This window comes from Rattus norvegicus, chromosome 6, assembly GCF_036323735.1.
Source record: "Rattus norvegicus strain BN/NHsdMcwi chromosome 6, GRCr8, whole genome shotgun sequence".
Lineage (NCBI taxonomy): Eukaryota > Metazoa > Chordata > Mammalia > Rodentia > Muridae > Rattus > Rattus norvegicus.
The window spans coordinates 137,454,837-137,523,727 of record NC_086024.1 but is presented as its reverse complement, the minus strand read 5'-3'; the positions used below and the strand labels follow the sequence as shown (position 1 = coordinate 137,523,727).

The 68,891-nt window shown below is 54.6% G+C and overlaps 2 protein-coding genes across 18 annotated transcripts; both read right to left on the bottom strand.

Annotated features, from left to right (window-relative positions):
* Positions 1-640: 640 nt before the first annotated feature.
* On the bottom strand, positions 641-23,179 carry Adss1 (adenylosuccinate synthase 1). 2 transcript variants are annotated; one of them, XM_039113409.2, is made up of 13 exons: positions 22,710-23,179; positions 13,675-13,777; positions 10,016-10,078; positions 9,568-9,618; positions 9,185-9,251; positions 7,958-8,065; positions 7,757-7,838; positions 7,476-7,602; positions 6,497-6,651; positions 5,517-5,641; positions 3,770-3,867; positions 2,250-2,399; positions 641-1,019 (listed from the first exon to the last, which is right to left on the bottom strand). In XM_039113409.2, the coding sequence occupies exons 1-13, from the start codon at positions 22,821-22,823 to the stop codon at positions 967-969; spliced, it is 1,296 nt and encodes a 431-aa protein (XP_038969337.1). In that variant the 5' UTR covers positions 22,824-23,179; the 3' UTR covers positions 641-966. The 2 variants fall into 2 exon arrangements, with proteins under 2 accessions (XP_038969337.1, XP_003750285.1); XM_003750237.5 differs by having other exon boundaries at positions 22,091-22,794.
* A 3,509-nt stretch (positions 23,180-26,688) lies between these two features.
* Inf2 (inverted formin 2) lies at positions 26,689-53,469 on the bottom strand. 16 transcript variants are annotated; one of them, XR_005506355.2, is made up of 25 exons: positions 44,170-44,326; positions 42,085-42,484; positions 40,915-41,030; positions 40,681-40,840; positions 40,188-40,221; positions 39,126-39,267; positions 38,499-38,640; positions 37,518-38,339; positions 36,870-37,015; positions 35,967-36,028; positions 35,454-35,556; positions 35,195-35,280; positions 34,657-34,757; positions 33,708-33,778; positions 33,524-33,631; positions 33,198-33,268; positions 32,372-32,492; positions 31,867-32,031; positions 31,596-31,698; positions 31,303-31,464; positions 30,139-30,762; positions 29,970-30,054; positions 29,559-29,615; positions 28,321-28,595; positions 26,692-27,350 (listed from the first exon to the last, which is right to left on the bottom strand). XR_005506355.2 is itself a non-coding variant. In XM_063262154.1 (24 exons), exons 2-23 carry the CDS (start codon positions 42,473-42,475, stop codon positions 29,603-29,605), a joined length of 3,828 nt encoding a protein of 1,275 aa, XP_063118224.1. In that variant the 5' UTR covers positions 42,476-42,484; positions 53,312-53,469; the 3' UTR covers positions 26,692-28,595; positions 29,559-29,602. The 16 variants fall into 16 exon arrangements, 11 of the variants coding, with proteins under 11 accessions (NP_001414193.1, NP_001414194.1, XP_063118224.1 ...); XR_005506354.2 differs by having other exon boundaries at positions 28,321-28,492; XR_005506356.2 differs by lacking the exon at positions 29,970-30,054 and having other exon boundaries at positions 28,321-28,492; positions 29,559-29,618.
* Between the last annotated feature and the right edge of the window lie 15,422 nt (positions 53,470-68,891).

Sequence of the window (68,891 nt, the reverse complement as noted above, 5' to 3'; positions counted from 1 at the left end):
TCCCAGGGGCAGTGACCGAGTGTGTCTATCTAGAATGCTGGGGTGCCGTATGGGCTGCTCTGTCTCTGGAGTCAGGAAAGAGGAAGTACTGTGATTCCTAGGTGCCCTGGCAGCTCTGGAATGCACGTACTCAGATGGTTACGTCTGGGTACTGGGTAATATACCAAGTCTGCCTTGCATATGCTTGCTGCACTTGTTTTCTGAGTGAGCATAACACTGTATCCCTGTCCAGCTGAGCTCAGGGTTGGCCACCTTGGTCATAATGGCCATATTGCCCATCGTGGAGACACACACATCATTGCTTGATTGGACAATAGATTTGCTTTGAGGCAGGCCATGTTTCAAAGGACCTTGAGTCACTTTTCTCTGACTTGGTGTAAGCCTTTTCCTCCCACCCTGGGAAATGGGCTCCGCTGTATATGAGACCCCGGGAAGTTGCTCTTTGTGCAATCTTGGTTCTGTCTGCTTCTGATTTTCGTCTCATGGACCCTGTGCTGGGGGCAAGACTCCTCTTACAGCGCACTTGGGTTTTGTTCTCTAGGAGGGCATCAAGTAAGCGGAGGTCAGTGGGAAAGGTCGTCATTAGTGACTAAAAGTAACAAGGAAGAAGTCGAGACGGGTGTAATGACCTCTCTGTGGCTCACTGACTCCTGGATGTTTATTGCGTCATGGCTCCAACTGAACACACACCACGGGACAGTCAGTCATTGAAGGCCTCCATTTTGAGCACTTGGGCTCATTTCAAAAGCAGAATTTTTAAAAATGTACCCAGTGTTGATTTCACCCATCTAAAATTGTTGTAGAATTCAGAGGGCCAAGCTGAAAACGTACATAGAAAAATAAAGGTATAGAAAATAATTTCAGGTTGTTTTGTTGGAGACGTTGGTGGCACTGCTGAGGGTCTTGGCTGCGGCTCTCACTCATGGTGGTACACCGCGGTGTGGCCTGCTGGCTTCTGCTTGGCCTCTAAAACAACTGGATCATGGACTCTCTGGACTTTCCAACGCCAACCCATTTGACTGAAAGGCAACACAGAGGACAGAAGAGAGACCATGAACGCAATCGCTCCTCGGAGGGGTGGGGAGATGAGAGCATCCTCATAACCACAAAAACCTGAGTTTGATTCCAAGAGCCCAGGTTACAATGCTGGCCTGGTGGAGTACCCTGATAATCCCAGGACTGGGGAGGCAGAGTCCTGGGGTTCGCTGGCCAGCAAGTCCGGCCCACTGGGCGAGTTCTAGACCAATGACAAAGGCTGTCTCCCCCCCCACCCCACCCCCGAAGCTGGGGACCAAACCCAGGGCCTTGCACTTGCTAGGCAAGCGCTCTACCGCTGAGCTAAATCCCCAACCCCGACAAAGGCTGTCTTAAGAGGAGGTAGACAGTGTTCCTGAGGGTGGAACCCTGAGGCTGTCCTCTGCCTCTGAATACATGGATACACACTTTACAAAACGTCCCTTGTAGCACGTGCTTTTCATCCCTCTGGCAAAGGGGCTGTCTGTTCACCAAGCAGAGTAGGTTTTTTAAATAGTCATTTTTAGATTTTTAGAATTTTAGGTATATAAGCGTTTTTGCCCGCATGCATGCATGCATGCCACATACACGCTGGTGCCCACAGGGGCCAGAAGAGGCCATAGGATCCCCCTGGGGCTGGAGTTACGTGAGCTGCCACGTGGGTACGGGGAGCCAAACAAACCCTGGTCCACGTAACAGCAACACGGCTCTTGACTGCTGAGCCACCTCTCCTGCCCTAGAAAGGGACCATTTAAAACTGTATTGCAGGGTTGGGGATTCGGCTCAGCGGTAGAGCGCTTGCCTAGCAAGCACAAGGCCCTGGGTTCGGTCCCCAGCTCCGAAAAAAAAAAAAAAAAGAAAAAAAAAAACTGTATTGCAGGCCCCGTAATGGGTCACTCCTCCTCAGGCAGCAGAAAGCAGCTCCTGTCCTGTGCTTCTCCTTGCCTGAGCCCTGGGGATACACCCTAGTCTTCTCTGGATGACAGGGCACATACACACTGCCTGCTTTTTATTCCCTAGGCTACACTCAAGGCTGAGTCACTGGGCCCCAACCTGGCTGGAGCCGTGGAAATGACCTACCCCAGATGACACCTGCTCCTAACTCCACCACTTCCTGTCTGTTCCATTCATGTGGTTACCACCTCGGGGTTCTGATTTCTCACTAGGCCTTGTGTTGGGGTACAGGCCCTTTGGGTGTACCCAAGGCTTAGGGCGTGGGGGTAGGAGGAACCCACCTGCAACACCCAAGTGATTCTCCACGAACCGCACATAGCTCTGGGCCTGCGGGGGCAGGTCCTCCCACTTCCTGGCCCCCGTGGTGTCAGCCTTCCATCCAGGGAGTGTTTCATACTCCACCTCCACCTTCTGCAATATCTCCTGGTTAGCTGTGGGTGGGAGAGGGTGGGGTCAGCAGGACCCCATAGACCATCCTACCTCAGGAGGTGGTTGTCTTCTGACCTGGTGACTTGGCAGACAGGAAGCTTCCGAGGACAAGTGGCCCTGCTGGCTTTTCGGCATTGGGCGGCGATCAGGGGATTGCTGTGGGGCTCAAACGTTGGCTGTGCCCCTTCCAGCCAGGAAGCAGGGACAGTTCTGAGATACTGGCTAACTGACATTCGCTGCATAGCCACGGAATTGTCAACGGGGAAACTCTAAGGCACAACTGGACAGTATAAGGGACTCTAGAACCCTGAAGCCAAGGTGTCTCTAAAGGTACCTTGCTGCTTGGGACACCCAACTCTGTGCTGGGACCCCATAGCTCATAGTTGATGTATTATCCCTTGCTAATAGAAGATGCTGGAACAGGCATTCTCAAGCCTCAGAGCCAGACAGTGTCTTTCCTGGGTACTCCACATAACTTTAGAGCCCCAAGACACCAGCAAGACTCTATGAACTTGAAGGGTCATCCTTTCAAAGGTCAGGGGTCACTAGGGTCAACAACCCAGGCTGGTGGGGATGCACGTGGCTCAGAAGCCAAGGGACAGGGCTGAGTCTGTCTGGGTTTCCTTCTTTGGAAGCGGCGAGCAGGAGGCAGTTTGCCTACAGTGCACTGCAGGGGAGGGAGTTTCAGTTGACAAGATGCACCTCTGACCTGAGGCTGACAGGCATACTCCAGATACGTGAGGAACCAAAAGCCAGAAAAACGTCCCTGTGTTGAAGAAGAGACAGGGCCGGAAGGCACCGGAGCCAGGCCAGACCCTTAAGTGTCACTCAGGGTTGAGGATACAGCTTTGGGACTAAGCCTCTGTTAGTCTAGGCCAGGCCCTGAGTTTTACCCCCAGCACCAGAAAACAAAAGAAAAAGGAATCTGCCCAGAGGGCAGGCTTTCTCATCTGAAATGCATTTTCATAGAGATCCATGTTTTCTGGAGCAGCTCGAGTCGCCTCAGTTCCCAGGCTGTCCATCTTCCCAGAGGCGGGCCTTTCTAAGGCTAGCGAGGGTCCCCAGGAAGTCAAGGCCAGTGGCAGGGTGGGCTCCCTTTCAGTCCTGTCCCAATACACTTCCAAGCCACTAGAAGGCCCGAGGCTTCCCAGAAATGGGCCCGGCCTCCCCCAAGAAACGGGGAGGTTAAAACCGGGAGACTGCCAGTCTTTGGAGAGGAGCAGTGGCCCTCAGAATCTCAGCCCCTCCCGTTTGCCTGCTGGGGGCAGAAACGCCTCTTTTAGTCACCTAAAAATTAGTGCATGTCTATTCCAGTGCTCAAGAAAAGTGTCCGAACAGCCAAGAAAACTCAGGTTTGTCTCGCTTCACATACCAGGGAAGTAGGGGATCCTCTTCCCGTTGAGCTTGTAGGAGATACCAACTTTAATCTCGCTCAGGACATCCAGTATGTCCAACTTGGTCAACGCCAGCCTGTCCCCGAAACAAGGTACAGACAAAACGAAGAAGAGTTATCCTGTCATCGCTTCTGTCTGGCTTTCACCCTCCCCTTTCTCCCATTGTTTGCACTGAACACAGGATTAGGGGATTCCTCCAGTGCAATCCTTGAACAGGCTAGCGGACTGCCTGTTCGCCTGCCTCTGGGCCTGAGCCCCGAGTCTGCTGTTTGTGTGCCCCGACGAGAGAGCCTTGTTGAAATCTGGGCTTTCTCTCTTGCCAGCGGGTGCCTTCTCTGCCCAGTGTTCTTGCACGTTTGCCCTGTAGCATGGGACTTGTGAGGTTTACTGCTACAACATGGCACCCACTCTTCCTTCCGCCTTCCCAGGATGCATCTGCTCAAGCACCACTCCAGAGCAACATGGCCCTCCTCGGTATTCTTCAAACCTGCCTTGTACTGGAGTTTCTTCCCCACCCCCACCCCATTTTTTTGCTCCCCTCTTTCCACACAGACGTCACAGATAGATCTCATCTGGCTGTGCCTGTTCTGGCTGGATGTGGGGTGCAGACCCGTGCTACCCTGAATCTTCGTCACAAGGCCTCAGCTACTTCTTCACCAGCTGTATACTAATAGCTACCTATCAGTTCTTTTCCCGCCCAGGAAGGCTCTGGTTATCTTAAAGCCACTGAGACCTTCTAATGCTGAGGGGAAGCCCTTGGCTCCCTTATGGAGCTGGAGAGAAGACAGGGAAGTCAGCATCCTGTGAACTCTCATTCTTCAATCAATCAGACCTTTGAAAAGACCCTGAGGTCTACTCTGTGCTCCCTGATACTCCTGAAGAAAATGGTCCTAGTATTCCAACTGAGAGCATCCTTGGGGGCCCACAGGGGTGGGGGACCTGGAAAGACTCCTGTTGTTGCTGGAGGGATGCCTTGCTTTTAGGCCCTTATCCAACCTTGACCCCTTCTACCTTTGTCTCCTGACTGTTGGAGGCTTTCATGTTCTTCTGAGAGAGCCTTTTTCATTGGGGCTCTGTATCCTCAGGAGCATTAAGTCAGTTCCAGGGGGACATGGAAGCTATGAGGCTGGTCCATCTCCGCACCTTCAAAAAGCACCTGGAGCCCTGCCTGCCTTCTGCTTCCCAACTTCCTCTCAGAGTTCCTCCTGTGGGATGAATGTTCTAGAAATGCCAGGTCCTTCTGGCTTAGAAACTACCACTGTACTTTGTAGGATGTCCCCAAGCCCTGCAGACAAAAACAGTGGTCATGTCTGCATGTATATGGTAGGGAATGAATGCCTCCCAAAGATGCTGGTCTTTGAAGATGCTCTGTCCTGGCCCTGGTACTTCAGCTCAGGATCAGCCTCACTTCGCACTAGATCCCACACTTGGGCAGCTTCACAGTAACTCTCACGTGACCATCGCAGTGATTTCGGGTTGGTCAGGATGGAAGTGTAACCCAGTTCTGGGTTTGCTCCACACCTATGGCTACTCCCCAGTGTTAACTTTGCTTTGGGGAGGGAGCTCGGTTGGATGGAAAGACTCCACACAGACGCTGGGGCCCCAGTCCCTGAGAGGAGTTCCACTCGCACTGTGGACTTTGTGATCGGAGAAGACTCCTATGTGATGTAGCTTTGATGGGGCCCAACCCTAACCCTAAGCCCGAGTATTCAGGAGGGCACTTACGCAGTGAAGCCGTTGACCATGTGAGCGTATCGGAGGATCATCAGGTCCAGCCAGCCACAGCGCCTCTTCCTGCCCGTGGTCACGCCCCACTCATGGCCACGGTTCTGCAGCAGATCTCCAATTTCCTATGTGACAATAAAGGACTGCCTGGGCCTGCCATGTTGGACACTGGCCAGGACAGGTGTGGCGTGTGCCTACTTGTCTCCCGTGCTCCTGGCTCTCCCTCCTCTCCATCCTCTTGTAGCTGAGGCAGTCACACAGGACTTTGCTCCCCGGTATGGTTCTGAGAAGGTCGCACTTGTTTCCGAAGCCTGGCCTGTGTACAGAGGCACAGGCAGCCCACCCCCTCTTCTGTTCTGTTTAAGGGTGGGCAAGTGAGGGTGGGGCCTTGTCCTGCAATTTGGGGTGGGGAGCAGGATTTATCTCCCACCCTAAATATGGCCCAACCTCAGGCCCTCTCAAACACTTCCCTTTCCTCTTATATTTTTGGTTGTGAGCCTAGCCTTTAACGGCTGAGCCATCTCTCCAGCCCAACACTTCCCTTTCCTGAGAAAAGAGTCAATGACTCATCCAAATCAGGTGTCAGGGGAAGGTGAGGTAAGGAAGGCCAGGTAAGCAGCTCTCAGAAGTTCCAAGAAATGCTCCAAGGCTAGGACGGTGGGAACACGGTACTGCTTTCAGCCTCTAAGTTGATGCTGAAGGTACCCACCTGTCTGTGGGTCTCACATGCTTGAGAGGAAAATGGAGTTGTGAACACACACACACACACACACACACACACACACACACACACACACACGCCCTTTTATGAACTATGTTGGTCACGGTGTTGGAACAGACTTTAAAGCCTCTAACACCTCACCCCTGAGCTTGTGCTGTAAAAAGACCCAACTAGGACATGGAGAATTGTTTGGTAGGCTCCCCTCAGCAAACCTACAGCTCCACCTGACACAACCCCAACCCCCAGTGCTGGAACTCACGTTAATCTGTTCCGTGGGGAAGGCACCAATGCCCACGCGGGTGGTGTAGGCTTTTACCACACCGTACACATCACCTATGTTCTGGGGCGGGATGCCCAGGCCTGTGCACACGCCACCCACAGTGCAGTTGGAAGAAGTCACAAAAGGGTAGGTCCCTGCGGAACAGAACGGTCAGCGGACACTCACTACCCTGTGCAGATCCCAAGGCCCATGAGGCTTTCTCAGCGAAGGGCTGTTGGAATCCCCCTGTGGCGGTAGTTCTCAACCTGTTGGTGGTGACCCCTTTTGGGGGGTCAAATGACCGTTTCGTGGGGGTCGCTGAAGACCATCAGAAAACACATTTACATTTCTATTGATAACAGTAGCAAAATTATGAAGCATCAAATCATTTTATGGTTGGAGTTGCCCCAATACAGGGACTGTATGAAAGGGTCACGGCATCTGGAAGGTTAAAAACCACTGCTCTATGGCGGTCACTAGGGCCACCAGTCTGGGGGCCTATGCTGGGGCAGTGGCCTAAGGGGTGCTGTGTAAATCACATAGGAGCCTGTGCTAAGGTGGCTCCCCCAACAATCAGGGCAGTAGACTGGTGTGCTAGGGATATGAGGTGCTGGCCTTGCAAGGCTCTCTTGTCTCACATCCGGCCTCAGTCCCAATTCCCTCATCCTAGTTCAGCCCTTTTGTTGCTCCCTTATGTAGCTGAAATTAGGCAAACAGGACAAGGGGATCCTCGTGATGAGTGTGGGCAGTACTCTGGCCTTGGAAGGTGGCCTGTTTCACTCAGCTGTTCCATGACTTTTTTTTTTTTTTTTTTTTTGGTTCTTTTTTTTGGAGCTGGGTACCGAACCCAGGGCCTTGCGCTTCCTAGGTAAGCGCTCTACCACTGAGCTAAATCCCCAGCCCCTGTTCCATGACTTTTTACAGTCCCCAGCAGATATGAAAGGGCTCTCAGGGTGGAACGGCATGGTGCAGGACTCACCGAAGTCAATGTCAAGCAGGGCGGCGTTGGCGCCTTCCACCAGGATCTTCTTGGGGGGACCATGGAGTGCCTCATACATGAAGTAGACACCGTCCCGAACCATGGGTCTGATCCGCTCAGCAAAACCCTGAGAGGACCATGCAACCACATGAGCTGCAGAGGAGCGGGGTCCACAGAGCCCACAGGAGCTGAAAGCAGGCAGCAGTACCTGCCTGGGACTTTTGTGCTCCGCCCAGGTCTGCCCACCCCCATGTGCTTCCCCGGTGCCTGGCCCAGTTTACCTTGAGCCTTTTGAGTTGACCTTCCACATCTATTTCCAGGGTGGGGAACATAGACTGGTGCTGGTGGGCCAGGTTCTTGAATCTGTACAGGTAACCCTCACTGTGACCCTCTGAGGGACCACACTGGACCCGATTGCTCTATTTCCCAGCGTGTCTCCCACCACCTTTCCACGTGGGCTGTGGGAGGGTGGGCAGACCTACCTGGCAGAAAACTCATCAAAATCCGACAGGAGGTCACAGATGCGGAGGCCCGTCCGGGCAGCCTTGGAGGAGTAAGTTGGTCCGATTCCCTTCTTGGTGGTGCCGATACTAAAGACACAGAGTGGATGCTGCTGAGGAGCCTGGCTGATCCCACCCCAGCTTCTAGCAGACCCACGGCCCATCCCAGGAATCAAGGCCAGAAGGTGAGACGGAGCCTGGTCTGGATGCTCAACCACTGCAAGGACATGCAGACAGTTTAAGCTCATAGCAGGGTGCAGGGTGGGTGGGGAAGAGAGTCCTGGGGTCCAGCATCAGGGCTTCCCCTCTCTGCTTCTAAACATTGGCTTGGTGCCTTGGCAGCAAGAGCACTGTCACAGTGTGAATGCCACACACCTCATGTCTGCCCAAGTGACCCCAAGTCAGCCAACTGCTCACTGTCACCACTCATGTCTTGTGTGTGTTCGCGTGACAGTGTGCTTCCGCTAGTGTGCATATGTGACCGCGTGTGCACTTTCGTGAATAATTCACCCGTATAGGTGCAAGTACACATGCGTGCTCATGAATGTGAACATTTGCGTGCGCGTGCGTGCATGCGAGGGCACGTGCGTATCCGTGTGCCATGTGCACATGCAAGCACACATTCATGCTCATATATGCACAGTTGTGTAAGCAACGTGCCTTGACATGTACATGAGCGCTGTGCACCTCTGCAGAGTATGTGCGTGTGCCACCCTGACAGCTCCCCGCCTGCATCCCCGGCATGTCTGGAATTCTTTTTTTTTTTTTTTTTTTTTTGGTTCTTTTTTTCGGAGCTGGGGACCGAACCCAGGGCCTTGCGCTTCCTAGGTAAGCGCTCTACCACTGAGCTAAATTCCCAGCCCATGTCTGGAATTCTAACAAACATTTCTGAGTGGACCGGAGAGCAAGTATCACTTGTGGAGGAGTGGGCATTGGGTGCTACAGTGGTTGCTGGCCAAGCAGGGGCAGTCAGGCCAGTTCAGTGTTTGTCGTGTTTCCCTGTGGGATGTGTACATGCTCGGGATGGTGCCAGCCAACAAAGTCAGGGTGTGACCCCCAAGGCTGGACTCCCCTGTAGTTCTTGCAGGTTCTAATCTCACAGGACCCTCTAAGTTGGTTGATGCTCAGACAGGACCTGCACCCGGGCCACCAGAATGAGGAACTGGAAGTCCCCAGGGAGAGGAAGAACGGGTGGCATGAGGAACTTACTTCTTCCCCTCTTGTGCTTGCCGTTGCACTTCCTGCAGCCCGTCCACTGCCTGGTGGAAGTCGAACACTGTCGCCCAAAGCAGCACACGGGCAGGAGAGGAGCAGAGGACAGAGGTTTGTGAGGGACCTCACTTTCTGAATGGTGTCAGGAGAAGGGGTCAGCGGTGCCTAGCTGGGAGCAGAACCCGGGTTCCAGAGTCCCAGGCTCCACAAAGGGTAACCGAGTCTGACCCCGGCTTTGACCTCGCTGCTACCTTGAGGCTCATTAAAAAGAGTAAGGCTCAGCAGTACATGGTGCCAGGCAAGCCCTCCAGGGTCTCCTGAGCCCTGTACTGTGGAGGGGGTAAGGAGAGGCAAACCCCAGGGCCCCATGGGGACCTTACCAAGGTGAGCCCGGTCAGAGATGATGAGCCGCTTCTCCCAGTCCTTCAGCCCTGCAGGGATATGGCAGAGATGACAGATGTGTGCACTCTTGGGCGATGAGCGCCATCCCCCTCAGTGCTGCTGGTTCAAGTGTGTGGCCAGGTTCCGAAGGACACATGCACTGCACAGCAGCCACAGCCACAGCCCTGCTCTGGTACTTGATGCTCACTACGGCCCCCGGACTCCAACCCAAGAGACACCACACCCGTGCTAGATCTCCTCTTGCTTCAGCCTCCTTCCCGGATGTCCTGCACCTTGGAGTTTTAGACACTGTAGGCAGTTTAGAGATACTGGGCTGCCCAGCTTCCACTCCCTCGTGAGGGCTCTGCTGTCTGCTCTGCAGAGTTAGCGCGCAGGGAGCAGCCAGGGAGTGGGCCTGTGAGTGGGGCAAGGCCATGGGTGGCCTACCTTTCTTCTCGTTCTTCTCTGCCTCTTCAAACAAGCCTGGCAAGTGGATGACCACACCATTGCCTGCAACACAGGGCACAGAATCACGAATATTTACATTTCAAATGGTGCTGCTAGACTGCAAGAGCAAACAACTCAGGTGCCTAAACCCGGGTGATGGACAGCACAGTTACAATCAGGGACACTGGGACCCAGGCACAGACGATATGAATCCCCACAATCCACTTAGGTGAGGTCTCAAGTTACCCACACTCTTGTAGACAAGAGTAGAATTTCAGCGCCTGGACCTTGGGGGGAAGCAGAGGGTGGGCAGGTGGCCTGGCGTTTAGGGCTCCACAGTGTTGGCATGGGGATTGGAAAGTTCTGCAGACAGGGGTAAAATGCTACATAAGTCTCAACCCTGGGCGTTGAGCACTGAGCCTGCCCCAGATGGTGATAGCATCTTAGAGGGTAGTGAGGCCTCTGGAGGGTGAGTGGATACATAGTTGCAAATGTCCTACGCTGGTATGTTCCTTATTGACAGTGGAAGTGAGCTGTCAGGAGGTCTGGAGGACACCGGGATGCACATACAAGGAGTGTCCCAGGAAGCTGCGCACTCAGCCCCCAGCTGTCTGAGACAAGGGCAGCTATGGAGGTGTCCTGCTTAGTTTTTGTCTTGACACAGCCTAGGGTTACCCAGGAAGCAGAAACCTCAGCTTAAGAACATCCTTGACCAGATGGCCTGTGACCATGTCTTGATTGCTAATTGGTGTAAGAGGCCCTAGCTCATTGTGGAGGGTGCCATGCTTAGACAGGGGCCTGGCTGTGTAAGAAAGTTAGCCGAGGCTGGGCCTGGGGGAGCATGCCTTTAATCACAGCAGTCTAGAGGAAGAGGCAGGGTATATCTCTATGACCTAAGGCTAGCCTGGTCTATATAGCAAGACTCAAAGAATGAGGAGGAGATAGATAGATAGATAGATAGATAGATAGATAGATAGATAGATAGATAGATAGATAGATAGGCAGACAGACAGACAGACAGACAGAACTGGTCATGAATGATCCAGAGAGTGAGAACCAGTAAGCAGAATTCCTCCTCTTTGGTTTTTGTTTCAGATCCTACTGAGCTTCCTGCCCCAACTTCCCTCAATGATGAACTGTGACCTGGAAATGTAAGCCAAATAAACTCTCTCCTCCCCAAGTTGCTTTTAGTCAGGGTGCTTTAGCAACAGAAAGCAAATAGGAACAGAGGCTGTCTTCCATGCGGTGACCTGGTGACCACTGCAGACCAGAGAGGAGGGACTGAGCTTTAGACACAGTCAGGGTCTCAAACCCACAAGTGTCTCTCTCCAGGTTAGCCTAGCAGGAAGCCATCTTTCTAGCCTACAAGTAAGGAACCCAGATGCCCCAGCACCCCACGCATGCCTCCAGGGATAGCCTTTTCCATCCAGCACACAAGGATGCACCCTGTTTTATGACTCTGATCTCAAAACAGCAGCTTAAAGCCCACTGGAAGCATGACTTGCTGGCTCAGAGTCTCAGCACTTGGGAGGCTGAGGTAGGAGGCTCATGTATTTGGAGCCAGTCTGGGTTCTCGAATTCTCAAATCAACCCACTTCTCAGTGTGAGGATAAGCCAAGGCTAGACTTGGCTTTGGAGCAGGTTCAGGACTGCCCTGGGCTACCTGAGATCCTACCTCAAAAGCAAAGCAAAGCAAAGAAAACAACACAAATCTAAACTACTACCTCGGTGACAAGGGGAGGTCAGCTGACACAGGGGACTTCTGAGTGAGCAGAACATTCTGGAATCAACCGCGTGGCCTCAAAACCTTTACAGCGGGTAACTTAATATACTTTATTTTATTGTATTGGTTTTGTGTGTGTGTGTGTGTGTGTGTGTGTGTGTGTGTGTGTGTGTGTGTGTGTGCTGTGCCTGTATATGGCTGAGCATGTCTGGTGCCCACGGAGGCCAGAAGAGGGTGTCAGATATCCTGGAACTTGAGTTGCAGACACTTGTGAACTGCCACCTGTGTGCTGGGAACTTCTGGAAGAGCAGCCAGTGTTCTTAACCACCAAGCTCTGTCTACCCCTGACAGTCGTTGAGTCTTATAATGTGTAAATTATGGTTCAATGAAGCAGTTCCATAAGAAAATAGGAACCATGGAGAAATGTGGACCCTAAAGGTTCCCAGAACCCTGCCAGGACCCTGGGGGCTATCCTTTATCATGGAACAACAAATACAGGATCCTCAGAGTAAGCCCACGCAGCTAGATTCACAGGCTGAGAGAGGGAAGCACATGGCTTTGCCAGAGAGGGTCTGGACCGAGGAGATTCAAACAAGCAGAGATTGCAGTTGCTCTCAGGAGGAATCCTACGCTAGCCTCGTGGGGTTGGCCATGGCATAGGTTTGGCAGAGGGAGGTGGAACACCAGTCCAGATAGGAGTGACTCAGAGATTACACAAGCCACAGTGAACATAAAAGGTCACCCAAATGCCACAACATCTTGAAATAACCCCGCAGCAGAGAGGCGAGGAGTGTCGCAAGCCAAGGGTCAACACAGGCTGGTGCTCCTGCTGAGTGACTGCTCTGAGCGGCACCCTTTGGGTGAGCATGGCACCCCTGCTCTTGAGTGAGCTTCCAGAGATAATTGCCAGCCGCTCTCCTGTCATCAGCTCCAAGCCATCCCCCAGGGCTGAGTAGCACATGTGGTGGGTCAAATGTGTCTTTACTGTGTTGTCCCACCAAGGAAGGGTTCTGGATGAGTAGAAGCAGGCTGATAGGTTATTTCCTACAGCCTTCCCAAAAGACAGGCGGCGCCATTTTCTGCCGCTCTATTGAGACACACATGGAGAGACTGGCCACCTTGGTAGCTGGGGCTCCCCATTGTAGAAGGTGAACACCATCACCGTCTGGACTGGGAGGGCTAGAGACAGTGTGTACTTAAGAGGAGGGACTCAATGGAGTCTCAGATCTGACTCTACCCACCCCAGCCCCTACCTTGCAGATTTCCTTCCTCTGCTCCTACGCAATGGGCCAGACCTGGGCTATCTGCTGGCTTCTGGACAGGCAGTACCTTGCCTTTGCTTCCTGACTGAGATGTGGGGGTCAGATAAGACACAAATCTATCAACCAGTGCTAGAAGAATGAGGACAAGAGGGGCTGGGGATGAGCTAGACAGGAGGGGGCTCCTCTTCAATTACTAGAGAGACCACGGGTAGGGGAAACCTTGTCAGGAATCTGGAACAGCTGTCCAAGGGGGTGATGGCTATAACAGTTCAGGCAGCATCAGGAAAGCACAGCTATATATGTGCTCAGACTGTTCCCAGGCCTATGTATTATGAAGACACACTGTTACACACTCACCCCCACACATACAAACATATCCATACACATGAACTTGAACACACACACAGAGATAGGTAGGTAGGTAGGTAGATAGATAGATAGATAGACATATAGATAGATAGATAGATAGATAGATGGATAGAGAGTGCTCCACAGAGCTTCCACTACCCTGACTCCTGCTGACTCTGGGCTCTGAGGACAATTTCTGGGTGGGGGCTCCAGGGGAGCATATGGGACAGTCTCAGCCCTGGGGTTTGTATGGTAAGACTCCCCCCTCTCCACACACACTGGGATCTTGGTTCAGAGGGTCAGGCTGGAGCTGCAGGGGCACTCACCAATGAACGACACGGCCTTGGTGTTGATGATGCCGCTGGGTAACAGGTGGAAGTCATATTCCTTGCCATCCACCACAACTGTGTGCCCGGCATTGTTGCCCCCCTAGAAACAGAGACCAGAATGAGCCGCTGGTATAAGACTATCCCACAGGGGCCTGCCTAGGACCCTAGCCTCACTCGAGAGCCAGCTCTCTCCCTACGTGGTGCTTAAGGCCCCGGTGTTGTCCAGCCATAGGGCTTGGGCAAACTAGGTCAATGGTCAGGGCCTTGGGCTGAGTTAGTGTCTGATGTTGGAATGGCCAGAGATTAGATGGAGGTGCTCAGGCCCAGCCTGGTTCCATGGTTTAGTGCAGCTCTGGCAGGTAGACCTTGCTGAGGCCCCCTCTCCACCAGAAAGGAATGAGGAACTGATGAACAATCCCTGTGGAAAGTGCAGACTCAGACCCCACAGCCCAGCTTGCAGTCCTCCTCACCAGGCCCTGTCCTGGGTAAAAGTGAAAGGTCATCCTGTTTTAGAGAGATTCCCTCTTCAAGCTGAATGAAGGTAGGCCCGCTGGGATAGGGCTTTCAGGGTGGGGAGAGGGCCCACACCAAAGATAGGCTTCAGGCTCCAACATCCTTCCATTAGTCAGTTACCTGACCACAAGTACACAGCTACACACCCTGGACACTGTGTCCTCAGGCTCCCAGAGGCTCATGGTGGTGAGTCACTAAAGCTCTCTTGCCTTTGACTATGGTATCCTGTCACCCACACGAGGGTGGGAAGGCAACTTAGAAGGTCTCTGTCCATCAGGAACTTGTAGTCTGGGTGTGCTGGTGGGTGTGTGTGTGTGGGGGGCAAGGCACAAAGGCCTTCTAGAACAATGGTTCTCAACCTTCCTAAAGTTGCGGCCCTTTAACACAGTTCCTCATGTTGTTGTGAGCCCCCAACCATAAAATTATTTTGTTGCTACTTCATAACTATAATTTTCCTACTGTTATGGATCATAATGGAACACATCTATGATATGCAGGACATCTGATATATGACTCCCAAGGCGATCATGACCCATAGGTTGAGAACCATACTGTTCTTGTGGACTTTCAAAGGCCAGCAGAGTTATGGGCTGCAGTACCAAATCCCACCTGCAGATAGCACTGTGGTCCCCCTAACTGTACAGTAGAGAGCAGTTGTGCTCACAGCAGCTTAGGGACCCTGAAGCTCAGCTCTAGCTCCCCTTTCTGTCCCAGAAGATACGTAGGCCAAACACATGACACCTTTGTTAACTTTGCTAATGGAGCCAAGGTGTTTTGGCTTTCACACATCTTTCCCTTGCCTACTAAAGCAGCATCCTCAATGAAGGTTCAACTCCGTTCATGACCACCTCTAAGCACTAGGATATGAAGGATCACATCCACCAGCTCCTGCTGAGGTAGGCAGCAGAGGATGCTGATGCTGAGACCCTGAGTAAGGGCCTCTCCCTCCAAAGTCTTCATTTTCCATGAGTTTTAAGAGTAGGCCCCAGACCTGTATGCCTTAACTTCCTGTTCCTTGTCTGCCCTCTGTGAGGCTTATCACCATGTAGATGACAGAGATGGGTCTGCTAGAGGACAACCTCATGGTGTGGACTCATACACCCAACTATTTTTTTTTCTTTTTTTCGGAGCTGGGGACCGAACCCAGGGCCTTGCTCTTGCTAGGCAAGCGCTCTACCACTGAGCTAAATCCCCAACCCATACACCCAACTATTAAAGAAGGTACTCTATGCAGTCTGTCCTCAAGCCTTGAAAAAATTCTGCTGGAGCTGTTTGCAAGGAGGTACCCTCATGTGCCTGGAGCTACCCAAGGATTAGGAGCTCCCTGCAAGTCATATTAAGCTGATCCTTGGGTAGCTCTAGGCAGATGAGGGCACCCCATTGGGTGGCAGATAGTGTGGCCTTACAGCCTCTGTAAGCAGGTAATAGTGACCCTGGGCTGCCAATGGAGCAGGAGAAAATGACGCGGAGCAGGCCAGAGGTTGTGCTGGAAAGAGAACTACCTAAGAAGGGCCCCAGAGGGACTACTAGGAAGAAGATAGTATTTGTGGGTGGGGCATGAAGGAAGTGGGAACTGAGGGAGCTGCCTGCAGCTCTGGTTTTCAACTTGCCACCAGCTAGGTACAGCAGATACCTGTGTCCTGCTCCTGAGCTTGTAAGGTCACATCATCGGCATGGAGACAAGCCCATGAGGTACAAGACTTGGGTTTGGAGACTGTATCCATGCTTGACTTTGCTATGGCAGATGCAGAATTGCCACCACCACCGCCTTTCAGTTCCCCAAATATGGGAACACTCACAATCCTGTTTCCTGCCTGAGGCAGTCAAGATGGTCTCCAAGAACAGATGTGGAAACTGAGGTCCCAAGAGAAGACAGGCTTGCAGCCTAGAGGGATAAGCTCGGCTTGGGCTGGCAAGGCCTCCAAGGACAGCAAGGTGGCCAACCTGCCTTCCACTGTGGCTAGGTCCAGGGAACCCAGACACCCCAGGAGGGATGCTCTCTTTGAGTGCCCAGGGCCACGTCAGCTGGCTTGGAGACACAGACAGCAAGCACCCGCCTGTCTGTGTTGAGGGTAAACACAGGTGCCTAGGAACAGGCCTGACTACCATGGGCCAACAGATATCAGATGACCTCAGTGCCAGAGCCCACTGCAATACCCAGGCACCAGGCGCAGGCCATTGCTAAGACATCCCAGGACACTGGGCTCCCAGCAACCCTGTGGAGACTCAGGGTCATAGTTTCCCTCTTCCCATTAAGGTCTTTGACTGACCAGCAGCACAGGCACAGTTGGTGGAGATGGAAGCGAGACAACCCCTTCCCCCATGCTCTCACACACGCACGCACGTGCTTGCCATTTCTTTGACTTTACTAACCCAGGCCAGACATGCTATCAGATCTGGGCATGATAAGAGTCACCAACCTCTGCAGAGGATGTGGGATATTTAGACCTCTCCAGTACAGCTGATTAGACATGGCTCTCAATGCAGGAGGTTGGGTGAGAAGAGGCAGAGGTCAGCTCTGTTTCTGAGGCTCACTAACCCCCTTAAGTTGGTCAGCTTATGAGGGCCCCATGGAGCTCTACACAGATGGGGAAACACCGCCTATGCTACTGCCAACTCCAGCTCTGGCAGATGGAGAGGTGTCCAGCCTCAGACTGCTCTAGGGAACCTTAGAACTCAGGATCTCACTGACCCCTCAATACCAGGAAGAGTTTAGCAGTGTCCAAGCAGCACTGGCCAGTGTATGTCAGGAGTAGCCCATAGATCTGTGGCCCCCTGCCCTGCTCTCCTGTGGGAGCCTTTGGTCAGGATGACCCTTGTTACTAACACTAAAAAGGACCTGTGATGTCAGAGCCAAGTACTTGCTCAGGCTGCCCTTCATGGGAGTCTGATGGAAGAAACCAGCTGCCTAGGTTTGCAGAGGGACACCAGGCACTTGGGCACAGCCTTCAGGGTCTGTCAGCAAGGGCAGCTCCTCTCCGCCTACAGTGTGAATGGTGTGGAAGCACTGGAGGCATGGTCACCCCAAGGCACACCAAGACACCTCCTACCCTTGGCCAGGTAAAGGGAACGGCTACACGGACAACTCAAATCACACACCTCAGGATATCTGTACCATAGAGATTCACACCAGGGCCCAGGGTCAGGAGCATTCAGGAGCCTGCTGGGCAGGGCAGGGTAGCCCCACTAGGTAAATCCAGACTCCTCCCAGGGTGTTTTCTCCACAGTTCAATTCTGAGGACTTGGTGTGCACTGAAGTCCCCCTAGTGCTCTTCAACAGCCTAGCTAGTCGGCCACTCAGTGCCCTCAGGGCCTGGCATCCAATTAAGACAAGAGACTTTCGTCTTTGGAAAACAAGGAGGGACCAGAAGCAAACCAGATCCTGTTCCAGATCAACTTTGTCCCAACCTCTGCTTTGCCCTGCAGTTGTGACCCATATCTTCAGTGGGAGGCAGGGAAGGGTTCTGGGCGCAGGCCCTGCAGGGACATCCTCTGACTGGGCTGTGTATGCAATGGTTGTGGACATGCATTGCAGAAACCAACACCCCTTTCCTCTGCCTATCCACACCCAACGTCTACAATGCTTTTCCTACAGTCATCCCATCTTGTGAGCATCTGGACACAGCTCCTCCCGACTAGCCAGGGCTCTGTCGGTGCAAAGCAGAGGATCTCAGGGCTGGACGTCACCAACTAGTGTCCCAGTATCTTCTTTCAGGACAACCCCAGGGCCCTGCTGGGTAGAGACCTGGAATAGACTTCCCTATCTAGTTAGGCCCCTCCATCCAGGAAGCCTGTGTGTGGATGCAGAGCACCTAGAGGACAGGGAGAGGACCGAGGCCTTCCTATTCCTCTCCCTGTCCTCTAGGCCAGGACCTTCCTTCCCCTCCAGGTCCCTGGACAGGGGCTGTGGCATTTCCCTCCACCAGGGGGTGCTATGGGCTCCTGCCTTCCAGTCTGCTTTGTTCCTATTCTGTCCTGGTATCTGTAGGTCCCTGGAAGGGTACAGAGGTGGCTGAGGTGGCTAGGAGGCTCCTGGGTAATTAGGACCTCTGCCTCTTCACAGACAGCAGGGGAGGACTCTGCGTGAGCGACATGTGTCGATGTACTGTGCATACAAGCGGCAAGCTAAGGAGCAGGCGTTTAGCTCCCAGGGCTCCTGCAGCTCTGTTTCTGGTTCACCTCGACTCCTCAATTCTTCCAGCATCTGCAGGGGTTTCTGCTCTTACAACTCCCAGTCTCTCCTCTCTCTGCCTGACCTAGGGTGGAGTGTGTTATGAGCTTGCAGGACTGAGCCTAGTTACTAACATGTTACAAGCGCCACAGTCTAGTCCTGGTCCTGCTCCTGTCTGTGCCTTCCTGAACTCTCGCTCTGGTTCCTCCCTGTGCCAGAGGAGAGGGGTCCCCAGTCCTCTGACCTGCTGGTGCCCCTCCCCTCTTGACCCACCTTCTAAGAGGCCTGGGAAGGATGGGGTGTCAGGGCCTTCATTTTCTTCCAGATCTGCTCACTGTTGTACAACTCACTTGCTTCTTTCTGTATAGGGACAAACTGGTCTGGGCAGGAATATGAAAGTCCTTCCTGAGGTGACATGTGGCTATGTGACCCTGGGAGTTCTCTCCTGGAGACGCTGCTTGGCCATCAAAGCCATCAACACGTGCAAGCATGGGGAGGCCTGCTTCTAGAATCAACAGCAGGCATTCCTAGCACACGGTTGTGGCGCCTCTTACTGCCAGAGGCCCCTGGAGGAGCCCGGATCCAAGGCCATGCATTTCCCTCTGTGTCCCCTTGGAGAAAGCTCCAGAGCACCCGCAGACTGCCAGGCAGGTCCTGGCATGGGACTTCGGCTCTAAGTGTGCCACTCTCCTAGAGAAGGCCCCTGGGATCCCAAGCCTTGCAGTCACGGCCACAGTTGTCTACTACTACCTGGGGCCAGCCCTTCCACAAGCATGGCCTCAGCTAGACAGCAGCGCAGACATGGGAATGGTACAGGGGTTCACGGTAGAAACCAAGAAAGCCCCCAAAGCAGCCTGGTACTGGGCATGGCCAGATGACAATGCCCTAGCACCCTGAGGATTCTGACCCTGCAACCACTTGGAAGGAGAGTCTTAAATCCCAACAGGCCTGTGTGGCAGCCTGTCAGTGCCAGACAGGTTACTGCAAGCATCAGAGAAAGATTACTGTGGGCATAGAAGGGAGAGCCCAGACTAGCAATGGAATGCATCAGGAGGTAGCAACCAGCATGCCCACCAGGTAACAGGTACATCGGACCCATCTGGAGGAGTGTCTGGACACAGTTGGCCAGTCAGGCAACTGAGGAGGAAACATGGAGGGCACAGAAAGAGGAAGCCTGGGTGGAGGTGTCTGGGACTCCAAGAGAGAGGAAGAGAGAGCAAATCGCAAATCCCTCAGCTCAAGAGGCAAGTGATGGCCTCGAGCTGCAATGCACCCTGAGCAGGAGGTCAGGAAGACTCTCCTGGAGGCGAGTGAGGGGTGGAATTAGTAGAGGAACCAGAGAGGAAGACAATGCAGCCCCCAGCAGCCTCAGAGATGCAGGGTGGAGGAAGAATGCTTATGTGTCAGGAGGGGTGGGGCATGGGTCAAATCAGAGCAGAGACATAGGGAGAAAGAAGAATGCAGGCAGGACTCAAGGCCAGAGATGCTGGCTAGAGGGTGCTCCTGGGGGTCAGCATCGCATCCTGACTCATAGAACCCCCCAGTTAAATAAGGGTAGTTGGCAGTGGTGGACAGAGTCAAAGCCCAGGGTAGTGGAGACGGAGAAGTGTGGAAGCCAGATTTGGAAGATAGCCCCATTGGCATGAGGGGTTAGGGGGTAGGGCAGCTCATTCTCCAGAAGCCATTCTCCAGAACGGGCAGCCTAGCTAGCTATAGAGCCCTTTCAGGTTGCTAACTTACTATGGGGGGGGGGGTTGGCTTGCATTCTTGTCTTTGCCAGCCCTTTGGCTTGGCTTCAGGGTGGCCTCTTGAACCTTCACTTGTTTCATGCACCCATTCAAAGCCAGAGGCAACTTACCTAGATCCTCCCACCCCGCCAGCCTCCAATCACACAGGGCTGGCCATAGGGGACATTTGGGAGGCCAGTGGCAGGCAAAGAGGTCCCTGCCAAGGGGAAGGACAAGTGCTAGAAACCAGAATCACCAAGTGCTTGCAATGACCCAGGGGCTGGGCACCCAGGGAGAAAGGACGGGAGGTGCCTTCCAGAGGGGGCTGACTCTGTTGCCTTGTCCATGGAGCAGAGGTGGGGGGGGGGGAGAGGGTAGGCCTGTGCCATCATGGTGGCTTATGATGAAGGCTGTAAGGGACTCAAAGGAACAGCTATCTTGGTTCTTCAACTTCTCTGAGCCTCAGTTTCCCCGCCTGCAGAGGAACTCTATGGGAGGCTCCTGACCTGCTAGTTCACTAGAGACTGGAAGAGAAACATGTCTCTACTCTCATGGATCCGCTGGGGAGGTCAGGTGGTAGGGAGAGATAGCCCATCTGAGAGGATGGCTGTGGTCCCACTCTGTTTTGTGAAGGTCCTGTCAGGTTAATGGGGATCTTGACTTGGGCATAGAGCAAGGACGGACCATCTTCACCCAGAACTGTGTCCACAGCAGGAAGTGGAGCCCGGGATCATCGAGGCACACTACGGGACTTCTCTGACAGTGCTGACCAAAAACCAGCAAGTTGTACGGAAAGACTGTAGGTGCCACTGGAGCAAATGGCCCCGAGGGAGGGTGGGGGCTGTGGTGCTGGGTCACTGGAGAGAGCAGGACTACAGGCCACTGGGAGTATATCCCAGTTGCACACACATAGCTGGACAAAGCAAGCAAGGTGTAGGGGGTCGGAGGTCCAAGATTTGTCCTTAGGACCCAGAGACTTCAAGAGAGAGGGGTGAACAGGGTAAGAGAGTGGGCTATCTCCTCATCCTTGGGAGAACTTCCAGAAAGCCACATCCCCAGCTGGGCAGATGTGGCCCAGAGAACCAACCTATGCCTCCTGAGCCCTGCTGAATCCTTGGGAACTCAGCGAGAAAGCCAAAGGCACAGAACCAGGAAGAAAGAACTCCAGCAGGTGTCCCCACCTTCATTTGGGTCCGCCGCCATAAGTGTGGCTCCAAACCCATATGACAAGAGTATCTTCCTTCAAACTGAGCTCTCTGTGCTGAGGTTAACACCCCAGAGGCAGTGTGGTTGTCCGTTGCAGCATGGCACCACAGAGACCTAAGGAGAGCAGGCTAGTAGCCCCAGGAGTATACCACCCACTGTTCAGAGCCATTCAGAACAAATATGGGTGCTCAGAGCAGCTTGCAGCACAAAGCCCCTCTCCGGCCTTCTCTGAGCACTACCAGCCACTGGGTCACCCTGCCCGGGAAATCTGTGGCTCCTCCATTCTCCATGTCAGCCAGGACCCCTTTAAACTCTGCTTCAGGTCCTTAACCCTTTCTTCCTCTGGGTTAGACCCTTATTTTCATCCTGTCTCTGCTGGCTGACTCACCAGGGACACCCCCTTCTCAGAAAGCAGCTCTCACCCTTTGCTGAGTCTTGGGGTGCTTCGACCCACCCCGTTGGAGCGCTCTCCACTGGAGGGCCCACCGTCACTGCCCTGGAACGTCCTACCCCTGAGGATCCCATGTCCCCAACTCAGCAACTTATATTTTTAGCTCGGGATCCTGCCGTTGCCCTGGGAAGGAGGTGGGTGGGTGGTGGGAGGCCAAGAGCTTGGTGTGAGAGGGTGTGTGTGTAGGAAGGGAGGTTTAGTCGGTGGGGAAGGTGCTCCTGGAAGGGAGGAATCCAAAAGACTATGACCCACTCAGGGCACAGGAGGAAGGGGTTCGTCTGGATCCCGGGGAAAGGGAGAGGTTCGCTGGGCGGGTTAGGGAGGGACTCGGCGCCTGGCCCGCACCTGGCAGCGACTGACGATGTCGGCGTCCGTGGCCAGCAGGTCCACCACCTTGCCTTTGCCCTCGTCCCCCCACTGCGCGCCCAGCACCACGGTCACGCGGGAGCCTGTCGCCGCCGCCTCCTGCTGCAGCCGCCCCCTCTTGACTCCGCCTGTGCCGGGGGGCCGGTCGTTGGAGGCTCGGGTCCCGGACATGCTGGCTTAGCTCCTCCGCTGTTCTGGGCCAAGCGAGAGCCCGCCGCCTCCAGAGCTCTCGCTCCATTAAATGCGGACGCCTAGAGAGGGGGGCGGGCCGGGGGCGGGTCCTGCGCACGCGGTGACGCACCTCGGTGACCTGTGGCCACAGGTCTCTGTCCCTGCCGCTGTTGCTGCAGGTGGCGCGCACTTAGGGTGCAGAAGCCCCAACACGACTCAGGCAAGCAGATGACTCAGAGCACCCGAGGACGCGAGAGGTGCCAGTGCTGCACGACCCGGACTCTACCCCCGCCCACTGGCCGGCTAGGACAGGGTTCGGAGTTGCAGAAACTGCAAAGATGGCTGGTTTTTAAGGCGCAAGAGAGTGGTTAGCAAAAGCAGAGCCACAGAAATGTTTCTTTGCCGCTAATCTGGAGGATCTACCTACCGAGTCACCCGTTTTCCCGTTGTGAACCTTAAGTCCAGGATTGGGAGCCAGTCTCCTGAGAGCCGCCCAGAAAGTCACCTTAACTGAGGATGACCTCTCTCCACCAGGCCACATAGTCGCCCCTGCTGGCCTGGGACGTACAGCTCTGGGGTGGCTGTAGCTAGACCAGACCCCAGTGCCAAGTGTATGACGAAGTACCCCCAATCGCCCGGGTCAGAGCAACTTGAAGGACAAAGGAACAGAGCAGAATCCAAATTTCCAAGAGACCCATATCAGACAGGGGACAATTGCCTCTGCCACTCCTGGGCTCCTCCAAGGACGCACTGCTTTGCCTTGCTCTTGCTCACTCCTGAGGTAGATGAAGCAGGTCAATCCAGGCTGGAAACAGGGATAAAGGAAGACAGACCCTGGGGCTGGGAGGCCTGTGTGGTGCACCCCCCACTGTGGGGGGTTGTCCTTCCAAAGTGTGCTGACTGACCGGGGTACAGGTTCACAGAGCTGTCAGGCTCCTTGTTGCCCTGGGGGCAGTTCTCAGGCCTGTCAGAAGTCCAACGAGACTGGACAAACCCTCTGGGGGCCTGACCCCCACCAGCCACCCTGGGGAAGAGAGGCTGTTCCCAGCCAGCCTCAACCACACTGCTACTACCTTTTTGGCTGTGCAGGTCATGGTAATCTGTGACTTTTGTTTCACATAGGGATATAGACAATCTCTTCAATTGCTATGGCTGAAGCAGTCAGGGGCTTGGGTGTGGACACTACCTCTCAGAGGAGACTTACACCCTTTATGTGGCGACTACATATCCTTGTCCGCCTCACTCAGTGCTACAGTGGGGAGGGGACAAATGAGTAGAAGAGGGATGTAGAGTTAGTGGTTCAGGCCACAATCTCCTGAGAAGTGGCTGGGGCAGGCAGAAATACCGGACAAGGTCTTTCGGGAAGCTGTGCCCGGAAGGAGAAGCAGGCAGAGAAGGCTGATGCAGGAATGGAGATGAGTGAACAGAAGATGGGGCACAGCAGTTTCTGAGCAGTGAGGGAGGAGAGAGGCAATGAAGCAAGGGTTAATGAACTTTTTCTCCAGGTGAGAAAGAGCATGCTTTAAGAATGCCCACATTGGTGGGGGGGGGGGGTGGCTGGCTGGAGAGGTGGTTCAGTGGTTAAGAGCACTGACTGTTCTTCCAGAGGTTCTGAGTTCAATTCCCAATGCCCTCTGCAAGTGTGTCTGAAGACAGCGATGGTGTATTCATATACACAATAAATAAAATCTAAAAAAAAATCTAAAAAAAAAAGCCCATGTTGAATGTCACTTCAGTCACCTTAATGCTTGCTTGCCCTTGGTCCCCGGGAGGTATTGTTGCAGGCCTGAAAGGAATCCTGGCTCCCTTTCCTGGGGGGAAACCTGGGGTTCTGGGTGAAAGGTATGAGTTAGGGTTCAGAGGGACCTACTATGGGAGCTTAGATGGGTCCTGGGCACCAACCCTCCTAAGCCTGAGTCTATAAATAGCTAAGGGCCCAGATAGAAAGGGGAGGGCTTTTCTAAAAACAGCTTCACTCAGGCTCAACAGCTGGGGCCCTACCAGTCACAAGGCTCAGCCGGAATTAGCACCCCCACCCCCTCAGTGAGCTGGGTCCAGGATGGTGGGCAGTGTAGCAGCCACTAAGTTTGGGGGGGGTATTCTGGCTCTGCAGCTGTGTGACCTCAGACAAGTGGCTTCAGTTAAGCTTTGCATAGGCTTAGGGGGAGGGCATGCTGGCACAGCACCACCTATGGTTCCCTCTGGGTTACCAGGAGACCACGTCACACAGCCGATGAATTGGTACCCACGAGCCTGCACAAGGTTCTAGGTGCTTCATAGCTGCCACTGGCTGGCTCCTCTCAGGTCTGTTAGCCACTAGGGTGACTTCCAGAAAGCAGTGAGGAGGAAGGCTGGGGAGGCAGTGGTCTCCATCCTCAGGCAGGTGAAGTGCTCGCCTCCCAGGTTTGACTGATGGGGTAGGCATTCTACCAGGGGCAGACCATTCACAACTCAGTTTTACTTGAATATCCCAACTCCAGAGGGAGAGGACAGAGCTAGGCAGCTTAGAAGCAATAGCCCAAGGAGGGGGCAAGACTGCTTGGACAGTAAAGGCACTTACCACCTTTTCCCTGGAGGTGCATGGCAGGAGAGAACAATTCTCTGAGGCTGATCTCCACACGAATGCTGCAGCAACCCCCCCCACAAACCCCACAATTAATAAAATTTAAAAATACCCCTGGTGGGAATAAGGCAGAGGATTTGCACAAGTCTTTAAAGAGTTAAAGTTACACTCGGCCTGCAGCCCAGGTAGGTGTGTACAGCAGAGGTGTAAACAGTTCACACCAGGCCCCTCATGCACATATTCTGCTCTTAGCAGCGTTCAAGTGCCCTCAAACGGAATCACACCCCACACCTCCCCACATCCCCCACCCCCAGCACACAAAGCCTGTTGAATGGGAAAAGGGAACATAATCCAACCGGTCACAGAATGTGACTCAGCCATGAGCTGTGAAGCTCTGCCCTACAAATCTCAACAATTGGAAGCAGCCAGCCATAGCAGGAACCGTACATGTTCAACACCTCTAATTATATGACAAGCTTGGAATGGGCAAATCCAGAGAAAGCAGGATGGTAGGGCTAAGGCCAGAACAGTAGATTCTCGGGAATATGAAGGAGTTCTTGGGTAATGGAAAACTTGGATCATGGATTTGAAGGAAAAAATAACGTGTGTGAGTGTTTTGCCTGCACGTATGTCTGTGCGACACGTACATGCATGTTGCTCACAGAAGCCGGAAGAGGACATCAGGTTCCTTAGGACTGGAGTTATAGATGGCTGTTACCTGCCGGGTGGGCGCTGGGAACACAACCTGGGTCCTCTGCAAGAGCAAACCGTGTGCTTAGCTGCTGAGCATCTCTTTAGCCTCTTGGACCATAGTTGCTGACCATCATGGCCTTTTGACTGGCAGAAGAGGTCTGCAGTGTGTGAGGTGAGGTTTGCAGAATGCAAATTAGCCATCGCACCACAGCGGTGGGGAGCCGTTTGCCACTTGCCCCTGTCTGGTCTTAGTTCCCATCTCCTTCCCATCCCCACCACCCTGGGGCTTGAGAACCCTCAGCAGATGCTTGGGGAGTGGCCCAGTCTGTTCACGCACAGAAAGGAGGCTGCAGCGGACTATCTGGGACCCTCTAAACAGAGCACCAGCACCGATCCCGATCCTGGCCCAGGAGTGACTGCACTTCCTGGGAGTTTGGGGACGGAGTCCCTGGATAGTATTTAAGGACAGTGCCCTGGCTGCTGGTTGGGGGGCAGAAAGCAGCTTCCAGAGGGCTGGGTCAGGCCAGCAGGAAGGTGACAGGAACCCCAACATAGCCTCCCTGCCCTAGGCCCCTACTTCCCTCTTGGGCTGGGATCCCCCCTGGCAGGAGTGGATATAGGACACTTTTTTACCAAGAGCCTCTGAGGAACATGGCCGGCACCTGCCCACTGTTGCCTAAGGGCACTACCTGGCTTCAGGCCATACATCCATGCAGCCCAGGTGTCTGAAAGCTCCCAGCTGATATTGCTGCACCCCATCTAGTTCACCACCCCCTTCACCCTCTTTCAGTGGCAAGAGACAGTCTGATGAAGGAGACCATCAGGACATGTCCGAGGGCCTCATCCTTCCGGCAAGGGGTGCAAGCAGGGATGACGGCATTTACGGACCCAAGAAACCACTCGGGCCAGGCAGTAGGATGCATGGGGCCCAGGTCCCGCCATTTGGTTCCTCCCCTGCTCCCTTTCCACCTCTAGGAGAGTAGATGCCCTTGTCCATCGAGGTCACCATCAGCGGCTCACCCATCCATCTTTCCACCATGCACTCCCACCTATCCTCTCTCCCACTCACTTCCCTCCAGGGCCACAGGGGAAGAGGAGCGCCCTCCCCCTCCCAATGTTACTACCTATTCCCGTGTTCTAGACACCGCACTCATGACAGACAAGGTTGCTCTTTATTGGTTAAAGTCCCGGCTGGCCCGCAGACTCAACAGTGCACACCTGATAGGGGTTGAGCCAGGGAAGCTCGTCCCCACTGGGCAGACACCAAGGGAGATGACAGGTGCTGTGGCCAGGTCACCACCCAGGAGCAGATGAGCCTTTTGTTTGTTTGTTCCCTAAGGACCTACCAGGCCCTACCCACAGTACTTCCAACAAGCATCCCTCAGGCCCTCACTAACCCCCCAAGTCATCATAGCAGAGTAAAGACACAGAAAACAGCACTCAGCTAAAAGAAACCAATGAGCCGTGGGGGGTGGGGGATGTCTCAGCCCATCACAGACATCTGTACCTATCTCCCTAGAGTCAGACACCGCAGGGGTGGAAGGTGCATGCGACAGGGGGTGGGTAGTGGTTCGCAAAGCAGATGGTGAGGCCATGAACGTGCAGGTGGCCCAGGGTGATGCTAGGCCAGGTCCTGGCATCGAGGGCCAAGGCTCCCAAGGATCCTGACTGGGTAAGGCACAGAGTTTGGGTTTTCTCAGGGGCCCAGTCCCAGCCTGGCCCCGAAGAGCCTCTGCAGGCGGCACATCCAGCACCCGCCGATGTGCTGAGCCGATGAGGGCAGTCACTTGGCTTTGGGCCTGGACCTGAGGCCTGTGGGAAAGGAATGACAATGTTAGGAACCGCCTCTCGGAAATCTCTAGGTGCCCAATAAAGGGTCTCGCTGCCATCGATTTCCAAGGCTGTGACACGTATCTGGGTCCACTCCGGTGCCAGATTCTTCTCTGGGGCAGCAGAATTCAGCCAAGATGGAGCCAAGTTCACACCCACGGGCTGCTGTCTCGGAGGCTGCTGCAACCAGGTGTGATGCCTTGAGCCAGACTGTCCTCCGGTGGGCTCCCAACGGCCTACTTTTCTTTTCACAGACCCATACCCACCGTCTGCTCTCAACCAGCCTCACTGGTTCCTTTGAGCTGGACTTGGTCCTTCCTGCTTCCTCTCTACCTAGGTGCTGACCAGGGAGGGCCCTGGGCCGGCAGCCACACACTGAAACTGCCCCCAACCTGAGCCTGTAGGAACCCTGCTCCGGACACTCTCTGAGCTGCCTAAAAAGCTGCTTTTTCACTAGTGGTGGGTGGGGTTCTGGGCTCCCCCTGGGAGGCTTGAGTTTGAGAATTTACTCAGAAGACAAGAGAAAAGGAGCAGAGCAGTGGCTAGCTGTCAAAGCTTCATCTGTCCGTCTGTCCATCCATCCACCGTGTTATTAAGACACGGCGGGGAGTGGGGAGATGAACCAACCACGGCAGGGGTGTAGCATGTCCGGGTTAGCTAGAACAGGGGTGCTCGGCATGGAGAGGCTGCCGATCTGGGAACACAGAAGTTGGTTTCCATCAAAATGTATTGCCCAAGGGGGCAGTCCAGACTGCAGGGTCAACAGCACCAAAAAACAAAACAAAACAAACAAACAAACAAAAAACAAAAAACAAAACAAAAAAACAAAAAAACAAAAACAAAAACTGAGGGAAGACCACTGTGCCGGCTGGACCAAGAGTAACGGTAAACCCCTGCTCTGAGCCCCCTGGGGCTCCTGTCTACATAATACCAACAGGCTTTGTCCTTGTACCTCGATCCTGAGACTTCAGCCCAGTAGCCAGCAAGTTCAGAGTGCCAGGCAGGCAGACTCAGGGTCCCTGTGCCAGGTCAGAGGTGTTCGGGGTTTGTTCAGGCTCTCAAAGATGACAATGCGGACAGACATTTTTGTTTCAGTCAGGACTTCCTCCATCCATGATACCTGGCTGCAGAACAGGGCCCTGAGCTGGTCCAAGTGCATCTTTAATGTCTTTTGCCATGTACTGGCCGTGAGTGGGGCCCAGAAGCCCCACTGTGTAGGAGGAAGACCTGTGTGAAGGTTTGCATATGCTTGGCCCAGGGAGCGGCACGATTAGGAGGTATAACCTTGTTGGAGAAGGTCTGTCACTGTGAGCATGGGCTTCCTAGCTGCCTGGAAGTCGGTCTCCTCATAGTAGCCTCCAGATGAAGATGTAGAACTCTGAGCCCTACCTGCTCCATGCCTGCCTGGATGCCATGCTCCCACCTTGATGATAATGGACTGAACCTCTGAACCTGTAAGCTAGCCCCAACTAAATGTTTTTTACAAGATTTGCCTTGGTCATGGTGTCTGTTCCCAGCAGTAAAACCCTATCTAGGACAACCTGGCATCTACACGGATCCGACTCTGCCCCGGCAATGGAGAGGGGAGGCCCTGGTCCTTTGCCTCTGGCAGCATCTGCACTCAACACACCCATTTCTGTATAGTCTTTCTGGGCATGCGCTTGACCATAACCTGGACCACAGGTAGGCTGGAGTAGTGTTGGGAGGATTGGCCCGGTGTAGAGGGAAGGAGTCTCCCAGGGAGCTGGGATTAGTAAAGCTGCAATTACCTTGACCATGGGTAGGGCTGAGAGAGGGATAGGAACAACCTCAGTCTGTCCTGCAGGACTAAGAAACAGCCATCCCCAAAGATCCCCACACTGTGCCCACAAAGGCCTGGAGCCCTACTCCCTACCGGGAGCCTGGCTTGGCTCTATCTATCATGCCTTGGAGACCCATCTGGAGTCCAGCTCTGAGGTTGTGTCCTACTGGAAGAGAGAAGACCCTGGGCAGGCAAGGCTTGTAAGCTGGGCCTTCTCTAACAAGACAGCACAGCAAAGGCACCACCACCATGAGCCAAGGGAGGGGTTTGCTGATATATCCAGAGAGCTGGAGACAAGCTAGGTTAGTGTTCAGGAGGGCTAGGCAGCAGGCTGAGGCCCCAGTGCCCGCTGCAGTCATTAGTCAACAGGAGCCGGGCTGCATACATACCTCACTGGATCACACACAGCCTTTTTGCCTTATTATCATCAGAATCAGGGGCAAACTCTGCTTTCAAATAGAGGAAACACAGGCATCAGCTTATGATGGGGGCAGCCGTCATAAGCCGTCAACTTAGGGTGGTGGGATCTGTGGGGGCCGGGCTAGCCATGCCAGCGCTGTTGGTCAGGGTCAGAAACTGACCACCAGACCAAAGCTGACCCTTCAGTCATGGTGACAAAGGAAGCTGCAATCAGGAACTTAATGTCCGACCACTCTGCAGGAGCAAGAGCCAAGGGCTACCCCGCTCCATTCCCTGCAGAAGGGGGTGTGGAGGCAGGGTGTGAATTTGCAGGTAAGCGATGCAGGCAGTGGCCCCCAAAGCTGCCCTCTTGTGTGAAGTGCTGCGCCCCACTGAATCACCCTCTCTCCTGGATGCTGGTTGAGCCTGGAGTACCCGCAGGGGTAAGGGAGGGACCAGCAGGATAGCAGGGAGAGGTCCCAGGCCCTGTTGTGGAGCAATTGGCTTTAACCACATGCCCGGACCCAGCTGTCCCCCAGCCTTGCTCACCACTGCCCACCTCCCAGTTACCTTCTTGGCGCCTTGAGGGGCGTTTCTTCCTCCGCTTGCCTGTCCCTTTCGAGATCCGGCCCTGGACCCTGGGGAGGGTGCCAGACCCTGAGGAATCTGTCACTGCATCCTCAGAGAAGGACCTGTCCAGGGAGGTGTCGAGTGCAGATTCTAGGGCCGTGTCCTCTTCGTCCTCATCCTCTCCAGGGCGAGGGAGGTGGGTGCCCTGTCCTCGCTCAGTAGCATCCTCTGGCCGCACACTGGTGCTGTCAGCCTCGGCTCGGTGGACACCCCAGAGGGCTTCAGGATCTGTAGCATCCTGGTGTGAGCGCTCCACCCCAGGAGGCTTATTGCTAGAGAACTCAAGGGGTTTCAGAGCTTGATCATCTCCCAGAGTCACTGGCCAGGCGCCCTCAGAGGGCTGGGTGTTTAAGATGTCTTCAGGGGCCAGGAAGTCGCTGGCATCCACATACCAGGAGGAACGCCTCTCCAGGGATGGCGGACCACCGTCCTCTTTGGTGGGCTGGGGGCTGGGGGTTACAGCGTCCACAAGGTCCCAGCCCTGTGGCTCGCCGGCTGCTGTGGTATCAGAGCTTGGCTCTGAGGCAGGCTGGTTTGTGCCCTGGGTAGGATTGCTGGCAGTTGCTGTGGATAGAGGGATGTGTCCGTAAGGGCGAGGGCCAGGATTTTAGGCATTCTGGTCTCACCCCAGAAGTGTCCCTGACCCTGAACCTTCCTAAACTACTGTAAACTTCAGTCTCGTGAGCCCCCTCCCCAACATGGTTTCTTATGGGCCAAGGGAAGGCAGTATCTTCAGTGTGGCCACACAGAGAGGACAGGAGGATACCCAGTAGGTCACAAAAACCATCTATTTCCAGAGTCCCAGGAGTGAAGTCCTTCCTAAAGTTTGTCTGTCTTTAACATTGAGGTCCCAAGCTCAGGGCTGTCCGTCAGTGGACCACCAACCCCCACACCCCCTGGCCACCCATAGGTAACAATGTTTAGGAGAGGCAGAGCCCTCCCATAGGTCATTTTCAGAGCATCACTATCTCACTCCCTGCCCCTAAGCGTCTCTAGACCAGTAGGGGTCCCTGAGGGTCCGAGGGTCCCAGGCGGCTTCCTGGAGGCAGGCAGGGACAGAAATGGTGGGAGGGAGTGGGAGAAGGTCACGGGCTCAGGTCTCACCAGGCTCTGTGATTTTTGGAGGATCTGCTGGAGCCACTCTGCCACTTGCTTCGGTGTCTCCCCGGCCCCGGGCTGTTTTCCGCAGTTGGAAGCCCTTCCTGATGTCGGCCAGCAGGGCATCGATGACACACACCTCTTCTTGCTTCCCAGGCCCCTTCCTGACTGCAGAGCAGAGCCACAGGCCTTAGAGAGCAGCTCGGAGATCGGAGATCGGGAGGCCCTCCCAGGGACCCCGAGGAGAGCTGGAGAAGCGCGGCAAGGCTCTGAGGCTCCCATCTGCCCCCTAGACCCACCAGGTTTCCCGTCCTCATCCCTCGGCCTCCGTGCCTCCTCCTCCGCCAGCTGCTGTTTTCTCTTTTCCGCTTTTGCCATCTGTTCCTTCCGGTCCTTGTTCTCCTGCTCAGACAGACAGGAGCCTTGTCACCCACCTCAGTGGGTCACCAAGGACAAGTAGGGTGGACCTAGACACAGCTGGGAACCAAGGGGCACATTCTACCTGGCTGGGCTGGGAACCCCACTCTGGTCTCAGGCATCACCTGACTCCTCCCTGGGCCCACCACACACCTTCAGGGCACGGGTAAAGAGGTCTCGGAAGGTCTTCATGGTGCTGAACGTGTCCTCTAGGGACAGCTTCTGGGGGTCTTCGCACAGGTAGTCAGCCAGCTCCAGCTTCTTCTGCTCAATGGCGTCAAACACCTTGTCCAGCGCCCGGGAGGCCTCAATGCTGGCCTTAAGACATAAATCTCGGTCAGCACCAAGCAAGTAGGAGAATGCTGGTGAGGCCTTAGGCACAGGACCTTTGCGCAGAGGTCTCTATGGAGGATGGGATCTGTGGCATGCTGGGTGTACCAGGGAGCCTCAGCTTAGGGCCAGGGAGCCCGTGGAGGAGCCAGAGAAGCTGCTTTCCTGATTCAGGCTGTTGTCCGCTTGGCCTGTGTTCCCCAGCAGAGCTGTTCGCCCACCTACTCAGTCTACACAACCCCGGGCATCCCAGGGTCTGTGCTCCTCCACGGAATGTACTGGGAGTGTTCTCTTCTGCCTGCCACGGGACTTCCACTGCCCAGCTTACCTGCAGGCGCTCAGCATACTGCTTCTGCACCTCAGGGATTGAGGAGGACACCTTCCGCTCTGCTTCCAGAAGCTTCTTCAGGTTGGCACTGGCCTCTGAGTGGATGATCTCCAAGTGGATTCTGAAAGGCACAGAGAAGGCAACACCGGTGGGATCATCAGGTGCCCGCTGACAAGCGGTCACAACGGACCCTTCACTGCGCAGTCCCTGAGACTACACAGGCCTCTCCACGCACCCCGCTACGGGCCCTGGGTCCCTCACGCTTTTCACATTGCAGGTTCCAGGAGCCGGACGCTCAACTTAACCAGTCCTGTTAAGATACTGGTCCCTCGTTGTAGAACAGTGCCTGTGTCTTAACAAAGCTGTTGGTCCATTTCCATTCTTGACTGATTAGCCTTAAGGCTTGGCAGCTGCTGAACCGAAAGTTCCTGAGACCGAGGCAGTGGAACACGAGAGCACAGACTTTGCAGCTGGTAGTGTTAACCTGATTGCTGCGTGCTGAGACCCAAGACAACGTCACTCCCAAGCCTCGGCCTCCCCGTCTGCATCATGAGTCGGAATGACCTAGCTTATGCTGTTAGGAGGTTCACTTAGCAGAGAGGCTGTGCCCGACTGTCACCCCACCCCTTCTGGGCTTGACGTTCTGATCTAAGTCACACCGCTATAACTGACACGCTCCTGTCCCACAGCGAAAGTCAGCGTCTTTGGAGTGGTCCTGAGGCACAGGGCTATGCTCTGGCTGTTAACCAGGCTCTGCTGTCGGGCAGGCTGGAATCAGAGGCCGAGGCCTGAGCTGCTAAGGCTCTGGGCTGGCAGGAACACCCACCCTGCAGCTTGAGAGGGCGACTCCAGGTCCCGGGACAGCTGCAGGAGGTCCGGGTGGCTCTTCTCCACTTCCTGTAACAGTGTGGACAGCAAGATCCCCGTTGGTCCTGAGCCTGTGCAGGGTATCAGCCTGCACCATCATGAGTAGGACCCCCACCAGCCCTCTGACCCTCCTGGGGCCTCTAAATCATGCCTCAAGCCTGTCCCGACATGTACGGGGGTGGTGGCAGGGAAGGCCTGCTGGAGATGAGCAGTGTTGTGGCTCAGTCTCAAGAATAAGAAGGACAGAGTCGGGATAGCCACAGGGACAGGCTCCCCAGAGGTCACCTCCAGCACATGGTGCAGCAGCGTCACACGGCTCTGCTGGGACTTGGTCTCTGTGAGCTTCAGCAAAGTGCTAATCTTGAAGCCATCTGCATCTCCCGTGTGGCTGCCCTGTGGGGGACAGGGAGTGAGCCCCCTGGCTCTCGGGGTGTGGTGGGAAGTGGACCACAGGACGGCTCTGACTTACATAGTTGAGGAAATTGCCAATTTTGAGGATCAGCTGACAGAAGACCGGCAGCCGCTGGCTGGTGAGCAGGCCTGTGACAGATGAGCGGGTTTGAAGGAAGGCCTGAAGCCTCTGGGTACCCCGGGGTACCCAAGGCCCATCACAGCACCAGAAAGGAAACAAGGCAGGGGCTACATGGGATTACAAACTCCTTCACTGTCGACAGGCAGAGGGACGCCGGGAACAAACACTTTCTGCCGTGTCCATGTTTGCTGGACCCTCGGCTCCAGCAGGTGCATGGCTATTATCATGTACTTTGGGTGAGGACTCTGGAACGTTACAGGGGCCTCTTCCAACTGGTGGTCCCCCAAAAGTCTCAGGACCCTGCCCCACGGGGTGGCAGGGAGGACCCTCCCAGCTCAGCGGTTGACATGGGAGTAGGGATGTACCATGCTGTGTGTGTGAGAGAAGTGAGCCCACCTGTGTCCTTGGTCAGTGGTCAAGCAGGTTCCTGTCATTCTTTGTTCACAGAAGGCAGATGTACACTTGTACATGAGTGTGTATGTAGTACACCCCTGTGTGTGTGTCTGTATGTGGCTATATACGCATGCATGCTTTGTCTGTGGGTATGGAGTACGTGTCCTCACCCAAGTGTGCAACGAGTGAGTGTACAGGACTCTGTGTGTGTGTGTGTGTGTGTGTGTGTGTGTGTGGTGTGTGTGGTGTGTGTATGTGTGTGTGTGTGTGGGGTGTGTGTGTGTGGTGTGTGTAGTGTGTGTATGTGTGTGTGTGGGGTGTGTGTGTGTGTGTGTGTGTGTGTGTGTTAGCAGCAGAGGGTTTTCGTGAGAAAGTCAGCACCTCATTAGTTCTTGGCAGCCATTGTGACCTATGTGACATAGTTCCAGCAGGGGCTGACACATACGGCAGACCTGTCCCCCCACAACCCCATAGGCTTCTGGGCCCCACTCACTCTCGCAGGCGGTGAGCACCAGCTGGGCCTTGGGCCGCACCATGTCCAGTACGATGGCTGTGCCCTCGCACAGCATCATGCACTCCACCCGCAGCTGGTAGCTGGTGCGGCACAGTAGGGGGTTAGGGCCTGGAGGTTCCACCATGCTTATCACTGGGAGCATGCTCTGCCCTTGGCGGGTGGGTGGAGGGAGGGACCCCATGGCCTGGACTGAGACCATGTACACGCCTAAGTCTGTCCCTATGACAGAAGTAAGGCCCAGGCAACTTGGTAGCAGCTCAGGAGACCTGGAGCTTCTCAGGTAGACGCTAGCCTCAGGATGTAAGAGATCTCACCTCTGCTCTTGGAGAAGGGACAAGGAACACGAACAACACTCAGACGTCAGGCTGGATTACTCATTCCGGAGCGCTAAGGACTCTGTTCTAGGGACAGCTGCCTTCCTGACCCATTCTTCCTCACCCAAGCTAGGCTCCTGCCCTACTCTCTCCACCTTTCCTTTCTCACAGGTTAAGCAGGATCCCAGGGCTGCTGTGCTCACCAGGGAATGTCCAGGAGGAGAATGTAGAACTGGTCAGCGCTGGCCAATTTGGCTCGATCCTCGGTGAACGCCCGTAGGTTCTCAATCTGCAGGAGGGCCACACATAGGAGACAGTTGTCTGCCAGACCAGTATCTGCCTACCTTCAGCTCCTCATGGCGCTCCACAGTGGCTGCCAGCCTTCTGTGGGCCTCCACTGGGGTGAGGTGGGTCAGGTCTTTGCTATCCCTGCTTCCTTGGGTCGATCAGGGCCCAGCTCACCTCGTGCTTCTCTGGAAGAAGCTTTAGGAGCTGTTTGAGAACCTCCACATCAAACTTGCTTGTGTCTCCAGCCTGGATCATGCCGGTGACTTCTTCATTGGAACTGGAGAGGGTGAAGACAGGTGTCAAGGAGCATGAATTTCCCTCTTCCCTGTCTCCATCTATGCTCAGAGATGGGGGTGGCTGATAGGCCCCCGAGGAGCTACTGGAGGGAGCTCTTAGGTAAGGGTTTGGAAATTGGGAGGCAGGGCTGTCTTCCCCTGATTTGGACACGGCTTTTCTATGGCCTGGGAGCCTGTCCGTGCCTTCCAAAGCATCACTTGTACCCTGGCTGTAGGAATCTTAGATAAGATAGTCTGTGGTAGCTCCCCACAGCCTCCTGCCCTGGGGATGGACCATGCGTGGACCTGGACAGCCTGCAGAGGGCACTGCTGGGCAGGGCTGGGATACCAGGGCAGAGCTGGCCGCTCAGCTAGGGCTGAGGCTGGCAGCAACGCACCGTCCCTCACTCACCATTTAAATTGCTTCAGGAAGATGTTGAGGTTCAGGCTCTTCTTGGAGTCCAGAAAAGTAACCTAGAAACCCCATTTTAGCTGGTATCTGGAGGGCGGGCAGAGGATGTCACACACACACAGACACACACAGGCACACAGAGAGACACACAGAAACACATACAGACACACACACACAAACACACACACAGATACATACACACACACAGACACACAGAAACACATACAGACACACACACAAACACACACACACAGAGACACATACACACACAGACACAAACATACACACACAGACACAGACACACACAGACACAGACACACACAGACACACACACAAATATACACACACACACAGACACACACTCACACACAGGCACAGACACATACACACACAGACACATACACACAGACACATGTACACACACAAACACATACACACACAGATACAGACACAGATACACACACACAGGCACAGACACATACACACAGACATATATACACACACAGACACACATACACAACACACACACAGATACACACACACAGATATACAGACACACAGACACACACACACAGACACACACACACATACACACATACACAACACACACAGACACACAGACAGACAGACAGACACACACACAGATACACACAGATATACACAGACACACAGACACACACACACACAGAGACACATACACATACACACACAGACTATACACACACAGACACATATACACACAGATACACAGACACACACAGACACACACACACAGATACACAGACACAGACACACACACACACAGATACACATACACACAGACACACAGACACACACACACACACACACACACACACACACACACATGCACCCAGGGAGGAGAGGCCCTGTCATTAGCCTTACTTCTTTGGGTTCCTTCCTGGCGGGGGCAGCAGAGGGTTCCTTGGGCTTAGCCATGGGGAAGGAGAACAGCTGCTCAATGCTGGAGAAGTCAGGTTCCACTTCGGCTGTGCAGGGGCTGCTCAGTGTTGCCCACATGGAGTTGCGCTCTGAGGGTCAGGCAAGGTACTCTGCTAAAACACATGCTTAATGTGGGGTCCAAGGGCAGCTGTGTGCAGGAAGGCCTCTGAGGACCGAACGGGAGGCTGCCTGGAGCCCAGCCTGGGTTGAATGACTCACCTACTCCCCCAAGCTATTGTCAGGTTATTTAGACACATGTGGGCACATGTGTCCATGCTGGCATGTGGACACACACGCCCAGGCTGGTGGGTGACCAGGTCTCTCCCTAGCTTGCCTTCTCTTGGCTTCAGCACCTGACACCTAGGCCACTGTGCAGAGAACCTTAGACAGGGCAGGTCTATCAAAGCAGACACCTATGACCCACAGGGCTCTGTACCGGATGAGACTATATCCTCTGAGGTGGCCTTCAGTCCCATGCAAGATATACAGGAACCGAGCCCCGATGGCAGACACGTGAACGGTGGACATTCCTAAGAGGGATGAGCAGTATGCACCTGCCCTCTTCAGAGGCTGGAACAGGGAGGAGCTCACCTCGTGCCACATTGGATGGCAGCTTCTGCCAGTTTAGCTTCTTCATTCGCAGGGTGGGTGGATTCACTCTGCGGTGACTGGGGACCCAGGCTGAGCCCAGGCTGTGGTCGACCTGGGCCACAATGATCTCCTCCACACCACCCACCACGGAGGGGACAGAGAATCCAGGCAGGGGAGGGGGTGGAGGGACCTGGCCTGCTGTGGGTAGTGGGGGAGGGGGAGGAACTGGGCACATGCCAGGGAGTGGGGGTGGGGGCGGGGGTGGGGGCAGGGGGTGGGAGTGAGGCAGAGATGGAGGTGGTGCTGGGGGAGACACAGCCCTTGAACCTGGTAGGGGAGGTGGGGGTGGGGGTGGAGGGGGAGATACGGCCCCTAAGCCTGGCAAAGGGGGTGGCAAGGGTGGGGGTGGAGGGGGAGGGGGAGACATGGTCCCTGAGCCTGGCAAAGGGGGCGGCAAGGGTGGGGGTGGAGGAGGTGCTGGGGGAGATGTGGCCCCTGAGCCTGGCAGGGGCGGTGGGGGTGGAGGGAGCACAGGGGTGGAGCTGGAGAGTGGTGGGGTAGGCAGGGGTGAGGCTGCTAGCTGTGGAGCTGCGTCCATGCTGGAGCTCTGGATGCTGCCCACATGTTGGCATGGAGAAGCCACTACTGGCTGCCGGCCTTCCACTTTAGCTGTGGGAGTAGCAGTGTTTTGGGAGGAACTGCCCTGATTCTGGCCTAAGTTGGTCTGCACGCTCTTATGGGCCTTGTCCAGGGGGCTTGGTCGGGGCCGCCCTTTGATGGACAGAAGTCGCTCAACCACCTCCTCCAGGGTGCAGGCCTCGGCTGTAGGAAGGAAGTGTGCAGAGTCGAGGGAGAGGGCCAGAGACGAGACCAAGCCAAGGGTGGCCACCTCTCACATGGCCTCCCCTCATAGCCAAAGACCTCAGGGTCTTCGCACCAGGCTGTGCCCTGAGGCACGCCTTGGTCCTCCCATCTTCTCACCGTCACTGGCCAGAAGCACGGCCCGGTTCACCAGGTTCTCCAGGGCCTCCCAGAGCAGTTGGCCTGAACGGGCGGCAGGTTCCAGGTGCATGAGACCCTGCAGCACTGACAGCAGCTGGGCCGACGCTGGGGAACAGCTCACCTGAATTGATGAGAAGGGACAGATGGCTATCCTACCATGTGCCACGGGCATCCTGTCCTATAGCCCCTTCACCTCACTAAACCCCTGGCGGTGAGTAACTCAGTTACTGGTGGCACTGAGACACGCTATGAGGCATTAAGTGGTTCCCGTGGTCTCTATCCATTACTGTCACCCCCAGACGAGAGCTGCTGTACTCCATGACTGAGACCGAGACTGACGGCCGTTGTGAGTCAGTCTACTAAACCCTCCTCAGCAGGCCTCGGAGCTCTCTGAAGTCCCCCCAAAATGACAACCTAGCCGTGATACAGGAAGGCACAGACAACTTGGACGGCTTTGATCTTTGGAAGCTTGCCCTGGGACCTGCATCAAAACCGCTTTCCCAGGACAATCCAGCCTCAGCCTTCTGGTACCAGCTCTGTGCCGCTGCACAGCCACCATGGAGCTGACCCAAGCAGAGGCCCAGGCCCTAGTCAGCCAAGCCCCACCTTGTGGAACAGTGAGGTGAAGACTTCCTGGTGGCTGTTCATGTTGATCCCGTCACTGACTCGCTGAAGCTCTTCCTCATCCTCCGCTTTGGCCTCTTCGAAGGCCTCCAGCTGGATCAGCAGATCCGCATCCTCCAAGTCTCTAAGGGATGAGGGGAAACCGCCTGAGCGGCCGTCCCACCGCCGGTATCCCTCCCCGCAGATCCAGCCTGCACGTGGCACACGTGAGCACGCTGGGTCTAGCAGGCCCAGGTTGGTTGACTCTGTAGCCAGCCTGTGGCTCTGCAAGCCAGAATGGCAGTTTGAGGGGTAGTTCACGGGTCTGAGCCTCCCACCCTGCCAGGCTGCCCAGAGGGCACCTGGGCATCTCCAGGGACGGGGTAGGGTAAGACTATCATGATGGGTACAGGATGGGGTTGGGCCCTCATGTGGAGAGTTAAAAAAATAATAGTCAAGATCAATACTTGAGACAGATCACCATGAGACATGAGAGGGGATGGGCTTTAGCCTGAGTCAGATGTCAGGAGTGTAAACTGGGACCAGAGGTTGACGTCACCTCAGCCTGTCCAGTAACTGACCCCCTCACTGCCCACCTGGAGACAGGTCCCAGAGCTTTGCAACTGGGCTCCATCTAGGACAGTGGAGTCAGTAAGGCTGCTGATGCTGACTTGCTGGAAGTAAAGAGGTCCCCAGTGGTGTCTGACTTGACTATAGTCAGGACTGGGTTCTCGCCTGGATGGACTGACTCCCTTTGGAGATGCCAGGGTCCACGGACAAACGCCAGGCTTCAGAGCAAGGCGAGCAACCATCAGACGTGTGTACTACACTACAGCCACGACATGCTGTGTGTCCGAATCCAGAGTTAACACGGAGCCCTCTACTAACCTGGCCATACGGCCTCAATAGGCAATGCCCAGGAAGGGGTCTAGCCTGAGTCCCAGGCTCACTCCTGGAAGCAACCTCTGAGCCCATCTGGAGATACTGCCTGGGCCGGGTGGCTGGAACCCCAAGGAAGGACTGGGGAGGGAGCAGCTGGCAGAACCAGACATAGCAGGGACTCACCGGAGCCGGGTCAGAATATCCAGCAGCTGTAGCCCTGGGATGGATGGATGGGTGGGGTTAGAAAGTCCGGAGACTACCTCTGATCTCTCTCTCTAGTTCCTCTTCATGTAGGACTTCACTCCCCTTTACCTCCCTTCTTCCTCCTTTCAGACCATCACAGAGTCTTAACGTTCCAAAGGGGACAAGGTCTAGTCACAGGGTAGTGCTTGTTCAGAGGCCATTGCCTGAAGGAGCAGAGCTTGAATTGGGAGCAGGTACCCTATCTGCCCTGACTACCCAGAGATCCGCAAAACAGAACGCTCGATGCTGACGCCCTATCTACCGCAGGAGTTGGTAATGGTAGGAGGCACCCAGATCCTGGAACAGTGCCTTTCTCTGAAGCCCAAGGAGACTGGGGGTAAGGGAAGGACTTGCTGCAGTCCCCCCATCCCCAGGGGTATGTATGGCCCAGGGAGGGCTTCTAGAAGCCTGACCAGCAGGCGAGGGCACTTACCGATGAACTCACTCCGCAGCTGGGCACGAGTGCGGAGGTCCTCGGGGCCCAGAATGAGAGCGTTGATCACACTGAGCAGGGTAACCACGTAGGGCACGTTGTCGCTGTCCGAGAGCTCATTCATGATGACGCTGAAGCGGTACTGCTGGCTGCACACCATCTGTGGGGTGGGTGGGGTCAGGGTGTGCTCCAGCAGCAGATTCTGTGCCGTTGGCCTGGGTCCCCACGGCTTACCTTGTAATGGTCCAGGGCATCTAGCGTCAGTGCATGGCCCTCCGGTGAGTAGATGCACAGAGCAGCCAGCAGTTCAAACACCTGCTTCTTGACCATGACGTTGGAGGTGTCCAGGGCTGTGGAGGACCAGAAACATCTCAGGAGGCCCATTGTCCTGTCTCCCCCATCTGTCTTTAACACACTAGTGATCTGCATTCAGGGCTAGAGCCTAGGAGGACAACTAAACTTCAAGGCCTAGACTTTTCCACACTGGTCTTTCCCAGTATCCTGACTTCACCTCTTGGGCCAAGACAGGCCCTTTTCAGGAAAGGAATTGAAGGCAGGGGCAGGTGCCTGTAGTCTATAGAGCCTGGTCCAGCCCAGCCCAGCCCAGCCCAGCCCAGTCTAGTCCAGCCAAGTCCAGTCCAGTCCAGCCCCTGCAGGTGGCTCTGGGCTCATTTTTTCCAAACTTGACAGCCTACAATGCTTCCTCTTCCCTGTGAGCTCTCCCCTTCCCCATCTTGAGCTAAGGAAGTTTTGGAGGTTCTTCTCATCTGGTCTTGCTGAGAACACCCAGAAGAGTTTTGACAGATGGGGTAAAATCAGGTCAAGCCTAGGGAGACAAACTACAACTGCCGTGGGTCCCGGGATAGACATATTGGCAGTCTCTGGTTTCTTTTCTTATGCGGATACCATCCCACTGGTCACTGCTCCCTAGAAGGTCTTGGAGCCCTAGTAGGACCAAGTTGCTTCCACTGAGGGACACATGAAGACCACTATCCACCTTGGTTTTCTTGCCACAGTCAAGGGGTCACAACAAGTCAGAAGCTGTTCTCGAGATTGGCAGAGGCAGAAGCAGGAGGTGTGGCCAGAGATTTGGGAAGCCGAGGACGGTATGGCTCAGGCCTGGAGGACTGGCTATTCTGTTACAGGGCACGGAACCAGGCAGAGTGTATGTGGGGACCTGTTCTTTATACCAAGGCCCAGAGGCCGGAGGGGCGAGCCAGCACAGGGCTGGTGGTCACAGCACTGAGGAGACAACTACAGCCAGCCGGTGGAGGAATTAGGGTGGCCTGGAGGACTGAGTGGGGGTGAATTGTCTCCACCTTCTTCACCTGGGGGGGCTGCTTTCTCTGATAAGTCCTCAGGTCCCCCTGCCCTCCCTCACACAATGGTCTACCACTCGCTCACCCTGGGAGAGCTGTCGCACATAACCCTGGTTGCTGAGGATGTACTCGATGCCCTGCTGTGAATTCATGACTGCACGCACACAGCTGATGCAGGTGAGCTGCAGCAGGGCGTCCGCAATGCGGGCCACCCCACGCCCTGACAGTCGTGCCAGCGCCTCCAGCAGCAGGTCCAGGCCGCTCTGCTCCAGGAACTGCACCATCCAGCTGCCATCACTGCTCTCCAGGCGCTTGCGCAGGCCCGAGTAGTTGACCACGGAGGGCATCTGCAGCAGCCGGATGCACAACTCGGGCTCAGCACTCTCCAGGTTGGCCTCCGTGGGGTCTGAGTCCTGAGGCCCCAGCTTCTCTTTCAGTGCTGCCCACTTGCGCTGGGCGCCTTCCTTTACAGACATCTTGTTAAACTGCAGGAACAGAAGAGGGACAGGGCCATCAGCCTGATCAAGGAAGGTCAGCTTGGGCATAAGGGACACGCAGAGGCACTGTTTGCTGCCTTGGTTTCTCTTTTAGGTTTCTTGTTTGCAGATGAGTGACAAAAGGGTGGAACAGTTACTTTGTTTCTGACCCCATAAAGGCACCTCTCACCCTACCTGCACTGGAATAGCAGACAAGAAGGCCCTACCACATGCACAAAGACTCAAGGCTTTGCAAGAGGTAGCTAGGTTAGAGACCTGTGCCTGGGCATGACTTGTGCTGTCCTTGCAAGGCAGTTCAACTAGAAGAGGCCTGGGGTCAGCGAGGCAGACAGCAGGCAGAAATGCTAGCTGGAATGCTGTGACATCTTGGCGGTGACACAGCAAAACCAGCCTCTCTGGGCTCCCTTATCTGGCTCCAGGCGCTTCCCACTGACCACAGCCCCTCCTGGGAGGAGGGGCGAGTCAGAGGAGCAGGTTGAGGACTAGGTGCGATGGGATGCCCAGTGCTTAATGGAGTGGGCTTAATGGAGCTTCCCAGGTCTCAGTTTGTCTGCACCCAGAGGACAGAGTCCCTTGCACACAGAACTTCACCTGGTTCATTAGCAACTCCAACTTAGGAAATGACTCCCCGCCCCTCAGTGGAGGGAGGGGGTGAGCCTGGCCTAAAACATTCTGCAAATAATGCTTTTCCCCAAAGCGTAACTGTAGACAGATAAACTGTACTCTTGCTGTCTCCTCCATCCGCTCAGCCTTCCTGCCTGGGCCTAGATGCTGCCCCATCAAACCCCTGGGGACGGCTTCAAAGGTCAGGGGCATCCCAGGCTCTCCTGCAACCATGTATGGCTGGGATCTTATATTTAGCATCTGAGGAAGGCAGCACGGAGCCGTGGGAGGGAAACGAGGAGGGAAAGAGTTCGTTGGGACAAGATCCCACAGTCGGAGCCATTCCATGGGCTCAGTCCTCACTTTCCACGGGACACAAGACAGGTATTTTAAAAAGCTGGGTAGGTGAAGGACTGCAGGCAGTACCGGGAGGCTGGTCCTGTGCCCCCATTCATATTGACGGGACCCCAGTAAATGTTCCCGGAGCCCACTGAATGCTGGGGTGTCAGTGCACTTTGTTCCGGGTTCTACTCTGCTCTCTGAGGGAAGGGGAGGCCTCGGGCTGAAGAGGTACCCAGTCTGTAACTTGAGTGAGTGAGAGCTCAGGCACTCTGCCGGTGGTTCTGGGTCCTAGGAGTCTGCTGTCCTCACCTAAGACCGTGCTGCCCTGGGTGGGTGTCCCAGAGCATATCCTCCCAGGAGTACTGACAGAACTCCTTCCTGGCTCCCCATTCCCCACCCTTTCAAATGCTGGTGGCCAGTAGGTCTGTCTTAGAAGCCATCTGGTGTGTAGCAGGGATTAGCCTGGAACACCCCTGGCAGATTTCAGTCCAGCCACTAGGCATCTTTTTAAGCCTCAGTTTTCTCCTCTGCCTCTCTGCCTCAGCTACTGGGAGCACCTGAGACTGGGCTGGGGTTGTCTCCTGCCTGTAGGTAAGAGGGATGTCCAGGTAGATCAGCCTGAGTTCTGCACTGTGCCTCACTGGGTGGGGACCCAGGGTCCTACCCTTGATCTCTGCCTTCACCGAGTCCTAGGCCAAACCCCTTCGGCCACCCAGCCTTCTACTCACCCAGATACGCAAGACTTTACGGCTGCCTCTGCCCACCCATTCGGGGCCTTGCCTCCAACTTCTCATCCCTGCTGCCAGCCTGGACCTGGTCCCTCCTGGGGAGTGTTAGACCCCTGAAGTACGTCTTGGTGTTGTAGACGTGGCAGCTTTACCACGGAACAGAGCTGGCTGACCGGGCTCTGCACACTTCCCAGCCTCTGTGCTGCCCAAAGAGGTGCCCAGAACTGCCTCCCCACCCCCGTCCCTGCCTCCATTGGCCAGAGGCCCTGTCCCTTTGGCACAGACTGAGTGGCCAGAGTATGAACTCACCCAGACCTGGCTCTGGCATCCAGAGTTCTCTCTGGTCAGGAGCTCCAGTCTTTCATGCTGAACCCACCCAATCTTCCTGGGGTAACTGAATCGCCAGAGTCTGACACAAGGTAGGGTACCTGCTCGCCTAACAACTGACACTGGCACTGGCCGGTCCTTCTACCCTGTGTGCACCCTGTCCCAGGACTGTGGACTCACTCCCTGATGGGATGCCCCCCACATCTGTGCAGTGGACCCCAGTTTCATGCCCGCTGTCCCGGGTTACTTGTGTTGGGGATGGGAGGCTATGCCCCTAGAGCCCTACTGATGGCTGTGCTCACCGGTGGGAGCCAATCTACCTGGAAACCAAGACGCCAGAGTGAGGAACACTTTCCTTCCTCTGTGACATGTACTGGGTTGCCTGCCTCTGTAGGATGACACTGAGTGTGGACAGGTGACACTGAGTGTGGACAGGTGACACCGAGTGTGGACAGGTGATGGAGGTTGGTACTGAGACAGCACCCAGACATTCCACAGTCCCACTCAAGCCAGGAAGAAAGACCAACATCTGGGATCTGATCAATGACTGAAAGACTGTGTTCCCTGTGGTCATGCTTCCAACCCGGAACAAACTGGAGAAAGGCAAATCTCCTAGTTGACAGTCCCATTTCCAGTTGGCCTCCAGGAGGCCTTCCTTTTCTCTCCCCTACAGAAACTGTGAAGGTTTCCCTCTCCTGCCTGCTTTCAAACCTCTGACAGAGCTGAGGTTGACCCCTTTATTACAGAAGTCTTTGGGGACCTATACCCAGGAAGGCACTGGTGCCAAAGAAGGCTGGGGCAGAACCTCACTCCTGTGTTTTCTGTCTATCTCAGGGAAATTCATTCCCTCTCTCTCTCTCTCTCTCTCTCTCTCTCTCTCTCCCTCCCTCCCTCCCTCCCTCCCTCCCTCATCTGCAATGTGGGTTGGTTGCAGTAGGATCCAAACAGAAGCAGAGCCAGCGGTCAGGGGAACAGTTAGAATACTTGCCAATGGTTTTTGTTGTTGTCGTTTTGTTTTGTTTTGGGGGCGGAGCCTCATGGTCTCTAGGCTGGCCTCAAACTCACTATGTAGCTGAGACTGACCCTCAAACTCCTAACCTCTCATGTGCCTCTGAAGTGCTGGGATTTCAGGTGCGTCTGCCACGGCCGACACACAGCTGTTTTAATGACATCTGTGTTGACTGCCCCTCCCACTTCCAGCTCTGGGGCCAAGTGTCCAACTCTGAGCCAAAACTGGAAGACTGAGAGGGGCTGGATATCCTTGCCCAAGGTGTAGGGGATGACCCAGTAGAGGAAGTCAGCATCCCGGGGTAGAAGGGCTGGTGTCCAAGCTCTGGCAGATCTGGGGATCAGGACATGAAGACCGTATCATCTGCCTACACAATTTCCTCCTCACTAACAGGACTGCAGAGGGCAAGGCCGTTGCAGATACTGTCCCTAGATCCAGGGGCTCAGGCAGATTGTCCCTTACCCATACATGTTTGTTTGTTTTTCCTGTCCTTCTTTAAAAAAAAAAAAAGACAGGGTATCATATCAGTATGCAGCCCTGGCTGACCTGTGACTGGGCATATACAGTCCAGGCTGGCACTGAACTCACGAAGTGCTGGGACTAAAGGTGTAGATAGACTACCGTGCCTAGCTCACACATTTTTCTTTTTATTGTTTGTTGTTTTGGAACACGTGGCTCTCCAGCATCACTCTTTCCACAGACACCAGCCAGGCCTTCCCCTTAGATTACTCCTGAAGGCAGGGTCTCTCCCTCAGGGTCTATGGCCGCCAGCCCAGATCTGAGTACTGACAGGATTCCCAGGAGAGGATTGGGGCTGCAGGCCTCAGAGCCACAGCTTTCGAGGGTGGCTCTCAGTAATAGCTGGCTGCCTCCTTCACAAGCTCTGGGCCAGCCTGGCATGGCGCCTCCACCCCACATGCCTGGGCAGCTCCGCTGACTCAGGGAACTCCAGAGGCTTCCGCCCCTGAGTGGGGGCGGAGGGCCAATTCCACACACCTCATATCACATGCAAACAGGGAAACCAAGGCAGAGATGGTAGCTAGGGAGCCCTGCATGGGTCGCCTGGCACACATTAAGGAACCCCAGTACTGCAGACCCCACATCTCACTCTCCTTCTCTCTGTATCCAGGAAAACACAGACCATAGTTCCAGGAGCCAGAAGGCCCTGCAGCCAGCAACCCTGGGCTCTCAGACACATCGGAGGGTTCAGGTATCCCTTGAGGAGTTGCAGCCCAGGCCTTGCCCCTCAGCCCTGGGGAGGCAGGGGCTGCCATCTGCACCCAACCCCCACCAGCACTAGGGAGCTGATGAAGCATTGCACAGGTAAGTGGCTAGGGTAGGCACAAGCCAGGTAGGGGATCCCTGGAGGGGCTGCTGCCTGGGGTGGAGGGGCTGTTCTGAGGGGGAGTACTCTGCCAGCACCAGAATAAGGCCTGGGGTGTTACTGGGCCTAGAGCCAGTGGGGATTGGGGGAAACACAAAAGAGTGAGCTTGTCTTCCACGGGTGGGAGGGAGGAATGGCAGAAGCGGGATTCCGGAACTGGGTGGCAGGGGCTGCCACACTGTATTTTTAGATCTTCCAGGAGCCCAAATTTTCCACTGCTTGACAACCCTCGGTTTTGCAGAAGTGCACACATTCCTGGTAGCTTCCTGAGGCTCAAGGACAGCCCCTGTCCCTCTCTGACCCCATTACCTTTCCTCCCAAGCACTCTCAGCTCCCAGCAGGCCATCTTCCTACTAGACTGTGAGCCCCTGGGGTGGGCATGGGGGTCTCAGCTGGCCTGAGGCTCAACCAGGTAAGACAGTCTGTCTGCACAGTTGGCCTCAAGGAAGCAAAAGAATTAACAGCACGCACCGTCCCCATATCCACAGGCACGGTGCGCACACAGCTAGCTGGTGAAGGGACTCTCCGAGCGGCACTCTGGCCTACTTCCTCTTGTCACTGTGGCTCAGAATGAGAGTGTAGAACCCTGGATTTCCACTTCCCAAGGGGTTTCCTAGAGTGTGCAAGGAGAGTGAGGTTTCCGCTGGGCCCCCTTAGTGTGTGGCACAGGATACAGGCCCTGGGAGGGAATGTACACGAAGGAACTCTCAGCGTTGCTGGAAAGTACAGACCGGGCTGTAGAGCTTGACCACAGTTAACAAACACCTGGACTGTCACTAGGACACCTGTGCCGGAATGGCAGTAGGGTCAACAGGAAATGCCTGCTAGAGTTAAGGGGACACTCCTCTGCCCCTGCTCTCTATGAGGAAGGTCTGCACGAAGCAGTTGGTGCTGGGCATTGGGGTGTCTGGGATTCTGTGGGCAGACTGGGGTGGTCTCAGAATGCCCTCCTCCCCTCAGGCAAAGTGGAGACAGGAAGGGTGGAGGCGCCCACGGCAGGAAGCTGCTTTCGGTTCCACCCGCTCTGGGATGGTGTGGGGACTCAAGCTGTCCTAGAACCTGCAATGTCACTAGAGGGGCCCCTTTCTCAGCCTGACATCTCCCCCCACCCCACCCCCCAGCTGCATAAAGTACACAGACAAAAGGTGTATCCTGACAGCCTGGCCCCCTCTGACATTGTTGAAGTTCTGAAGGTTGCAGTGAGGCACAGGGGGATGGCGACTACAGTGGCCATCTGTGAGGGCACTTTCTGAGCACAGAGGCTGGGGAGCTCCCCCTGTGGCCGAGCCCCTTCAGAGGAAGGGAGAGGTACAAGGTAAGCGGTTCTGGGGTTCTGGGTTTGCCAGGCTCCACGGGGAGGAAGGCAGGGTTAAGGCCATGGCCTAGTGTGCTACGGATCCCAGCTCCTAACCTCAACTTCCTTGCATCTGCAGGGCTGCACTCTGGGGTTTGTGGTCATGGGGTGGGGTTTGGGGGAACCCCAGGCTCACCACCCTAGAATTCATCTGCTTGGGTTCTCTCTCTCTCTCTCTCTCTCTCTCTCTCTCTCTCTCTCTCCAAAATCAGTCATTCTTGGACAATCCCTGCTCCAACAGGCTCTGCGAGCCCTCTGATCCCCGATCCCCGAGATGGTTTTGGCGGGGCCTCTCCAAGTCTGGGAAGAGCAGTTGTCCCTCAGGATACAGGTGGCAAGCGTTGTGTGCCAGCCTGCCCTCAGAGTCCAGCCCCATCCAGGATGAGAAAGCTGTCCTGTCCACCCACACGCCAGATCACGTCCCCACCCTCTGCCAGTGTCCAGCTGCAAGTTCCCAGGAGTGAAGAGAACAGTGACACAGAGTGGGGGAGGGACGTCATCATCATGTCCTCTAGCACAGCCAGGGGCAGCAGCCAGAGCTCACAGAGAAGACAAGGCTGCTTCTTCCACATGAGAGGGCGTCACCTCTGACCTGCTGGTTCCTTAGACAACCCAGCGGACGTCCTGTTTCTGTCTTCACACGGTGGATAGCAAGCATGTCACTGCCAGCATCATGGCTGTCAGGGAAGAATGTCACTTTAATTGCAGCCACGGCGGCTGTGCCCTGATACTCCGTCTCTTCTTAGCTTGGAGCTCAAGTCTCCCTGGCCCAGATCAGCAGTCCTCAGTCACCTGGCCCCAGGGAGCCTGTCAGGCCCAACCGGGCAAGCAAGATCCTTAGCCCGGGTACAGATTCTGTTTGAAGCCCTAGCTGGGAAACGAGGCCTCTGCAGGAGCAAGCCCACACTGGACTTGGGCATTCTGGGTGAGAACGTTCACCAAGTAGCCCTTGCACTCGGCATGGATTGGCTAACCCAGCACAGTCCGCACGACAACCATCAGGTCTGTAAGCGCCATGACTTCACTGCTTCCCTTTGCCCGTCTCAGAGGTCACCTCCCATCTCCTATCCCCCTTAGAGATAGCCCACCTCCCTGCAACCTGCTGCAGAACTCTGTAACAAGCCAAGGGTCCGGCCCCTACCCCTGCCTATACCAACACAGCCTGGGCCCTCAGCGTGGATGTCCCTGAGAGAGATCTCTTGTTGAAAGGCCACTCGTGCCTATGTATGAAGTGGGACGGAGAGAGGCACGGGGCAGGTAGCACCCTTTTCCCAGCATAGACCAGGTGGGAGCAGGTGTCTACCTCCCGACTGTGGGTCCAGGCAACAGTAGAGCTGTACCTGGAGCAGAAGTGAGGACACAGGGAAACCACAGTGCAGAGGTCAGGAGCCCTGAACCAGGCAGGCAGGGAGACTGAGCCACGGAGAGGCCAGTTTGCCTTAGAAAGCTTGGAAGGGTCCAGGTGGCTTTCAGGCCACACCTACCACTAGCAAGGAACAACTTCCTGCTCAGTGCTGGAGAGGGCCATGCTGGGATGGGGAGATGGTGCCCGTTGGAGGTGGTGGGACCTGAGACTGTGAGGTGTGCTACGCAGGGACGTGTGACCCTCCGATCCCCTAGGCCTTGGGTTGGCTTTAGTGTTTGGCTTTGATGTTGGTGCCACTCCTTCATGGGAGTTTCTCTGGCCTCTCATCCACTAAGAGCCTCATGCCCAGACTCCAGTCACCTGAACTGTCGGTTCATGCTGCCGGTGAGGCAGAGCCCATGGAAACGCAGTACCCATGTGGATCTGGGATGCTCTGAGCAAGTCCAGCTCTGCGGACTCAGGAAGGCTATGACAGTCCAGGCAGGGGCCACTGCCCAGGCACTGTGACTTTGTCAAGGCCTCTGCCGGGGACCAGGCTGCCCTCCTCAAGCCTATTCGCCGTCCAAGGAGTCCACGCCAAAAGAGTTAGCCAAGGCTGCAGGAGACTTGCAGAGGCTACCTAGCCTCCTCTCTGGACTCTTTCACCCCTCTTCTGTCCTGTCCGCTCCCTACAGTAGGGAAAGCCACAGTGTGAGTGGGACAGCAAAGCAGCCTTGGCCGTCCTGTCCTCAAACAGCGGTGAAGGGGCCTGGCCTTCAGTGCATACCCTGTCTTGCTTGTCCTTTAGTCAGCTTGACACAAGCTAGAGTCATGAGGAAGGGGCTCCTCAGCCTCCATCAGGTTGCCTCTGGGAAAGTCTATAGTGTGCTCTCCATGGATGTGGGTAGGCTTAGCCCACAGAGGGTGGTGCTTCCTTCCCCTGGGCAGGCGGTCCCGAGTACCGTAAGAGAGCAGGCCATGAGGAGCAAGCCAATAAGCACTCCTCCTCCTGCTTCTGTTTCAGTTCCTGCCTTAAGTTCCTGCCCTATCTTCTCTCCGTGGCAGAGTGTGGCCTAGGAGCTGGGAGATGAAGTAAACCCTTTCCTCCTCAGGTTGTCTTTTGTCCTGTTGGTTTGGGTCATGGTATTTTATCTCAGCAATAGAAACCCCGACCATGATATCAGCCACACCCGAACACATCTACAATGCCTGATGAACCCGGGCAATAGGTGTCCAAGTCCAGCAGGTCCTACTATGGTCACTGTAGGGGAGGGAGACTGAAGGGTGAGCTCGCCTTTCACACACCCCATTTAGAGACTCAGCAGAGACTACCAGAGCAGGATGAGACCTCTGACTCTCTGAGCTGCAGTGTCCAGTCCTCAGACCTTGTCCTGTGGTGAGCACTTCCTCACTTAGGTCGGGCTATCAGGGTGAAGGCCACACGTTAGGGCCTCATCCTCACACCTCCATAGCATGGGGAACGGGGTGAGAGGGCTTTGTCTGGCGTATCGCTGGGTACAACCTCCTGGGGGTGATGTGGGGACAGGAACTGATGCCTACAGCCCAGGCAATGTACGTGCCTCTTGTCAGAATAGACAGTAGCTCACATACTCTCCAGACAGAGCGAAAGCCAGAGGGCCAGATGGGTCCCGTCAGCCCTTGGCTTGTCTATTCTCAGCACACAGACCTGCTCGCAGACTGTGGGAGGTGAGGAGAGTAGGGTTTGGGGCACTGCTTGAGGGATAGCAGAGGTAGCCCCAGCAGAGGACTGACACTAGTTGGCTCCTGTTCTGTTCTTTGCATAATCACACTTTAGGACAGGGGTGCAGGGAACACAGGCCCAGCAGGCATGTTCCCCTACCCAGTTCCTGTACAGCTGGAGTTGACATGTGCTGGGTGCCGGGCAGGGTAGCTATGAACAGATCCATGTGCTGGGTGCTGGGCAGGGGTAGCTGTGAACAGTTCCTACTTTGGTTCAAGGCCCAGGTTGTCTGAACTTTCCCATAAGACCTTCCTCACTTAGTCAGGCTACCAAGGTGGAGGCCATATATTAGGGACCTCGTCTCACACCTCCAGTGATAGAGGGTCCATTTTCCCTGTCTACATCAGATGCTCCTTGGCTTCCCTTATGGTCCCAGGGGTAGCCCTGGAGAGACTCACTCTGAAACTCAGTCTAGAAAGAGAGAGAGGCATACCCTCTCTAACCACAAGGCCCACTGTCTGAGGAACTGCGCACCTATTAGACATCTGCTGTGTGTAAGACCGAAGTAAAGTCAGGTAGTATAATGTCAGGCCCTGTCCTTCAGACCGTGGGGACCAACAAAAGGCATCCTCAGAGCCCAAAGATTCAGCCCACTCTGGAGAACGCCACCATCCCTGCCCAGAACGGCCCAGCAGCAGCCTGCCTGCACCCACAGGTGGCACCTTCACCCACCATCTAGCAATTCTCCTGCCTCCCCCAGCAGCTTTCGTGAGCCTGAAAACTTTCCCCCTGGAACGAGTGCACTCTGATGGGAGGTGAACAAGTCTATTTCAGGTCCCAGCACGGGGAGATGTGTGCAATTAGCTCCGACAGCCCGTCAGCACCCCCACAAAGTGAGGGGCCTCACCTGAAGGTTAACCCCTGACTGCTCAGGCACAGAGCCCTTGCTAGCAGCCTGCTTGGGTAGGTAGGTGGAGGGGCAGCCCTGGCTGGCCATGAACTGGAGCTTAGAGAGCACAGGGGAAAGGCAGGAAGGCAGAGCCCAGCAGGGCCAACTCCTACTGCTCCAGGGGGACCCTGCTAGGTCAACTTGAACAGTTGCTCCTGAGCCAATGGGTTGGGGACAGGGAGAAGCCTCAGTTTCCAGCCTTGGGATGCACACCCATTTTTGCTACAGTGTCTGCTTCCCAAATGCCCCCTGCCCTGGGTGACACCCTGAAGGGATCCAGTCTGAGCTACTCTCCTCACCATTCAAGCTTAGGTGAAGAAACTTAGGCCCAGAAAAGGCAAATGCCACAGGAGGACCGGTGAGGAGGGACTTCCCGATTCTAGTTTCAACCTGGTCATGCAAGCTTTAGCGTGGGTGCATTGCCCTGGAGCCCAAGGCAGGATCAGGGTAATTTTTTGCCACCGGGTCCTGGTGTGTCCAACCTGTCACCGTGTGCCATGGGGCCCTGGGTGGTTAGAAGCCTGGACACACAGGCCCATAGACCCCTCTTCACCCCACGGTCCTTTAGGGAGTCTGCCAAGGATAGTTGGGGTTCCTACTAAGATTCCCAGCGTCTTAGCCCGGGATGGGGGTTGACAGAGGAGGCCACAAGAAACAGAGCTATGTCACTCCCTCAGATCTGCCAGTGGTGTGCAAGGGCTTGCCTTAGCCCATCTTCAGAAGGCATCTTTAGAAGCTAGACTTCAGGGCGGGGCCGCAAGCTCGCGCTATCCTACCCGGGAGGCGGACCTCCAGTTGAAGTTTATTTTCTCAACTGTGGCTGATTCATGGTCAGGATGTGGTAGCCGCAAGGTGGGGGAACTCCTCCAGTCCGACCCCGGGCAAACACCCTGTGAGCAGCGATCAGCATCTCAGTGTCAGCCCGCAGCCGAGGGACAAGAGCGCGGGACCAGGTTCTTGGCCACCTTGGTGCACACGCGGCAGTCCGCTCCTCAACCACAATCATGTCCCTCACTGCCCCCAGACTCGGTTTCCCTCCAGGTTCCAGGCTAGCTCGAAGCCGCGGACTTACCGGGTGTGGGCACAGCCGAGAGGGTGTGCAGAGGGTGCTCTGTCCCGGCGCCGGAGCGTCTGGGGCTGCGGGCGGCGGCCTCGCGGCAGCTTTCCGCACGGTCTAACCGCGCTCGCGGGCCGGGCGGGGCTGGAGGGAGGAAGGGGAGGTGCGGCCCCACCCGGCGGCGGCCACGTGGGGGGCGGTGCTGCCCGGGGCGGGGCGGGGTGGGGTCTCCAACGAGGCCCTGCCCACCCGGGTCTGGCTTCTCTGCAAAGGCGGAGAGATGGGAAGGAATGGGACATTCCAGGGCTCGTCTGGAGACCTACTGGGAATGGCCCTTTTGCCTCTGACCTCAATGTCAGGCCCTACCGAGGCTCCCTAACACGTTCCTTGTCTGTCCCCCGCGATGGCCATCTGGTGGACTCACGAGTTGATCAGGTTCCCTGCCATCTCTGGTCCCGCTTTGCCTCCCACACGGGAGCCCTGTTCTAGGTTGCTTAGTCCTCCGATGTCCGATGTCCGTACTTCCCCAGATATAGCTCTTTCCAGTTTCTAGCTCTGTCCTGAGGACCTGCAGAAGTGCTCTCCCTACCTGAGCCAGGTGCCTATGGAGTTTTAGTTTCCCCAGCAGAGTTTCAGTTTCTCTAGCTTGAGAACCTCTAGAAGGTTTATGAACATGAATAAAGGTTCTCCACTTACTGGTGCCTCGAGTGAAGGGCTCTAGATCTCCTGTAGCTATTTCTATCCTGGACTCGATATCATGCCTGGGGGTGTTAATGTGCTCTCCCGCCGCATGAGACTAAGCCCACCCTTGTTTGCCTGTAAACGACCATCTCAGTATTCTGCGCCCCGGGCTTGGCCCCATCATCTCAAGCCCAGGGGCAAAAGCAACCTTTGATAGCTAGCCAGTGTTGGGATGCCCCCTGAGTGCTCGGTGTGCACTGTCAGGGCAGGTGCTGACTGGCTCTTGGACACTGCCCAGCCTGGGATGTAAGTCTTGGCAGTTCCTGCAGGACTCGGCTGTTCTTAGAATGCACAGTCCTTGCAGCCACCTGAGGAGCCACTCAGCGCTACTCAACCTTAGCACCCAGACCTTCTGTCTGAGCTGAGCTGCAATTCTGGTTACCCAACATCACCTAGGTCTGGCACCTTCTGGGAAGAGGTCGGAGGTTAATTCATCTCTATCTTGGGCTGCCTTTGGTCAGAGGGTGTGTTTATTTACCCAAAAGGAGGAATGTGGCTCTGGCCTGGCTGGCCTCAGCCTGACTACTATCCCTCATCCCCTTGAGTCCCTCCATGAGAGGGCAGTGGCTGTGTGAGGGAACTGTGTCATTTTTCCAGGGTCTTCCACAGAGGCTCCTGAGGGAGGTGTGGGCCCTTTGGAGCTGTACCTCAGGGTCAGGCCAGGCCATGAGAAGCAGAGTAGGGTGAGGCAGGCAGAGTAGCTCATTGGTAGCTGGGATCAGGGGTCAGAGATGTGGCAGTTTGCAGCTCTGGGTCCTGGAGGAGTGGGGCTTTCCTGGAACCTCAGCTTGGGCTCTCAGGAATGTTCCCTGCCTGAGTGCTGCTGCTGTCCTCAGGCCTGTCCCATTGTCCCATTCCCTTTTTGCTTGCTTTGTGAGTTGTTGCACTGTGTACCTTAGAAATATTAATTCTCCTGTCTCGGCCCTTGGAAAGTAGTAGGATTTCAGGCTTGTGCCACCATATTCTCTCTTTCTCCTCTCTGTCTCTGTCTCTATGTCTCTGTCTCTGTCTCTGTGTCTGCCTCCGTCTGCCTCTCTGTCTCTGTCTCTGTGTATCTCTCTCTATCTCTGTGTCTCTGTCTATCTCTGTGTCTCTCTATGTCTCTATGTCTCTCTATGTCTGCCTCTCTGTTTCTGTCTCTGTGTATCTCTTTCTGTCTCTCTCTGTGTCTCTGTCTTTCTCTGTGTGTCTCTCTGTCTCTGTCTTCCTGTCTGTCTCTATCTTTCTGCCTCTCTGTCTCTGTGTATCTCTCTCTGTCTCTGTCTCTCTGTGTGTCTTTGTGTCTCTCTCTGTCTCTGTCCTTGTCTGATTCTATCTCTCTCTCTATCTCTCTCTCTCTTTATCCCTCTCTCTCTCTCTCTCTCTCTCTCTCTCTATCTCTTTCTCTCTCTCCCCTTGACTGTCACCCTCTGGTGGGTTACCAAAGTGGCCTCAGAGATGTGCTTTCTCTGGGCTCCCCATGACTTTAGAAGTTTCTTTCTAGTAACCATAGCTCTGGGCAGCACACATCCTGGAGTGTGAGTCTGTCCTCACAGCCGGAAGTGCAGACATCCCTCCTCAGAGCTCAACACTAGATGCCTACAGACACGCAGGCCTCCACCAGCCACCCATGCCTCGTGCTGACTGCGCACTCAGGCAGAGGCCCACACACCTGCCCACACTGAGCTGTGCCCCATGCGGACATGTTGAGGCCACCACCTGAGGAGAGCTCACTCCTGCCTCATCAGGAACCAGGGACTGACTGTGATCAGACCAAGGGCGGAGCAGACCTCGGCACTGCCAGCTTGAGCTTCACTGGGAACAAAGCAAGCAGGCGTGGGTGTTTCCAAGAAAGAAGGCTTCCAGCTGGGCAGCATGGTTAGCCTGGTGTACAAGGCCCAGACAAACAGCAGGTACAGCAGGTGACTCCTGCAGGCAGAGGGGACACTGCAGGCCGGGACCCCAGGAAACAGCAGACTTGGTTTCATTCCCTCTATCATCCGGGTTTCTTTTTATCTTTTGCCTTTGCAAACAGTTTCTTTTCTCTTCCTCCTGGGTTCTCTGAGACTCCCTCTGATGGTGTTACAGAAGGAAATAAAAGCAGGTGAGCACACCACTCGTCTTCCCAGCAGCCTTGAACAGGTGTCTAACAAAGACAAGGACCGTCCAGTTACCTTGGCGTTAGTGAGAAGGTCTTCACTGGTTCTAGCCCTAAGCTCCTACCCAACTGACTATGAGCTGTGCTGTGCAGCCCTCAAAGGCCTCCATGCCCCTCACAGCAGCCCTTTGCACCCTCCCTTTCTCCCGTGTGTCTCCACGAACGTTCTGAGAGTACCTCGCCTGCAGGAGGTAGACACTGGCGAGGACCCATCCCTGACCCAAGGCAGGGGGTGGAGGTGGTTGGGGGAGGTCAGGTGAGAGCAAGGACCAAGCATCTGCTGTGAAAAGGGACAGTGGGCAGGTTGATTGGCCAAGGACTTAGGTCAGACGCTCGATCCTGTTGGTTTGGATATTGCACAACACATCAGAGCATTATCTCAGATCTGCAGATTCTGTGTTCGTGAATTCGCCTACTCGCTGAAATTCATCTACAGCCCTAAGATCAATACGGGATGTACATTTGCAGTCCTTCACGGGCACAGACACTTGGAGAATGTCGGTCTCACCAGCGGACAGGTAGACGTTTTCCCCATCTCTTTAGGGCATGATCTTGCCTTGGGGCGTCTTACTGGGAATCTTACCATTAAAGTGGCCTCAGGTGTAAGGTCCTAAGGCCCTACTGTGTCTTGTGAAGAGAACATGCGTGGCCCATGTATGAGTTCTGGTGCTGCAGCCCTGAGTGTCAGTGGAGCAGCAGCATGTTAAACGGGGCACCCTGAAGACGGTACGGAGGCTCACGGGCACCTACGCTTGGATCTCCTCGGCAGCACAGCTCCGTCTTTGTTAGCTACACCTGGCTGATGGCCCACAGCCAAGACACGTCAGCTTTCATGATGCCAGTAGCTTTATGGAACACAGGGACTAATAAAACAATGTATGCATTTAGCTGATGTGTAACCAAGTCTTGTTTTATAGCCCGGTGAGTTTTCGTTCTTACGTACCCTGGAGCCGCCAGCCAGGAAACACTCGAGACCCCTCGGAATTTCACTCTGTGTTCTCTGCCCCCAGATTTGTACCTCTGGAGATGAGGTCATTTCTCCTTCATTTTCAGTGCTCTCTCTCTCTCTCTCTCTCTCTCTCTCTCTCTCTCTCTCTCTCTCTCTCTTGCCAGGGCTAGGATTTTATAGCACGTCCACCCTTGCATTTCTACGGAAACCTTTGACTCACTATGTACTTTCCTGTATTTCTAACTTGTTCACACATACACACACTTACACACACACACACACACACTCACATTCACATACATTCACACACTCACATGCACTCACACACATACTCACACTCACACACACATACTCACACTCACACACACTCATACCCCCCCCCATTCACACACACGGATTTTTCCGAGACCTTCACACATGAGCACTACATCTGTCTCACTTATGCACACACATGTTCACACACACACATTCACAAACTTTCACACACATACTCACATGCAAACACTCTCACATCCGTACACACTTATACTCACACACATGTATTTTTTTGAAAAATTCACACATCAGCACTTCAGCTATAGCACTCCCGCCCCTCCCTCCTCTCACCAACTCTTCACTAGTACCCCCAAATTCACGATCCCTTCTTTGATTTATTGTTACAAGTATATACACATTATATGTATATATTTATATATTCATATGTGTATGTATAACCCTCTGAGTCCATTTAAAATATGCTTATTCTATTTTACTTTACACGTATGGATATTTTTGCCTGCATTTAGGTGTATGTCTGTGCACCATGTGCACGAAGTGCCTGCGGAGGCCGGAAGAGTGTGTCAGATCATCTGACGGAGTTACAGATGGTTGCGAGCTGCCATGTGGGTGCTGGGAACAAACCAGGGTACACTGGAAAAGCAAGTGTTCTTAACTGCAGAGCCATCTCTCAAGCCCCTACTCAGTTCGTTTAGCTTGCACTGACCAGTGTCCAGGAGACTTGGTGTCCAGGCTGACCACTTAGCACAGGATAGCCTGTGGGGGAGCCATCCGTGCTGGAAATGGAGTCTTCTTCTCTCTGCAGTCACTAGTCCATAAGGGCTAGGACCTTATGGACTTACTCGTGTCTGAGCCGACCTATCAACCAGTATCATCATCATGCTGGTATTGTTGAGGCAGCCATATTGTTGAGAGTTCACAAGTACCCTTTCTCTGTCTATCTAACAAAGACATCCCCGACTCCAGCTCATTACTTTCCACTGCTCTGAAATATACCCCCATTAAACACATGGCAATCCACACAGCCATTAGACTGGTGGTCAAGGGCTTGGTGTAGTCAGCCATTAGGAAGCAGTACACATCTAGACAAGCCTTCCTGGTGGGGGCCGCCCAGCATGAGGTTGCAGGCACCAGTGCTCATCTTGCCCCTGCCTTCTTCCTCTGCACAAATGCTGGCCCCTCGTGGCTGGGCTCTGAACTAGACAGCTGCGCACGGATCACTAAGTGTTTGGTAGCCTTCCTTACCCCAGCCCCCTGGCCAGCCATGATAGGATCAGGAACCATGCCCAGAGACATTAACTGGGCTTTTCCGCTGACCTCCGATGAGTCCAAGCCACAACTCTACCCCTCCACGCCTTGATGCACACAGAGACCTCTTCTTCTGTTCCAGGCCTCTGGTTGCCCCATCAGAGCATAGCTGAAAGACATGTGTACGACTTCTCACATTGCTTGGTGCAATGAAGGCGGGAAGGCCATGGGTCTTGGAATTTTTGATGCCGTTGGGTCACCTTTTGCAAAAGGGGGTTCTGCAGTCATTGGAACTACAGTCTGGGTATTAGGATTTGGGGGTGGGGTAGGGACGGGTGCCCAAAGGCATCCCTTCATGTACCCCATTGAGGCTTTGAGTGTAAGGTGATTGGTCCCACCATTGCCTCTGAAGGAGTGCATCTTTATTCTTACTGGTCTTGAGTCTTTAGACGTTTAGGGGGTGGGGGCAAGTAGGGGGAGAGGTCTGGAGTGAAGAAGTGCAGAACGCGTAGGTTAGGGCCGACACTCCATCTGTGTTCTTCAGGTGATGCGAATGGAGCCCACACGTCCTCTCCGCTGGCTTTGGCTGTGGGATCCCAGGTCTCGGGAAAGCGTTCTGAGGTAGGTTATAACACGGACTGACAAATGTCATGCTGAAGTGAAGGGACATGGCTGTGGGCCAGCTCTCAACAACCCTATTGGTCCCAGTCGTTCCTGAGGCACCCCACCACTCCCAACTTGGTCTTCCTGGCTCCCTGAATGTCTCTCCCTGTTTCCATACTGGTCTTCAGTCTCCTGATCAACTATGGACAACCCACTCTGCCCTGTCATACCCAGATGATGGCCCAGAAACTCTGAGAAGCCAGGTCATTAAAATATGTGGGCATAAGGCATGCCCCGCAGGTTGTAGGATAGAAAGAGATGCCAGGTGGCTAACAGGGCGGTATCAAGAGGTCACTCGATGATTATGGAGCACCCCAGCTATGGTGACCCTACCTCTGCTCATCCTCCCGACTCAGGTCACTGTATTTTATGGGACTCTTCACCTATGAGTTTTCAGGGTTGACACTCAGCCTGTGACAGCGACGTGCTCAGAGTCACATGACGGCCCTTAAACACCAGCGTGTATTTGCTCAGTCCCCATTATCCTGCTTACAGAGCCAGTGAACTCCACCAACCACATTCTCTGGGGCTTCAGCTCCACGTTCACGCGCATTCATGACCGAAATGCACGTGGTCTCCCTCGACAGCTCGCCGAGCATCAGACTTGACACGAGTAGAGAGATGCTCAAGTCCCTTTGAGAATCCTGCTGTGGGGAGCTAGAGAGATGGCTCGGTGAGTCAGAATACTTGTTGCTTTCCCAGAGGTCTGGTTCCGGGTTCACACCGTCCTTAACTCCAGTTACAAAGGCCCTGACCGCCACAAGCTCCAGGCACGCAAAAACACTTACGTGTAAGATAAAATAAATAAATCTAAAAAATAAAATATAAAAATTAAAAAATAGTCCTACTATGGGTCATTGAGATGGCTCAGTGGGTAAAGATGCCTGCCACTAAGTCTAGTGGGAGAGCTCACATGGTAGGAGAGAGAGAGAGCGCGCGCACACACACACGCTACAAAATACGTTTAACAAAAATTCTAATTTTGTCTTCAGAGGCAAGCTAATTCTTTCATCCCTTTACATCTAAATCACAGATCTAAGTCGGGTACTAGGTGACCTGTGACTAATCTTCAGGGGACAAACACACCCATATAAGCGCCTGGCTGTCCTGGGCTCCTCTGACTTTCTCAGCCTCTGTGAGCTGAGCACAGAAACCCCTGCTTTATAGAGGACACTGGGGCCCAGGGGAGGGATTGTCTCTTCTGGGTCTGACCCTGAAAGCTACACCAACTATTTCCTTTCTGGGTGCTGAGCCATTCCCAGATAGACCCCCCACTCCACATCTAAACAAAGTGCATCCCGTCCCAGGTGACCCCAGGGTTTGCTGACTTCCTCTTCATTCTTGATCCCAGGGTTCCCTGGGAACAGCAAGGCTGCTGTTGCATGGCCGCTAGTACCCCTATGTTGGGGCGCTGGCCAACAGTCACTCTAGCTTCCCCCCAGGATTGGGTTGCTTGCACAACACGCAGCCTGAATGATGAGTTTAGAACATCCAGTTCTTACACAACGTCTGCCCTATGCACTATTGCTAGACAGGAAGCTATGACTGCCCTCATCCAGTTTGCTTCCCAGCTTGACAGGACCCACTGCCTTGTTTATGGGCAGTAACCTTGTTTATGGCGTGTGACCTTTCCTCATGTGCCTGTCAGGCACCTCCAGCCCCTGCCTCAGGGCACCCACGCACTGCACTCACCTGTGTATCCCAAGGTAACACAAGGCTGGCTCCTGATTTGCCCCTTTGTATCTTACTTCCCCAGGCAGGGACGTCTTCAGCCTGGACTTGGAGGACCACTCCTAATGCTGTAGCCAGCCGCAATCTCCCCAGGATGCAGCTCTCCTATCCATCGACCCCGACTCAAGCCGCCTTCCCGGGCCTGCAGATCTGCTGCCCCCTTCCTGGGCTTCCAGCCTTCTTGCTGCCTCTCCAGCTGGTGTCTCACTTCGGTCCGTCCACGGACACTTTATTACCTTGCCTTATTTGCAAATGAAATAGATGTCAAATTCCCATTCATTACCTGTGATATCAGGATCCCTAGAGAGAGACAGTGGCTGGCCTGATGCTGTTCACTAGGCTTCAGGAAATCTGTATGCTGACTCCCAGGGTCCGATGGGTGAGGTGGGACAGGTACTGGATGCTATACTGAATCCTTCGCCACAGTGAGTTGTTCCTAGACGCACCCCTCCCCCAGCTCCAGACCCCGGTTGTGATGGATGGAGCCAGTGCCTGATCTGCCGTCTGGGAGATGAGAAAGCTATGCCAAGCTCTGTGGGAGTAAGTCCTTCCAGAAGTTCTTCCTCTGGACACTTTGCACGAGAGCGCTTATCTGTCCAGCAGATCTGTGCTCAGACTGTCCATGCTGGGATAGGGTATGAAGGGCTGGCCAGCCCTTTAGGTCCTCCTCATGAGCTCTACTTCCTTCTGTGGGGACGATGACATCCGTCTTCCCTTCCCATCTCGGCCGGGGTTTGTAACGTTGGTCCCCTCCCATGCCTGGGCCAAGGAGTGAAGATGTTTGCCCAGTGAGTCAGTGAGCCATCAGTAGCAGGGAACGAACGGATGTTGCTGGCAGGGCCTGAGCCCCTAGAGTCAGGAGGCACCCTGCTCCTTGGCCTCTGCCTCAGAAAATAATTTCTGGATGAGTCAAAGCAAAACAAAGCTAGTAAGTATATTTTCAAAGCAGAAAGACAAGAGGTACTTGAAGAGAGACAAATGCAGACATAAGGAGAGGACGGCTTCCATGTGCCTCAGTGACTGATGATGGGATGCGGGGCTCTGAATTACTTTATCTGCAGCTAAGTTCACATGTTCAGGAACGCGTGCACTGGTTTAGTTTTAAAAAAATACTTTATTGATCTAGGTTATATGTGTGTGAGTCAGGGGGGACACGGTAGGATGTGCATGTGCCTGCAGAAGCCAGAAGCATGGCTCCCTGGAGCTACAGCCCATGGTGAGCCCTATATTGTGGGTCTGGGATCTAAACTAACCAATCTTCAGGAAGAACAACACTCACATTCCTAACGGCTGAGCCAGCTTCACCGTCCCTCTATTTTTCTTAAAAGAAACTTTCTTCACACCAATTTGCATGTCTGCGTGCACGCACACGCACATGTGCGAGCATACGTGCCACAGTGCATGTGCAGAAGCCAGAGGACAGCTTGCAGGTGTCAGTTGTCTCCTCCCATCACAGTCCTTAGGCCTGAACCCCAGTCATCAGTCTGGGCAGCAAGCAGCTTTACCTGCAGGCTCTAGTCCTTTCCCTTGCACAGAATTCTGCCCTCAAAGAGATCTTCAGACAGTAGGCTTGCCCCTGGGGAAGGGAGTGCCAGGGAGATAAAACCTTGATGAAAGAGACCCTACCTAGGACAGGAGGAGGCTGGACTTACTAGTTCCTTGGCCACCTTAAGGATCTGTAACGTTTCTCAAAGGACAGGGCAGATCCGTTGCAGGTGGACTGTTCAATTATATCAAAATTCCCATGTACTTGGCAAGACATGGTGAGGGTCAGAATTAAAGCCCGGGGCCTGTTCTCTTCTCCTGTCACCTCTATCTTGTCTCAAGTGTTGCTGGGTATCTTTGGCAAGAGGCCTACTGGGTGTTGTGTTGTTCGAGAGGCCAAGGAGTAACTTCAGTGCCCTTACCCCACCTCACTCTCCCTGCTTGCTTCCTAGGCTTGCGTCTGGTCTGTCCGGCCCCATTCAACCAGAGAGTGAGGACACGAAAATGCACATTGCACCAACTCAGCTAACAGAGTCGACGGCCCTTCCTGTGTTGGTGAACGGGTGGCTGTCTCCTTTTCTGGAAGCTGATGTGTCAGGGCTGAGTCATCCCCCACCTCCCCTTGGCTGCAGCCACACTTGTGGCTCACTGGATCACGGGGTGGGGGAGGGCAGGCACTAACTGACCACTGAGGCAGCACCCTGTGCTGGGCCACAGAAGCTCCTACCCCAGGGCTTGGCTTAGGGAATTCTCAGCAGCAAGAAGTGCCCTGGTGTTTGTGTGCGCGCCATGATCTAGGCCTTCTGTCTGTTCCTGATAAGACACTTGGCCCCAGGCAGGTATCTACCAGGCTGGGGGCTATGGCTTCTTAGGCCATGGATCAAGATGATGGAAAGCTAGCTTCTAGCCTCCAGAGGCTGCTGGAGATGTGTGTCAAGTCCCGCCGGCTCTGCCCAGCTGTGGCCAAGGAAAATGGCCAAGATGCCTAGGCCAAGGAAAAGTATCCCGGTGCCCAACTAAGGACATGGCTGAAGTCCAGTGGTTGGGGTGGTTGGAACTTTCAGATGTGGCTCATGGAAGGCACAAGCCAAGGGCTGAATCAGTGGGAAAGGGGGGGGGGGATTCATTCCAAAAGGAGAAGCAGGGAAAAGGCCCTGCATGGTGGCCTGCCAGCAAGACACAGGAAGCTGGGCTGGGTGGCTGTGAAGTGGCAGATCACTTGGCGTGAGTTTGAGTCTTGAAGGAGAATGGCGGGCATGAGAGGTGGGTCACCCGCTCTCAACTGGTGTTAAGGGGAACACAGGCAGACTAAGGTTGAAGGGGACTCTGGTCACCCTGGGGTTGGCACTGTGGTCAGCTTGCCAAGGTAAGGGGTGTTATCTCCTATGTTGTCTTCTCTCAGGGTCTCAGTCCTCCCTGCTCTGCCTCTAACCTTTGGAGCATGGGCAGAATGACTGAGGTCCCTACCGAGTGACTGACTCCCCTGTAGCCCTTCTCAGGCTGGGTTCTGAAAAGACAGACCCAGAGGACAGCACACCTGGCTTTCAACCTTTCTTGTTTACCTGGCCAAGGGCTAACTGCTCAAGTCCAGAGCAGAAGCAGGGACTTCCTCCCTCGCCCTGCTCTGCTTGTAACAGGTCCTCAGCTTGCAGTGACAAGTACTGGGTCTCAGGGACGGCTCTGTCCAGCAGAAGTGGTCGGCACTCCATGGACAGGTGAACTGGAGGTCCCAGTAGCTGGGCTTGTTCAAAGGTTGAGCCACATCTGCTAATCGCTGAACTGGGCCTTGGTGGCACAGACATCTATTGTGCCCCAGACATCAGGTCCTCTCAGCAATCAGGTAGCAGGGCAGCTTGTTACAAATGGGGAAACTGAGGCTGAAAATGGGTTGGCTGGCAGGGAGGAGACTTTGAAGTTGACATAACTTGGGTGTGCCCAGCTGGATACAAGCCTCAAGTGTAGCTTGTTGGGGGAACTTCCTTGGGGGCGTGGCGTGAGAGGGGCCTCTCAAAACCAGGGTGACAAACTGGATCTAACCCGGCTTCTAAGTGCTTCCAGGCAGAGGGCCTCTTATCTGGGCCTCTGGGCAGGGCCTTGGCACAAGTAGACTTTACAGAGTTGGGCTGGGTACCTGGGCTGGGTACTTGGGGCTGGGCTCTAGAGAGTCCTACCACCTCCACCTCAGCATCCAGGGAAGGGACTAGACCACAGGCCATTTCTGCAGCTGCTTTCTAGGGCTGTCTGGGTGGGCTGAGATGAAGGGTGAGGAAGGTTCTCAGTTCCCCAGGGTCAAGGCTGGTCTGCCTCTCCCTGCAGCATTCCATACTGGCCACACCTCCTGCCTCTGAACATTTCCAGTGTTTTCTATGTCCTTGTGCTTTCTGGAAACTCCTCCCTGAGCTCCCTCCTCTCCTGCCTGACTGCTCCTTTTCACTCAGCTCTGGATCAGGGTGGCCATCTGAGGCTCCACTGCACACTTCAGGGTACCCACCAGGAGGGCTGGTGGCCCCTCCCCAGGTGGCTGCTCAGGTCAGGTGCCCTTTCCCTCCTAGGCTGAGTTCCTGGAAGGGATTTTCAGTGCGGCTTCACACATGAAATTGATGGGGGGGGGGGATGTGCAGTTCTGGGGAGCCCTGAGGGAAGAGAGTCAGCTGGGGGTGGGGGTGGGGGTGGAGACAGGCTGGTCTGGGGGCTGAGGAGAAACTGCCTAGCTGAGTCACGCACAGGAAAATGAAGGAAGAGGAGTTTCCACCAGCTGTCTCCACAGGAAGAGAAGCCAGAGGGCGGGGAGGAGAAGGAGGAGGATCGAGGGGAGCCAGGAAGCTCTCTAGCTACAGGGTAAGATGTTCTCCCACTGCAGCTCCCCATCTAGCTCTCATATGTCTCACCCCAACCTAAGCCAAGGGGCAGGGCTCCCTTCTGTGCAGGGAATCCCCAGGATTACACCCAAGGGATTCTGGGGACTGTCCCTGGGATTCTCTGGGACTGCCCTGGAGGTTCTCTCTTGCCCTGCTTCAGGGTGTCCAGAAACTCCATGAGTCTCCTGGACTCAATCTGTTCAGGGTGTCGCCCTCCCCTGTAACACCAGCTGTCCTCTCTTCTTAGAGGCACGCTTGTCTCAAAGCCCCCCTGGGCCAGACAATGCCTTCCGTCTCTGTAGCCTGGAGCCCCCATCCTGTGGGGAACAGACAGGTCTTTTGACGGAGTGGGTAGGGTCTTTCAAGCTGTAATCTTGAGAGTGGGGCAGGGTGGTCTCCTGGCTTTTCCTCCAGCACACCTGCAACCGTAAACACAGCATTGTCTGCGTAAAAATCGTCCTGACCGTTAAGAGGGATCTAAGCCAGGAGCGTGGTGCTGGAACAATCCCGGCACATGGGAGGCTGAGGCCCTGGCACCGTCATGAGCTGGGAGCCATATTATGAAACCGGCAGATAACGTCGGTGTTGAAGAAGATGCAGGCCTGACTGACGGGAACCTCAGGATTGCAGAAAACTAGAATGCTGCTCTCCCTGGAGCAAATTATCTCGGGCTATCTTTAGCTCCCTCAGGGGCCTTTTATCGCCCACCTCTATGTCTGGCCTAAAACCCTTGTGACTAGCAGGTAAAACCTTTGGCATGTATTAACAGCCACAAACCTGGAAGCTAAGAGTGTCATCAGAGAGTCTTCGAAACCTGGAACAAAGGTTGCCTCATATTGTAGCGGTCTGCCTCCCTGATAGCTCTACCACTGAATTACCTAATTGACTTCTTTTTATTGAGAGGTCTCACTGTCTTCGAACTCGGTGTGTGGATCAGGTTGGCTTCAAACTCATAGAGATCCACCTGACTCTGCCTCCTAAGCGCTGAGGTTAAATGCATCTGCTCAAAGTTACTCAGCTAGTGATGGGCAAGCCAGGAGCCCAAGAACAGCTTTAGTATTTATTTTTAATTTATTATTATTTTTTATTTTATGTGCCTGAGTCTTTTACTGCCTGTATATCTGGGCACCACATGTATGCCTGGTGCACATGGAGGCCAGAAGTCGGCGTTGGATCCCCTGGATTGACGTTACAGACAGTTGTGAGCTGCCGTGCGGCGCTGGGAATCAAACCGGGGTCCTCTGGAAGAGCAGCTAGCATTCTTAGCCACTGAGCCATCTCTTTACCTCCCAGCTTTATTATTTAGAAAAGGAGCAAGCTGGGTGTGATGGTGCACGCCTTTAATCTCAGCACTTGGGAGGCAGAGGCAGGGGGATCTCTGTGAGTCTGAGGGCAGCCTGGTCTACAGAGTGAGTTCCAGGACAGCCAGGAGTACATAGTAGAGAGACCCTGTCTCAAAAACACCAAACAAATAAGAACCCGATTGATTGCAGGCGCTGGCGAGTACAGAAAGACGTTCTAAAGGTTCTTTTAACATCAGCACACTGCCAAACCTTATTCCTGAAAAAGAAGAGAGCTGGACAGACACAGAGTGGAGCTGCGTTGATGCTGTGTGCATGTGTGGGGAGAAGACATCGACCACAGCTCATTTGCGTTGAAGGGGAGGGAACTGCAGGATTTCGGATAAATATCAGAAACAGAGACACTGGCCCTGTCAGCAGCAGCCAGGAGACAGCCCCACACAGCCACCAGCAGCTCTGTCCCCAGGGGGACACCCACACAGGAGGAGCGAGATCCTTGGCTTCAGCACAGAATTTCAGGGGAAGGTGCAGGGACGCCAAGCTAGTGAGTTTATTAAGTATGTAAATGGAGCGGCACATGGGCGCAATCCCAAGGTATGCTGGGAGTTTCTGTGGAAGCCTGCAGGGAGGGAGATAACGGGGCTGTACCCGAGCCCGTGGATTAAGTTCCATTTCTCAAAAGATGCCATTTACAGCCATGTTTAAAGTGAAGCAAAGCTTAGGCTTCAAGGGAAGTTTAAATTTAAGGAAAATAGATACGCCAGTTTGTTTTTTCTCGTTTTAAAGACTTTCTGGTGTAAATGCTGTCCACGGGTGGTTTATGAGGCCACTGTTGAGACTTGGGAGGAGAGCTGAAGGAGTAGAACAGGATCGCAAGGGCCCCTGGGCTTCCTCAAGGACAGCTCTTCTATTCTTTGTTTGTTTGTAAAATGTATTTATTTGCCTTATATGCGTGCTGTTTTGCCTTGTAAGGCTCTAAGTGAGTCTTAACTACTGGGAGACCCCCAAAGTGAGACATGAGAACAGAGTTCGATGCAAACGCAAGAGGTTTGTTTTCTGGTGCATCGGGTGGACTTTCAATCCCTCATGGCAAGTGACTAGAAGGCGACCCCGAACGGCTATAACAAGCAGCTTTCATACTTTTTAGGGGTACAGGTTACATCAGCAAGGTTACAGTTTAAAGTTATTGGCTAACCATATTGACCTTTGAATCTATTGGCTAGCAAGCATATGGCATGCATTCAAACTCTATCTGGGACCAGAGGGTCAGGTGGCCATCAGTCAGTACATTCTTCGGATTTTCAAGAATGTCCCTGCTCCTCCCAAGAACTGTGGGTGGAGAATGGAACTTGGCCTAGTCTTGACCTGAGGCGGTGGGTATAAGGTTGGTGAAAGCCCTTAGGGTCCTTCACAGGAATCCTGTAACCTGCCTACTTTCTACCAGGCCAAGCCTCTTTAATAGCTTACACTTTAGTAAGAACTAGGGTCCTTCAGCTTGCATATATGTCTGTGAGAGGGTGTCGGATTCCCTGGGACTGGGGTTGCAGGCTATGTGAGCTGCCATGTGGTTGCTGGGAATTGAACCTGGGTCCTCTGGAAGAGCAGTCAGTGCTCTTGACCTCTGACCCATGTCTCCAAGTCCTATTTCCTTGTTTATTTTAAATAAAGGAATCGACTTTATTACGTTTTAAGACTGTATTTGTGTCTATCCGTGTGTGGGTAGGTGCACGTGAGTACAGGTGCCTGCAGAAGCCAAAAAGGGTGGCAGATCCCCTGGAGCCACAGGCACAGGTGGTTGTGAAACATCTGAGCTGGGTGCTGGGAACCAAACTCAGGCCCTCTCCAAGAGCAATTCTTAGCCACAGTATCATTTCCCCAGCATCTTGTTTTGTCCCCCTCCCCCTTTTTTAAGATGTATTTATTTTATATGAGTACACTGATACTCTCTTCAGACACACCAGAAGAGGGCATCAGATCCCATTACAGATGGCCGTGAGCCACCATGTGGTTGCTGGGAATTGAACTCAGGACCTCTGGAAGAGCAGTGCCCTTATTCACTGAGTCATCTCTCCAGCCCCCTTGTTTTGTCTTTTGAAACAGGGTCTTCTGTATCCTGGGCTGGCCTTAACCTCACTGTGTAGCTGAGGATGGTGGCCTCGAACTCCTGATTTTCCTGCCATGGCCTCCCAGTGCTGGCACTAAAGGC

What these genes read in the sequence shown, in the direction of transcription:
- Inf2 (XM_063262150.1), bottom strand. Translation starts at nt 44,235, where the DNA reads ATGAGAAGTTGGAGGCAAGGCCCCGAATGGGTGGGCAGAGGCAGCCGT. An exon ending in GCTGCGGAGTGAGTTCATCG is followed by an intron (nt 40,222 to 40,680) that starts GTAAGTGCCCTC and finishes CATCCATCCCAG; the next exon opens with GGCTACAGCTGCTGGATATT. An exon ending in CCAGGAAGGAACCCAAAGAA is followed by an intron (nt 36,029 to 36,869) that starts GTAAGGCTAATG and finishes TGGGGTTTCTAG; the next exon opens with GTTACTTTTCTGGACTCCAA.
- Adss1 (XM_003750237.5), bottom strand. Translation starts at nt 22,282, where the DNA reads ATGTCCGGGACCCGAGCCTCCAACGACCGGCCCCCCGGCACAGGCGGA. An exon ending in AGAGAAGAACGAGAAGAAAG is followed by an intron (nt 9,619 to 10,015) that starts GTAGGCCACCCA and finishes ATATCCCTGCAG; the next exon opens with GGCTGAAGGACTGGGAGAAG. An exon ending in CAAGCACAAGAGGGGAAGAA is followed by an intron (nt 8,066 to 9,184) that starts GTAAGTTCCTCA and finishes CTGTGTCTTTAG; the next exon opens with TATCGGCACCACCAAGAAGG.